We start from the raw sequence: 65,734 nt of genomic DNA, 5'->3' as shown, positions 1-65,734 counted from the left end.
GGACGTTTCACTATGATCACATGGAACAAAGAAACCGCCTTCAAAGCAGCTACTTTTACTGGTGGTTTTCAGTCTTAATCTTAAAACTAGAGTCGTATTAAAATCCAGTAAAAGTTAGAGTCTGGTAGAGAAGAGCTGCAAAGAGTTCATCCTATGACCTGGATGACTGATTAACTGCATGGACACATGAGCGTGGTTGATCGTGATCATTTCAATGACTAACATGCGTTCTACATTCAGGCTGCGATGCCGCTCTCACTACCATTATTCATCATCTCTCTGTGAGACTTTCCCTGGTTTCTGTCAGCCTGCCTATTTCACGTCTCTTAACCACCAAACTAACAAACAAAACAAACTGCTTTGTGTTTCAGACTCGAACACCAAGTGCAGAGCAGGCATCTAAAGACAATGTTCACATACGGTTTGATCCCGTTTCAGGTGAGGAGAATGCATTTATTTTCAGATTTTTTATCTTTTTATCTTTTTGCACACTCGTATCAGAAAAATTCAAATAAATTCTCAACAAGCTTAACAAACCTTTTCTTTCTCCCCTCACTTTCTATCCTTCTCACACTTTCACCTTTCAGACTTGTCAGAAAATGGGACGGTGAAGTTCACTGAAGTTTTCAGCAGCAACATGATGAGTCTGGCCGGGGAGAACAAAGACCAGATCCACGTCAACTGCACTGGACCCTACGTTCTGTACATGTACCTGTGCTACAAGGACAAGGACGAGATTGAAGCCAGCGGGCTGCTGCAGCTGCGGGTGGTGGGGAGAAAAGCTCCCGTCAGCTCCTTCACCCTGGACGCCTCCCACGAGGTCTGCAGGGGGCTCCACAGCATCGCCTACCTCAGGGACAAGGAGACGCTCAGTCTGCAGTTGAACTGCACTGCTGGTTTCAAGATTAAGACTGTGACCGTGGGCCTGAGCTACATGCTGGGGAGCCAGTGTCAATTCTTTTGAGGGCAGATGAAAGACACGAAGATCAGAGCTGACTGGATCGGAGGAGAACTTGTGAGAACAGACACTCTAAGCAGGACTCACCCCGACGGCACGACGTGTGTGGTGTTTCCTCGATAGAGGGAGCTCTGCTCCTGGTAGTTTGACCGCCGGCAGGAAATCTCAACAACTCGTGCATGTCCCCCCGGGCGAGAGCGAGTCATGTGATGTTGTTGGTGGCGATTCACAAAATAACTGAACCACCCTTTAAAAATAACTCCCTTTTTGTTTTTGCTGAATTCCAAAATGTGGCTTCTGTTCTTGAACTGTTTTGATTTAGGCTGCAGGATTACTTTCCCCCTTTTGATTAATTTATTATTTTCCTCTATTAATCAGTGAATCGTCTGGTTTGTAAAACCTCAGATAATAGTGAAATATGCTAAATATAGACTATAATGTAAAACAAGAGCAAACAGCATCGTCACAAAAAAAAGAAATGCTGGAACCATTCACTGTTTTCGTGTAACAGATAATTTAAATGTTCAATAATGATCTAAACAGTTTGTAATACTTCTGACTACAGTCATGATCCGTGTCTCTTTTAAAAGGTAACTCCTTGAAGTTTACTCCCAAAAGGTCCGAGCGGTACCAAACCACATTTATAGAGGCACCTTTTGTAAGCGCCCCTGCTACAAAATGAACTGTATCGCAGTGTCATTGGGATGAAGCGGTTAACACAGATAAGGTGTTAAGAAGCGGTTTTGCACTCCTCAGGTGCCTTCTAGATTTAATATATGTATATACAGCTAATCAGTTTACTTTATTTGCGTGGTACCTAATGAATGTATGATGTTATTGGTGCATTTATTGTCCGGTGAAGCATCCAATCTGAGTCTCATAGACGTTCTGTGTGCTGTGCGGCTACCAAACCGTTTGTGTTGAACTGGCTCGGATCACCAGACCGGTGCGGTTCCCCACAACAATGAGTCTCACTGACGCGTCTACCGTCGAATCACCGTTTGTTCTTCTTCTCGGTGATCTACATGCTAACGAACATGGCCTGTTTTTAATCTCGGTGAGAGTAGAGCTGGAGTTCCTGGAAAGTTAAACACATGTCAGACAGGTTTGATGCTGCAGTCGCACGGACACGCAGACAGCTCAGGGTAATGACCAGATGATCAACTGCATCTGCACGCACAGTGCTCCATGTAATGTTTGTGACATGTATGTGTGTGTCTCTAATGATTATTGTACTTGTGTTGTTGAAGATTCCTTGTATATACGGTATTAGTGAAACTATTATATTTTCAGTGAAAAGCTATGTTGTAATAATGATGAATAATACTTTTTAAGTAAGCTGTAAGGTACATTGTACTCTTGATACTCATAATATAGGCGGGTTTACCATCTTGGCTGAGCTATAAACGACGTCATGTTTCACATTATTGTTGTTTAAAATGGTTGTTTTGATCCCCACTATATCATAAATAAAATATTTTATCAGAGATCATGTGTTGAAAAGGAGGAACTTATTGATTTTTCAAAAAAAACTAACAAAAGATCAATATCGGTGGAATGGCTTTCATGTGAAATGGTGATGTGATATGAGGATGCCACTGTTTAATTAATCCAGTGGAGACACTGTGTCGTTACCTGATGTCGGCATTTGGCACTGATCACCTGTTGGGATGAAACTTGAATATATAATAAACAGAGTTCCCCTTTGGCAATAAGCTTCTCTTCTTTGTTCTCGCTCCCCCGCTCTCTCTGGCTGTCATGAGAGTCAGCAGTTTCATCATCATTACCTGGCCCGATAAAAACATTGTTTAACCAAAAGTGAAAGTGAACTGAAGAAGGAGCCCTCTCACGTCACACAATGACCTGACGTCAGTCAGTTTGCACATGTTGCACCCTTAAAATGAACTGTCCAACAACACATCCATCTTCCTTTTGCAACTTTTATTCACAGACCCCACGGTTAAGCACAAGCACATGTTGCCTTCAGCCTGCATCATCATCAACATCACGTTCTCTAAAAACTCTCTTAAAGCGACAGCGCTTTCTTCTAAAGGGTCAGTACACCAACTTTCTTCCCTTTTCAGTTAGCAAGCATACAGTTAGGTAATTAACTACTGAAGTAATACAAATATGAATGAACTTAAACACATATTTAAAGTTAATTATTTTACATAGACACACTGATAGTAAATTAGCAAGAAATATAAAATGACATATTTCAGTGCGCTACACACTTCCACAGCTGGAGGGCTTAAGAGTTTACGGTTGGTTTTCCCCATGTGTTTAATGAATTATTTAATTGTTACGGAGGTGTTTGACGAGCTTAATCACCAGCTTGCCGTTATTTAGTTTGTCTCCTTTCATTTCTAATAATAGAACAACGGCAATATTTCCACTGAGAGCGTGTTCAGGCACAGCAGGCTTTTCAGGATGTGTGTGGAAAATTTTCTCCAAGACATGCAACAGTTTGATAGTGTTCTAAGGAACAAGGATGGGTTTATATCTGTTGAGAGCTGAGACATAAGCATGTTACAACAGCTATATTTACTACCCCAGGTGTGTAGGTGTGAGTACAAAAGCAATATTTGCTTAACACACTGAACTATGACTTTGCATGACATTTTTCTACTATTACTACTTATACTATGACATTGTTTATACTACACTTTGACTTCTTTATGACAATTTCTATGACATACTATACTCTGACTTTGTATTTACATTTTAATAACATACAATACTATGACATTTTTTATACCGTATTATACGATGAAATATAAGGATTCTTTCTAACATACTAAACTATGAATTTTTCCAAAAAGTTCTATGACATACTAAACAATGGCCTAAACAATGGACAATTTTATTACAAACCATACCATGATTTTTTTTGTTTATAACCCTATAATATGACATTTTTTAAATAATATTTTATATAACATTACTATGACTTTTTTACTTGAAATTTCAATAACATACAATACTGTGGCTTTGTGTGACAATTTTATAAAATACTATATTATAACTTGCCATTTTCTAACATACTATTTTGCATCTTTTTATTACATTTTTAGTGACGTATTTTTAAAACATACTATAATATCCCATTTTAATGTATTTAATGTATTTTCCATTAATACTATACTTTTACATTTATATGACTATATACATTTTTTTATTTACTTTACTATGAATATTTTATCACAATTTTATAACATTCTATGCTGTCCCTTTTAATGACATTTTTATGATATACTATATCATGACTAATTTTCTGAAATCTATTAATTTGTAATATACAATTACTTATTTACATATTTTTTTGTGATGTACTATATGAGGACTTTTAATGACTTTTTCAGAAATACTATACTAAGACCTTTTTCAACTGTTTTAGACAAATTAAACTATGACTTTTCTTATGACTTTTTGTATATACTATACAATGACTTTTAATTACTTTTTTCGACATACTATACTATGCTATACTAGACTATTTTTCAACTTACTATACAATTGCTTTTTTGGATATTTGTATGACATTCTATCCAGTGACTTTTAATGATATTCTTATAATTATAAACTGTGAGTTTTTGATAATTTATACCTTGACTCTTCTTTATCATCCTAAATTATGAACTTATTATGACACACTATACGTTGACTTATTTAAGACCTATTTCGACATTGTATATTATGCCTTTCATGACATTGTTCGACATACTACACTATGACTTGTATATGACCTTTTTGACGTACTATATTATGACTTTTTTATTTATTTTTTGGATGTACTATGACTTTTTTCATACTACAATATCGCTTTTTTCAACATACTATACATTGACTTTTTTTGACATACTATACTATGACCTTTTATGACTTTCTTAAAATATGACTTTTTCAATACCACAATTTGACTTTCAAATACAATTTTAAGCAACATACTATTTTACAGGTTTTTTTCAAACTGAGTTTTTTGATGTCTTCAGGTGCTTTGTTTCAAAGCGAGAGCTGTCAAACGATCTTAAATGTGCACTTGATTACCATATACACCATATTGTGCTTAAAGACTGAGGCTAAAGTTACAGGTCTTAGCATGAAGCCAGCTGTCTAATCGATGATACTTGTAGAAGACGTGGAAAAAAAAGCATTGGTTGACTGAACCCATTATGTAATTGTAAAGTGTTATTAAGTAATGCATCGCTGCCCAACACTGGTGATGTGGAGCTCCTCAGCCTTGGAAGTAACGCCAGGTTGCTTCTGAAGTAGGAAGCTAGTTTGCTGGGCATGCTAATAGTTACAGCTATGTCAGAGAAACAATCAGTTTATTCCATTACATCCACCATTGCTCTTTTGTTCTGGGTTTTATAAAAGCTAAACAAAGAGACTCTTGAAAGAGATACGCCCACAGTGAACAATGACCACTACTTTTAGAGCAGACATGAGACACGGTGCTTATAGTGCAAAGCTCAAATTGAACATGTTGTATTAAAGGAAAACTGCTACACCCGGTTGCAACAAACTACATTATCCCTGCTAAATATTGACCCCATGCAAAACAGCAAGGAGCGGCTGGAAAAAAATCAAAAAAAATAAAACATTTCAAATTAAAAGTCATTTTACATATAGTAATTTGTGTCACCAGACACAATAACTATGATTTCAGACACAAATTTAAAACAGTTACTTTTTCTGTCCTTCTGATGGGGACTTTTTATGTTTTTATTACTGCTCATGGATAATGTGATAGCAGGCCATACCCTCTGATAGAGCAACAGAAGCCTCTTTTATGAGACTTGATTTATAGACTCTTCGCAGGTACTGAACTCTGCCTTTATGGTGATACTGCTGCTCCTTTAACCTGTGGCCTGCTACTCTAACAGAGTGATTTCTACACTGTAACCTCAGGAAGTGCAAAGGGCAGAACATAAAAGTTAAAAGATACTCAAGACAGACAGTTGGTTGTGGTTTTGTCTTTGCAAGCAATACTGAATTTTCAAGTGCAAGTCATAATCACGGAAACTTCTGGAGAAAAAAAAGCATTACAAGCTTCACTAATGTGATATTTGCTGAAGGTCTATTGTAGTCAGATGTAACATCATAATTGGAAAGAATCGTGAAACTGAGCTTAGTGTAGCATTACTCTCTCAGCTTGAGTCTTGAGTTCATGCAAACAAGGTGGGTGGCAGACAGGAGGAGGCCTGGCTACACTACTGTATCTGGTGCTTTTAGGGACTCTATAGCAATGTTGGTTGGTTGCCCACCACGGTGGTCGAGACTGAAATATCTCAACAAAAATGAGTTTGATTTATAAATCTAGTCTTTCACGGTCCCCAGAGGATGAATCATACTATTGGTGGTCCTCTAGTTTCCTCCACTGTCACCATGAGGTTATCCAGTGAAATATCTCAACATCTACCAGACGGACTGGCACAACATTTTGTACAAATATTCATGGTTCCCAGATGATGTATCTGGCTTTTTGTGCTATCCACAGCATCAGCAGCAGGTTTCACATTTTTGGTTCTGAGTGAAATGTCTTGACATCTATTGGACTAATTCTTGTGAAATTAGACATTCATGTTCTTTGCGGGATGAATTGTAAAAACTCAAGTGATCTATTTCAATGGGTCCAATGCTTTGGTTCATGACTAAATAGCTGCTAAAGTGATGACATCAGCCTCAACCGTACAGGCCTACTTCTGTGTTTCATGCTACTCAGCAAACACATGTTAGCAGGCTAACACACTAAAGTAAAAATTAAACAGTAAACATCATACCTACTCAGTGTCTGTATGTCAACATTGTCCACATGCTGACATTAGCATTTAGCTCAAAGCACCAAAGAGTCTAATTACACACTCACGAAGCCGCTAGCATCGGCTGTGGACTCTCAGTGTTATGAGGAGAAACTGGTGTACAGGCACCAGCCATCACTGGCAGCATGGAGCACAAGAGGCTCAGAATGAGAGAGAGGATGAGGAATGTCATAAGTTTGGAAAGTTTCCAATACATCAACAGTGTAACTCTCCTCAACTGTCTTTCAAGCGTCGTTAAAAGCTGTCAGGTGGAATTGAGCACGTCCAGAACCACACACCGATTTCTTTTGAACGCATGAAAGTTCTTTGCCGATAATGTTAGAAAGGGATCTTCGATGGGTAAATCCCTGTGGGTTTGAGTATTAACTCTCTGTGGGTTTGAGTAATAACTCTCTGTGGGTTTGAGTAATAACTCTCTGTGGTTTCAGGTTAGCAGTTTCGACTATAACAGGTTTCTCTACAGGTAGAAAAATGAAAGATGATTATATTCTGTAGTTGCACAAAGAACTTAAAAGTGCACTCTGATCGTTGGTGGACCACGCATCTCTGTATTGATATCTGTATTATGGATGCTTACGGTTGATTGTGGTTGGCTGTGGCCTGCCTTTCGATTGAAATAGTGACATTGCTTCCAAATATTTAAGGAGCAGCAATTCATTATTTTGTGCATGGACATATTTTCTTAGGCCTGCAGGCTAGTTGTGTGTTAGCTTACAGTAAAAATGTGGTTCTGTTTTACTGATAATAATGCAGTTCTCAATGTAAAGTTTCCTGATCATATATATATATATATATACAGTATATATATATAGATTATAAATGTAGTATGCACTTTAAAAAAAATGACACTGCTGTCTTTTACAGTTTACAAGTTGTTTTGTTTCCCAAGCATAGTTCTAAATTTAAAATCTCCTACCCTTAACATGAAGTTACCTGTGAACATAAATCCGTATGGTTTAACAGTTGGACTTTTGGATTAAGAGCTCACGTTAAATTCTGCATAGTGCCACACCTCTGTAGGCTTACAGAGAGTCGGCACAAATACAACTGAAGAGGAATGTGTCTGCAACTGTCTGCCCTGTTTTTCTCTCTCTGCCATTAGTTGAAAGAGCAGTTTGTTACATGGAGTTTCCTGAAATGCTATTGTATATTATTTCCATGGCCAAGCTGCAACTATAAAACAATGATTGAAGGGGACTTCTTGAAGAAACAGACGGTATCATTGAAACCTGTAGTACTAGTTATTGTAACTTCTTTAAGGTTTTATTGAGTGTCCAACTAAATGTTTCCCAGCTCATGAATTCACAGTGAGCTTTCTCATGAGGCCGATGTTCTACGACCATGGGAAAATACAAACTGAAACTCTGAAGACAAAGAAACTGAACACACACACAAGTTAGATAAGGCACGCACATGACTAAACTGTGCAAAGACTGACAGATATTTTGTCTATTTTGTGTGTGTGTGTGTCCACTCAAGTCTGAACGTGGGACCTGCTAGCAGATAGGGCCGCAGCCAAGACGGATATAGAACAACGATGATGCAAGAGCTGTTCGTCAGCTCAGTACGTCAAGTGTGCGAGGGACAACAACAGTGATGCAACAGCAGGCAGTTTCTCTCGTGGAGGAATTTATTTAATGGGTTACAGAAGACTGAGACACAGAGACTGAGAGAGGGCGAGAGAGAGAGTGGGTGAAAGAGAGGGAGAGACAGAGAGTGGGTGAAAGAGAGGGAGAGACAGAGAGTGGGTGAAAGAGAGGGAGATAGGTTGCTTTCATGTTTCTTTGTACTTCCGCGTTTCAGTCAAGCTCTCATTTTTTTGCCGCCCCTGCATTTGAGCAAAACCAGTTGCACAAATAGATAAAGTTGGACACCATGTGCACCAATCAAGTCTTATCATTAAGACATTGTGCAGCCTCACTTGTGCTGCCATATTGATAAATCCTGCTGTATGCACTTTACATACCATTTCTTCATGTGGGAGGAATGAAAAAGCTGCACAAACCAGAAATGTCAGAGCAGTAGCTTCGGGTGTTCATTCCTGATTGATGATTACTCTGCCTCACCAGAAACAAAGATAGTCATTGGATTAAATATTCAGAAATTGCCATGTGCCTGTTTGTGCATGCACTGCAGTCAAGATATTACAGAGTGATTATGAATGTTTGAGTAATCATCAAACGAGCTCCCAAGATCCTCTCCTGGTGTTGAAACGAGTGGGGAGAAGTGAGGGTGTAGAGTAATCCTACATGCCAGGACACAGACTGAATGGCAAAGACACTTTATGATTTTTAATGCAAGTTTACAAACTACTCATCAAATATGAACTTGACTTTGAAACACACACTTGTTACAAAAACACCTAAAAGCAAGACAATGTCTTTCATTCTAGTGCCGTGAAACAGACTCAAATAAAGCTGTGATTAAAGGAAGAAAACAGCGTCATTATCAATCCGGTTTTGATGCGTGGATGCCGAGGGATTCCCTCTGCTCTCTCTATTTCCTTTTTATTACGCAGGGGGGGCGGGACTTACTGGAGCACAGGATTCCCACTTTCTCTTTTTGTGTGTGGGAAGATGGACTATATTAAGGAGCACGAGGCAATCCCCACAACAAGCATTAGAGTCTGCATTATGGAGAGACACCAAGCAGGACAGAAGGACGCACTGGTGGAGGTCAGGGTGGAGAAGGACTGTTTGGAAGCTGCTCATCGACCCAAAGGCTCACACTGCCGTGGCTGCTTAAACTGTGCGGTTGCTTTGTCAACAGTGATGGGACTGGTCATTGTGGCTCTGGTGGCGGGCTTCATCCTGTATTTCTTCATGTTCCCAAAGGCTTCATGCAACCAGGTGAGAAGCACCTCATAGCATTGATTAAAGTTCTCTAACCAAATATTATCACCGATGTATCGTCTCTGTGTGTGAATGCATGTCTCTGTATAATCGATCTGTCTGTCAACAGGATTCAAGTCCATCGATGACTCAAGAGAAATTCAACATAACCTGTGAAGAAAAAAGTAAGCATCACTCGTATTTCAATTGCTTCCAACATTCCTATTCAAATGTTCATTTGTGCTGATGGAAAATATTTTTCTGTTTGCTCCATAGAGAGGGATGAAGAGGGAAGATACGTCATCTTCACTGTGAACAAAACAGCAGAGTACTTAATCTACGGAGAGGTGAAGAACGCCAACAGCGAAGAGCTTACTCTCATACAATCATGGAAGAATCACGGAACAATCCAAAAGAGGACCAAGAGCAAACAAGAGTCTGAATTTATCTTTTTAGTCAAGGTTGCACTGAACAGTGGCACCAGAATAAGCATTGACTTGATGTCTACCGACCCAGACAGCTGCTATTTCCTTTTCTATCAACTCTGACCAGGCTGAAAACAAACTGCCGGCATTTAAGCAACACAAACTGCTGTCAGGGCTTTATGTTTATGTGCGGCATGCTACTCCTCCACATGTGTGCACTTATCAGAAGGTAGTTTCATGAAAAGCAAAGCGGTTTCATGGTTGTGTTTGCCGTGGAGACCGTGGGTTTTGTTGCTCCAAGGTCTCAAGACGAGGAGGGATGTGATTTTCCTCCAGAGGTGAGCAGCAAAAAGGTGCAGTCACAGGTGTTTTCACGCAAGCTTGAAGAAACTACTCTGTTATAGTAGAAATGTTCATGATTGCTACACTAAATTAAAGTATAAAGTCCCATAAGTTGGGGCTGCTAGTTTAAATTGAAACATATATTTTGGCAAGAAATTGCTACAAAGCCCAAATATTGCTCATAACGTTAATGGTAACTCATAATGTGCTTTACTTTCTTGACACCAATTCTAGGAAAGTTTCTTGTTAGTCATTTTATTCTCTCTGATTGACTACTTTTACTTGTAAGGATGATCAATTATGAAGGCGAGGGCCGCATGTTCAATATGCAACTCACTGTTTGTTATATTAAAGATTGTAGAATTTACAGACGTGGAAGACTTTACACTCTACAAATCCTGAAGACCTCACTTTGCTTTCTGTGAATGATGGAATTATTTAGTGCAGATTTAAGCTTGCTTTGTATTTAAGTTGAATATGTTGTGAGTATAGGAATGTAATATTGGTATAAGTCCATTTAATCCATATTAACAATAAACAGATTCTAATGCTGTCTGAAACAAATTTGTGATTTTCTTTGCCATGTATTTAATAAATTTGACTTGAATATTAGGCTTGTAAAGTCTCGTAACTTTGTGATGTGGTTCCGTTTTCTCTGAAAGGAGAGCCCTTTGAGATGTAGCGTCTCATTTTCAAGGGAGTCCTAGAGAGACAAATACAATATTATAAAACGCATACAAACCGAGACGGCATTACATAACATATATTGCAAATACACAGATACAGACAACTCGCTCAACCTCTCACTCACAACAGATACATAATAAAGTTCATCTAAAGCTGATTTGAAGCTTCAGCAGTTTGAGTTTGACAAATCAAGTAGGTATCTTCTGAAGTTACAAAATTCCCTTTTTGTGCTTTTAGAGAGGTATTGATTCAACTGTATGGTCATTTTGGGGGATGTAGTTTTTGCTTTTTGTTGACACTGTCAAGTGAGTTGATTTTAGGGTCTATGTCACAAAAAAACACCTAAATAAGTCATAGAGTATGTCACAAAAATGTCATAAAAACACATGGTAAAAAAAAGTTGTAAAACAATCATAGTGTAGTATCTCAGAAAATATCACTAAAAAGTCATATTATTGTATGTTATAAAAACGTTTTAAAAAAGTGATACTGTAATATGTCACAAATTCATAGTATAGTTCATAGTATTCATAGTATAGTCTCTTAGAAAATATCACTAAAGCCAGAGTATACAAAATATGTCATAAATGTATGTCATTAAAAACTCATATTTAGTATAGTTTAAAAAAGTATTAAAAAGTACTATAGTACGATATAAAACACGTCACCAAAAATGTCGCAGGGAAGAATAGTATGATCTAAAAAAGTCATAGTATAGTAAGTCACAAAAAATGTTGTAAAAAAGTTATAATTCCGTACTATAAAACAATATCATAGTATAGACCAGGGGTCTTCAACGTTTTTCAGGCCAAGGACCCCCAAACTGATAGAGAGACGGAGCAGGGACCCCCGACTATATATATTGTATAAAATTGTGTTTTATATTAAACTGGGCCTAGTACCATGTATAAACATACCTCTTTATTGTGCATTCAATACTAAGCAATTCAAATAATACACAGGTTCATATATTCATGTTTTTATTTTAAACATGTGCAAGGTACAGTGAGTAGGGAGGCCTGCCACTGACATTTATAAACATACCGTGTCAGCTGATACCAATGCCAATATCAACATTGTCTGTCAATTGCATGATAATCCTTCATACAAGGTATTAAAATTGACATTTTCATTTTAAACATAAATGTGGAAACGAAAATGAGTGATGGCCTATTAGTGCCACTGCCATGCATAAACATACCTGTTATCTTGCATACAATACTGAACTGTTAAAATAATGGACACATTCATGTTCGGAAAAATAAAATAAAAATAAAAAAAAGTGTCTCATCAACCAAAAATTTCACGGACCCCCTGCAGTACCTCCGTGGACCCCTGGGGTCGCGGACCCCCGTTGAAGACCTCTGGTATAGACTGTTCCCAAAAAGTCGTAAAATGTCATAGTATGGTATGTCACAAAAAATCTCATAAAAAGGCATGTATAGTATGTTATAAAGAAGTATAGTATGCAATACTATTCCAAAGGGGCTCTGCACTGATACAGAGAAAAGTGCTGTGATTGTGTTTTTTTAAATGTACTCTTCATGTTTTGTTGTTTGATTTTATATGTTATGATGGTGAATTGTGCACAAAGAAAGCCAGACAGCCATTAAGCTGAAACTGCAACAATTATTCAGCTGAACAAACCTGCTCCCAGACTTCAAATATTTACCTGTTTCGGCATGACACGCTGTTATGCTCCCACACGCTGTTCTTGTGAACTGTTAATCCCTCTCGTTCAGAGTGGAAGTGAAAGTTATCACCGTGATGCAATATTTGAAGAAACGCCTCCATTCCTCCCGCCCGAGCATCCACCCATACACATTGTAGTAGCATTGCTTCATCCAACCAAAACCAAACAAACCACAATGTTGATATCATCCTCATGTTACTATTAATCAGTGCAATTGGTGCTATATATAATATATTTTTCTACCCAGGGGCAGTCTGGGAATGAAATATAGCCCTGAGTCAGGGAAATTACTAATACTGTAAAAACTTTTTCTTGTTTTGTGCTGATCCGAACTGTGACTCTGGTCCGTGATACGATCCGAACCGTGAGTTTTATGATCCGTTGCACCAATGGATAGAACGCAATAGTACAGCTGAAAAACACCTCGCTAGTTTACTCAAGATTTTTCCGGTTATATTCAAAGTCCGTCAGAAAAAGAAAGTTGGATGACAATGTACTTTTTATTTCCTGGATGAACTCATTTTCAAGCTGACTTCCAGTATACTCCGTTTGCTTCTTCCTCAGTTGAAAATGAAGTAGGAAGACAGAAGACGATAATTGTTCAGATGTTTTCACCACTATTTCCTCAGAGACAACAGCACAATGTTAATGATGGCTCTGCTCTGTGGTTAACACCCTGCCCTATCCACCCACACACATGACTGTTTACATACCTGAGCATAGATGATACTGTTCCTGCTGAGAGCAAACATATTTTGTCCTTTGTTATAAAATATCTGAGTTTCAGAAATACAGGTTGTCTCACTTATCACATATGCCTTTATAAAACTTAGAGATACTCTCACTGTAAACGTTTTCATTTTGTCTCGTACAATCTTTACATTTGTACATAATGCTGTTGAGAGAGTCGACAGTCACAATTCCTACTAAGGCTGATGTGTTTAATGAGTAATAGGAAGCAGGGTACCAAGGTAGCAGGGCAGGTAATGAGGTCAGGTGATGGACAAGAACCCAGCAGCAGGAACTAGTAGACGGTGGAATGGAATTACTGCAATGGAATGACAGTTATGTTGGAGCGAGACTGAACAGAGGAAGCGGGATGTAGATATATATCACCATGAAACTTCCCCAGTCGATTACTTACATTTAGACAATTTTTTTAAGACAAAGTTTTTAGCAATTGTATGTTTTAATATTGAACTGAGGCATTATCTTATTAAACATGTGCTCATTTGCACACATTTACATGGATGGGAATTTGCGTACAGAAACCTGAACATTGAATAAAGCCAGGTTCAAAATTCTTGTTTCATTTAGTTTTAAAGATTTCATTTTGGATATCTCTTTGTATCGCTACATAAATAAGAAAATGTTGTCTTAAGCCATGAAAAATGTTTTTAGAAGGAAAATGTTGTATAAATCAGGCTATGAATGATCTATGAACAAACCCCTCTGTACAAACCTTCAGATTAGAGAGAGGAATGAAAGTGTAGAGTTTGGTGTATGTAAGAGCTGCTGAAGTGGAGATTTCTGGATCAGTCTGAGAAAATGTATTTAGAGAAAACAGCCTTTAAAGAGATGTTTCATAAAATTACATACAATTTGAAGACACTGCAGGTGAATAAGGTACAATAAAATATAATAATAACAATAATAATAATATATATCACCATTAAACTTCACCAGTTGATGACTTACATTATGACAATATTTTGTTATTTTGCTAATTTTCTGAAATGTAATGTTTAAATATGCAAATGAGGCATTATCTAATTGGGAACTTTTGGTGAATTTAGGATGCAAACTGACAAAGTAGTGAAATAAACATCTAAATGTGTATTTTGTATGTTTTCTTTCTACTAGTCTGAAAGAACACATGTTATGGAAAGAAAATACCCAAAATTCCAAAACTCACCAGTGCTTTAAAAAAAATGTTTTTGCTTCTATTGTGTGGCCTCAAAAGAAAGGGGAATGGACATGACTTTCCATAAATTAGTAGGTGTTGCTTCGTGGACTGGCTATAGCCTCGGTAGGTGACCTCAAATAAGCAGCATTGCTCTCAGTTTCACAAACAGTCATAGAAAGTTGCTCAGCAACGTTGATCTACCACACCATCTCTTGTTACGGAGGATATGAAACGAGGTGATCTCAGAAAGTGGCTTTTAAAAGTTCTTTGATGCCCAGAAAGGAAATTTGCAACACTAAAATCAAGAGTGAACATAAAATAACAGCACTGTTGAATGGTTTCATATTGATATGTAGATTGAACCAAGCTATCTCACATCTTAATGGTTCTTCTTCTGCACACAGGAAATTAAACAGCAGTGCCCTCAGTTTCAGAAGGGAAGTCTGCATACTCAGGAGAATGGGACGGATGGACAGACAGATGTACAACATTGAAAATAGGAACTCAGGATCCTCATTTCAGATGTCCGCTAAATAAACGCTTAACCCGAAAGTCGAGGCACAACTCCAACAGTGTTACATAGCAAATGTGGGTTTGGGATAAACATTGGGCTGGTTGAAGTTAATATTTGCAGATGATGTAAATCAAAATATCATTTTACAGCAGTATTGTACTCGATGTACTGCCTGTTGAACAGCTATAATTCAAGTAAAGAAGTAAGCATTTTTTTTGTTTCCATAATAATTTCCATTCCACTAGTTTCAAGTCTTCTTCAATACAGCTTGATGTTCATTTAATAAATTATAGTTCCATTTTGAGAGAAATAGAGCAGGGTGTGCTTTAGGGCGGGGCTACCTTGTGATTGACAGGTCACTACCGTGGCGTTGTCCGGTCTGAGAGTTCAAACTCATAAGCTATTTATTTAGTTTAATCTACAGTAGATCATATCTTTCTTTGCCCTGATCCACTTCCTTCCGTTCTCTGCTGAAGGGGCTTTTCAGCTTCTGCGTCATCTTATTTAAATTTTTCTTACACTATGAGGTCTTCATATGATATTTTTAGGTTAAAAGTGTAGGTGTTAAATAAATAATCACATGGAATATCAAACCACCTCTCCACGTCAAGCATTTAATTTTGTTTATGTTAAGCTTTGACGCCAAGGAGTGTGGTTCCATTCTCACAAACATAAACGTCTAACCTTGACACTGAACATTTTGATGCCTAAACGTTTTGGCATGGACACATTACCTACTTTGTTGTGTAGGTATGGGGTAGTTTAGTCAAGGCGTTAATTTCCTGAAAATCAAAACTTAGAAACACTGCCGGTAAAGAAAAAAGCTGTACAGAGATGTCGCACAGCAACCCACAAATATGTGAATTTCCCAAAAAATGTTATCGGTGAGGTCCCAGGTTAGTTGACTGTGGAGGTACACTTAATACCAGTGAGTCAAATTCGATGGAAGAGTTTTAGCTTTTGTATTCAGTTCAATTAAATTTGCCTCATGGACATGAATGTAACAAGGACAACATTGCCAAAGCGTCAAGTTAAAATGAGATCATAAAGAAAAGGAACAGGTTACAATTCGTAAAGTCAAGAAAATAGCAATTAACCCCTGGCGTGTATTTGCGAGAGACTGGAAGTATTCGTTGATGTCCTGTGTGTGTGTCTGTGTGTGTGTGTGTGTGTGTGTGTGTGTGTGTGTGTGTGTGTGTGTGTGTGTGTGTGTGAGCGTGACTTGTGGGGACATGTATATGTTTACAGAGTCACATTGTGGGGACTCCCCCTTCTTTTGGGGACCAAATGCATATCCCTACAAAATAAATCATTAGGTTAGGGTAAGGTTAGGTTAAAGTTAATGTTAGTGCACTGGTTAGGTTTTAGGCAAGTAGTGGTTATGGTTAGGGTTAGTCTGAAGGAAATGATTGCAAATCAATGTAATGTCCTCAAAAGTGATGGAAACATGACTGTGTGTGTGTGTGTGTGTGTGTGTGTGTATCAGTGCCCGGACAGTGGAGGGTCTGCATGGTTGTGTATTCAGCTCCTACATTAGATCCCCCAGCACACATCAGTATCAGTTGTTCTAAGAGCAAGGAATTATTAAAAAAGATCAATTAAAAAATAATGAAGAAAATCGTATCAGCGACCATATTATAATAGATTGTGCATATCATTTTAGATACATTAGAGATACAGTATTAATCATTCCCGAAGTGGAAATGAGAGTAGACTAACAAGCGGCAACTTCCGGTGCTGAATAATGAAGCCAAAGCAGAAGTGCCAAAAGTTGCAGTTTTTCAAATGGACACTTGGGACGAGTCAATCTCCACAGAAATCCATGTCAAAATGCTCAAATTTACAGCAGAAAAAAATAGGTTTACAGCCTGGTACCAATGTATCCATTTTAATTATATTGCGTGTCCGCACAGCCAAAGTGACGTCCCACCATCATACACGTGCACATCTTCTAACTACGCGGATGCCGATGGGCGGAGAAATTGGAGAAGCTTTGAGAATGTCTGTTTGCTGCTAGGAGAAACCTGTCATGGGAGTTTAAAAGATCCAAATGTTTCCTTGTCAGGATTCCACGTCAGCTCATGTCTGTGCGACCGTTTTTTGCGGAGAGTTTAACTAGGGCTTTAGGCTGTGTGGTCACCGGCAAGATGGTGACGGCAAGAGCCACCCACTATGAGCTTCACATTGGCTCTTCAGACAACTACAGGTGACGTCACGAAGACTTCGTCCACATTTTATACAGTCTATGCATCCGACCTGTAAAAACAATGTCAGTGGAAGTTTTAGCAAAACTCTTTACATTATGTGACCTAATACAACTTGACTGGCTTTGCTGCTTAACTCTGTGATTAAGATTAAAATGTACTACTTGAGTGGGATTGAGATTAAACCTCTATTAAACCTATATTGAAGTTTCTTTACAATCCGATACGTGAAAATATAAGTAGGAGTAGGATTTTTCACTTGTTGTGTTTTTGGGAAAGTCTGTGGTGTGCTGCCATACGTCACAAAACCATTTATTTTCCCCCCTGTACCACAGTCCACCATGTTGCCCATCTAATCATCTTTATACACCCCCTGCTGTGCATGATAGTGTCAATGTAGAGCTCGCCTACAGTCCCTCCACCATCATCCATTTCCTTTACTTTAGGTCTACCGTGGGAGGTGAAGTTGGAACACAATACATGTCTACCAATATCACTGGTCTGTCTTTCCGCTGTGACACATAAACATCCCCTTCATGACAGCAGATCTCCCACCACACAGGTCAGCTGACTTCCTGTGTGACTGCCTGGGGCTGAGGGCAGGTGAACAAGCTGTCCATTCATTCAGTTCTCTAAGTCTGAGACAACATATCAGGTAATAACACGTCCTTACTAGCCCACAACGAGGAGATATTCTTCCCTCCCACTCATGGTTTATCCCTTCATCCACTTCCTGTTGGCAGGAATCCCCACTTTTTTGGCAGGAGACTGCTGAAAAGTCAACATTGGCTCGTTTGAATTTTCAACTTTTTTTGCACCCAGAAGTGACACGAGAGGGTGGAGTTAAGTATAACCGAACTTAACCAAAGCTATTTTTAGGCCACCAAAATGTTGAAGTGAAAACATTTTGTTAAAGCCAATCGCAAGGTAGCCCCGCCCTAAAGCATCCCCTGTTTTATGGTCTAGACTCTATTGGACCATAATGTACTAAATGAACATCATGATGTATTGAAGAAGACTTGAAACTAGAGATTAACACCATAAACTCATGTTTACAATGTTTACTGAGGTAATAACTAGTAGGGTCATTTTCTCTAGACTTCTATACAACCACTTCTTTTTGCAACCAGACGAGTCTGATGGACATTAGGAAGAATGCAAGTTTAAAGCACTGCCACACTTTTCATTACTGGAGGTTACTGCCTGAACTTAAGGTCTTTGCAAACCAAATCTGTATTTTTCATATGCGCTTTTTCAACCAAGAGAAAACGTTCCTCCCAGAAACGTTGCAGACTGAGACCGATGCGTTTTGATATTCTTTGCAAAAAGACTACTGTCACTACTGTTTAATCTTTCGTACATCCTTTGTTTTATCGATTAGTGCCTACTGTCCCTGATTCCAGGCTGTTCTGCAACCACCTGCCAAAATCTATCTTCAAATTCAACATCTCTGTATTCTTTACTTTGTTTATCGTAGAGTGGTTTGTGGTGGGAGACGAATAAACAAAGTGAATTCAGCTCATCAGATGCCATTTTGGATGATGACGTTTGCATTTATGGTGGCTCTGAGGGGGTCAAACAATTCTGACGGATGCAGAAAACTTGTTCCGAAAACAATAATGAAAGTTTGTGAGTGTAAACGTGATGTGGTTGTAAATGCTACTATTTTGGATGGAAAATACATACTTGGTGGATAGGCTTGTCTTGCATATCATCCATAGTAGTAATGGATGTCTAAATCTTTTCTCGCCGGGGAACATGTTTTGATTCATCAATGTAAAAATCTGTGTAATGCACAAAACCCATGGAGTTGACCTGAGGTGATTATTGCAGGTTAATAATTCAGCATCAGTTCAGGGAATGTGGGACATTTTATATATAGATGATATGGGGGGGGGGGGGGGGGGGGGGGACTTCCACAAGCTCTACCACCTCTGTCAGTGAGAAAGCAGTCAAAGAAAGTACCTTAGTTTGGTTCAGTTTTAAGTCATTTTGCTTGTAGGTTTTACTGAACATGTCAACACACAGTTTAATGTAAAATCAGATTTTGGTTGATTGATTTACTGTAAAAGGTACAAACAGCAGCAGTATGTGACGTTGGGGAAGGAAGGGTTGCTTCCTGTCACATTAATTATATGGGTCAGAGAAACTGCTTTCAAAACCGTTTTTAAATCATGCTGCCGGGGACAAGTGGTGGCACCACAGATGCAGGTAACATGCTCTTTTATAAGCACAAAAATGTTCCTCAAGGGCAAAACATGTGTGTGTGTGTGAACTGTAGCAGTAAACATTCGGGATGATTGATCCATGAGCCTCGATACATCACATTAACATATCAAGCTTCAAGTCACTGACAGTCTTTATGATATATATATATATATATAAACATCCTTAATACGTATGTTTTAATTGTTTCACAGTCAAAAACTCAGCTCCTCTGTTTCATTAGTGGTTTGTTCAGATGAGATTGACAGTTCTGGAAACTCAGAAAAGCAGAAATCTTTCATTTAAAATAACCACAACGGTTTAAAAAGTGTCAGAAAGTCGTGTTTCCATGTGAAACCACATTGCTCATATAAAAAAGCTGATCTCCCACCCTCCTCCTCCTCCTCCTTAGACACCTGTAATAAAACTTGCATCCTCAATGTTTAAAAAATGTATAGTGAATTGTTCTAACTTCCAATCCTGCCTCATTTCATAACAGTAGAGCCCGGGGCCAAAAAGATATAGACAGTGCAGGGTTTGCAGTTGCTCTACTGGAGGACATCCTTAAAAGTTTTTGAGACAACCAACTTGACTAAGGTTTTGCTTATTCTACATAAATTATAAATAACATATATAAACTATTTCAATTAAAGGAAAAATCTAATTGTCTTTGGTATTTTCATAAATATATGAAATAATAATATCTGGGTAATATGTATGTAGCTATGCTGTCCAATGTCAAGTCTCTATTTCATCATGTGATAACAGTGTGTGTGTGTGTGTGTGTGTGTGTGTGTGTGCGCGCTTCATAGCTTGGGCCCGTCGTAACAACCTTACACCAAAGACACTCTATAAACAAGGCTGACACATTACCAGCTCTAAATGCAGAGTCTTCAAAACGCCCCAAATACCAATGGACGGCGTCAACACGACTGAATCCACTTCTTATTCAGTCTATGTTGTAGATGGATGAAAGCAGATTGGGTTATATTTGCCTACTGTATTTATATTATCTTTTGCTAACATGTAGACAGCTAACAGACATATTTAGCGTCACGAAGATTAGTCAACGACGGCTTTCACGAACGTTAGTTGCCAGATCTCGCGAGAGTGTGTTGCAGAGACAAAATAAAAGGTCCCAAACAAAGTAATTGTCTCTTGATGTGTCTGAAAAATGTCATTTTTATTGCCAGAATGTTCTTAATTAAGATATGTGGCTTTGGAAAAATGGGTCCAAAATTTACTTTGGTGACTCTGGAGCGAAAGAATCTGTCGTAATGTTGATGTTCACTTCTCCTTTTGTACTTAATAGACTCGGGACCTGAGTAGTGAAACTCAGGCGACACAGATTCAGTAAACTGACTCTAAGTGGGCTGTCTCCTTTCTGAACTGTCTCTGCCTGGTAATCCCAAGTGGTTACAATGTGGTGAACCGATTAGACTCAATAGCAGACACAGGACACACGGCTCTTTACTGGAAGCTGGTGGTCTTACATGAGTATCAATCCAAACAGCAAACAATACCCGGCAATGAGATGGCAAAAATCCAAAAAGCAGGACACAAAGCAAATATACAAAGATAAGTAAGACTCGGAATGCAGAACAGCAATGAACACACAGAGGATGAAAAGAGACAGAAGGAAGTAAATATACAGGGTGGACTAATGGCACAATCAGGGGCAGGTGTGGATAAGCAAGGAGGCGGGAAACACACAAAGACAGGAAGTAAAACAAAACGTGATACATGTGGAGGTAACCTATGAAAGAAAACAGGAAAGGGACCCAACATTTATGGATATGATGGGATAAGGGAAAAAACAAACACATTAAACAGAAATTCCCAAACAAAACCTGTAGATAACTGATGACATAAAAAAAGACAAATAAACTAATAAAAACAACTAACAGTAACAGTAGGGCGAGAATATGCAACATTCAACCAAACTGCTGACACTCTGAGAGCCACATCAAAACCATCGCTACGGGTTTGTTGTCATTAATTTCACGACAGATACGTAATTTACAAATCTAAAAGAATTGATATTTACTCAATATTTTGACTTAGCATCCTGTTATCATTGAGTAAAAAATCTTGAGAACTTTTCTCATTATTTTGAAATACAAAGTCATTATTTTGAGACGCTAACTCATTGTTTTGAGATAGTAACTCATTATTCTGAGAAACAGGATTTTTTTTTCATCCCAGTGGCAGAAATGGGCTTCAATGGGCTTCCACTTAAAGTAAAGTAAGTTAAAAACTGCTCCGCTATTTGCAGAAATGATTGTATATATAATCGACCGATCTGCAGCCTACATTTCTGGTAAACTCATACTTTCCATTTCATTCACACATGGAGGAGATGGACACATTTCTTGGACAACCCACCCACACTTTTTGGTACTGTGCTCCCAAAACTGCAAGTGTGACGGCTGTGGGGAGTGGAGGGCCGTGTGGAACAGGTTTCTGCTGCAGGGCTGAGTCATTGTGAATCCGCTTATGCATCAGAGAAGACAGTGTCAGAGGGACACTGGAGCAGCAAGAGAGACCTACTTAGAAACATCTCACACCTTTCTATGGAAAATAAAAAAGAGTTGCGTGCATGTGGCAGCGGTGTGAGATGAAACTGCAGAGAGGATACTAGGCAGAGATCGTAGTTGAGAAAGAGAGAGAGAGAGAGAGAAAGGGAGAAGGGAGGAAGAAATGCAGACAGAGACGGAAACAGAGGATAGGGGAATCCCCCATGTTCAGCTACAACCAGGCTTGTTGGTACCACCTCCACACGGGCCAATAGGCCTTTATATCACATCGTGAGTGGGCTTCTCTCAAAGCTGTTTGTCTACCGCTGGCTGTGTTTATCGTTGCCTTCCCTAAACAGCTTCAACATAGCACGGGGGACCCCCCTACAGCTCCCTGCCAGTATCTGTGAACTACTCCAGCTGCATTAAGCTTCATAGACTTGTTATTTGTGAGCAATTTATAGAGATTTAGTGCATACAGTATAATTCCAGGAACCCTCCTGCTGACTAAAACGATAGATGCGTGGTGGACCCCCTGAGAGCTGTTATTGGTACACTGTCAGATAAAAGGTGCATTCCCCGCAACACTTGGATTCGGCCCCCATGCCTTTTATTCGGGAGAAAGTCATGTTCTCGGTATAAGTGTTATCTTGATAATAAATGACTTTGAAGGAATCACATTAGAGCACCTTACATTGAATAAACAACAGAGGTCCGAAGACCCCTGTGTGCAGCATTGGTAACTGCACAGAAGAGTATATGAAAAAATAAACGCAGATAATGCGATTAATTAAAACATGAATATAACATCCTACACAAAATACCTCAAATGAGCAACATGGACGGCTTTCTGCATTTTGTGACGGCCTTATCATCTGCTGCAGGCTTCCATCTTGGATAATCAAAAGAAATGTAAAATTCCAGGTCATCAAATCTTCTTAAATGTACTTACGCTTACCTGTTACTGAGTTTGTCCAATAATATACCAGCAACAACCCAAAGGCTAAAACTGCTTAAGGCTCCCTAAGCACTAGCTATCACCAACATGGCGAGGTTTTGCACATTATCACCACACATTTCTTGCTTTCCGTGTGTCATTTCACACCACCAGGATATGTGACGCAAACAGCAAGAGTTGATTTAAAAATAAAACTATAAAATAAACTTGTGTGGTTGCTGTTCATAAAGTCAAACACAGTGATGAGTCTTTCAGTAGCATGTTTGTCATTTTCAATCAAAAGTGGGAGCTGCTAGGTAGCAAGGTGACACTAAACACTGACCAACAGCTGGTGCTACAGGATAGTAATCAACAAGCGGGACAATGAAACATATTTTATTCATATTTGAGGTTTTTCATCTTAATAATAACTTTGAATGGGACCTGAGTTTGAAATCAGCGTTAGCTTAACAACCTCCAAAGTTGGGGCACTTTCAACCCAAGTGGGCAGGAAAAGGTGAGAGGATGTAGTTTGCATAAATGATACTTTGGCGCCCTCTGGTGGCAGAAACATTAACTGAACGACACAAGTTTGAATTGACGCACAGTAAATACATGCAATTGTTTAGATGCACATGAAGTTGAACTCGTGTAGTTTCCAGCACAACCTAGGTTGAAGTTGCATTATTATCTGCCACGGTGTCTTTTGTGAAGGGTGCCAAAGTAAAGGAAATGTTTGGTTTGTATATTGGTTCTCCTCTATTCAGCAGCACGTGCACTGTTGTTTAGGACAAGTGAAGTAGAAGACGAATCGAAGACGAAACCACGGACGCATTCTGCTGAAAGTCACCAGTTAACACGGTCAGTTAACACAAAATGCTTGCTGCTCTGTAACACGTGATCCTTTCCGATTGTTGTAGAACTTGAGTCCACTGTTAGAATATAGATCTTTACGACTGAACATGCAACAACCAGAGCCTTTGATGCCGTTACAAGTTTGTTTAAAGTTTGTTAACTCATATGGATGCCTGGTGCAAAGCGCTACTTCTGTTGCCAACATGGCAATGCATATTTCTGATGACGTCGGCTGTAAAAGGGTCTCGAGTTCATGAAAAAGTATTTTCTAGGCCCACAAAGCCAGCAATCTAGATTTACATACACACACACACACACACACACACACACACACACACACACACACACACACACACACACACACACTACCTGTCCAGCAACCAGTGAGGCTACTCTACATTAAATTAAGCCTCATAACACTGCAGCTACCCACAGAGAAATGTATAGGCTAAGCTACAGCAACATGGAAAAAAGACAAAAAGACTGTATATAACAAGTGGAGGTAGTCATCGTGACGTCACACACTGGTTTGACTGCAATTTTTAAACCTTGAATTGGGCGTTTTGTCCGTCACCATCTTGGTTTTTGGTCATCGCCATGTTGTTTTTTTGCAACCAGAAGTGACACGAGAGGATGAAGCTGAGACAACTGAACACTGAATACGACATTTTTAGGCGACCAAAATGTTACAATTAACTGTTATTAGCTAAAAACACATTTAGCGCCCGGCTGAGAGTGCTGACTACAGACTACAGAGGTTAATAATGACACTTTTAAAGAACTGACCTGAAACCTAACCTCATGGCTCCAAATGTCTCAATAAAATACAAAACAATGACTTCTTGGGTTTCGTAGTAAACTGTTGATTTATGGTATGTGGTGAGTTTAACATTTATTTTGTCCTTGATAAAAGTAAAGTTAGGAGACAACGCTGAAAAACAAGTTAAACAGCCGTAATCTCAGATGAATCATGTCGAGTTTGAAGACTAAAATAAGAGTAAATCTGTCCAATATTCATCATAGGGAACAAGAGGTGTGATGTAATATATATATATTTTTTTGTTATTGTAAAGAAGCAGGACATTGGTAGTTATGACAGAACGGTTGATATTTACAAAGTGTTTCGTCGCCTTGCAGTCACATGAAATGCAGTTCATGAAATATTTGCTAGATGGAGCTAAAGACAAGGTGAAGATGGTGCTCAGCATTCTCCTTGTCCTTGTCTCCTGGGTTATCTGCAGCTTGTCAGGTCATATAAGTGTGTGGACACTCGTTCATTACACCACATGTGGTTATTGAACAGTGGATTCTAAGACCATGCGCATTGATCTGCCTCCACTCTGCTGGTTTCAGCTCTGCAGGGATTTGCTCCCAGTCAGCCATTAGAGAAGTCCAACATTGATGTTGACGGGTTCATACGTTCTGCGCTCCAGTTCATCTCAAAGGTGTTGGGTGGGGTTGAGGTCGGGGCTCTGCACAGGACATACCACACCAAACATGGAGATACAATCCTCTATGGACCTGGCTTATTGTAATACAGGGACATTGTCATGTCGCCACAAAGCTGGAAGCACACCGTTGTCTAAAATATTTGGTTTTCCCTTAAAGGTCCTACAAACGTGTTTTCTCGGCCACCTTCTTATACGAGCGATTGGATCCTACACAAACACTGTTTTCTGCCAAAGTGTTGCTATGTATTATCTGTATTTCTTCTTTTTTTAACCTCTAATCTATTCTTGCTGGTTTCAAGCGGGGGTAGCAGAGTTGGAAAAAGGAGACGTCTTTGATGCACACATTTGAATTTGAGTCAGAATCTGATGACAGTTGGTGGGTTGTTTGGTCACTGTCGATCAAATCTAGTGAAACCAGACCCACACAGTCCTGATAAAGCACAACAACAGGCGTTTTTGAATGTTAAACTTTTAATAATTAATACATAAAGATGTTTTTTCTCCATGTTTAATTTTGTAGAGAAATAGTTCAGATTTGAAGCCCAGATTTCAGGGGCTTTTAACTGAAACTACAAAAACAGCCCCAGAGTGCACTGAAGTATCTAGATAGGGGCACTTTTTTACACTATCACTATCGTGGTAGTTTTGGTTGTTGTAATTGTTTCTCCTCTCAACAAAATCTACAGTCCTCATTCTGTGCAAAAATGGTTTAAGAATTAGAGAAATCAATTGGGTATCTTAGAAAGTTACATTTTATTTTACAAATACAAACAATTAGAAGATCCTTCTATGTTCCATCATATTGTTTGAACACAGAAAAAGGACTGTGTTTCTATGTCCACAATCTCTGACATTTAGTTGACATTAGAATGCATAGTAAAATGTGCAAGTCAGTATTGTTTTAAAACAGTAAATATATAAACCTACCACTTAAATCAGTGTTTCTAACATGAACCATGGCTCAGAGTTATTCAAAGAGGCAACTTTCATCATTAACTTAATGTCACAATAGCGTGAGAGTGATGAGCAAATGCATACATTTCCTGTTCTGATGGTTTATGTGATGGCTTTCTAAGATAAAATATCTTCCATTTGGGGGATTAGAAAGCTTCATGAGTTATATCTTAAATAAAGATCTTTGAGTGGTTTTCAACTTCAGCAGTAAACAGCCGAGCAACATTTGCCCTGGCCTTCAAATACAACGATCTTTCTGAGTGAACTTATTGATGAAATGGCTGTTTTTGTAGTGTGAAAGGGCAACTCTTTATAAAACACTTCAATTTTAAATGGATAGACCTTCTAAAAATGTTCAGTTTGTGCAAACGGGGTCTTTAAGAAATGTGATTTACTGTGCAAAGCTCAGGAAACACATTACTGATTAAAGATGGAGGGATGAAAAGAAAAAAAGAAGTAACACTAAAATGATAAATGGAAATTGAATGAGTTTATTATTATACCTTACTGCAGAAGCCCTATACTACAAAAGCCCTTAACTATGGAATACCTTACTGCAGAAGCCTTAAACTACAAAAGCCCTTAACTATGGAATACCTTACTGCAGAAGCCTTAAACTACAAAAGCCCTTAACTATGGAATACCTTACTACAGAAGCCCTAAACTACAAAAGCCCTTAACCATGGAATACCTAACTGCAGAAGCCTTAAACTACAGAGGCTGAAACTGACATGATTCAAACATTTGTTATCTCGAGATCACAAGTTAATCATGTCATTAACTCTAGACACTAAAGCTTGTTTTCTCAAGTCAATGACATAATTAACATGTGATCTCCAGGTAACGGTATAATGTTTGAATCATGACTGTTTAGGGCTTCCGTAGAGAAGCAGATACGTGATACACAACTCCCTTTTAAGTCTACAGAGGTTGAAGATTTCCATGTCAAAAAAGAGATTTTGTGGCTTATTTTTGTGATTATTGGAACAAGATGCAACCACAGAAGTCTGTTGATTCCAGAGTAAGTAAACCTGCGTCTTGATTTGGGTCTTAGCTAAACCTTTCACACCATTGATTTGTTTTGTGAAATATTGCTTATTTTTTGCTCATTTGCTTCCTGAAGTGTTCCGAAACATGAAATGAAGGGAGATGATCCTCTAGCTCAACTACACAATATCCCTCATGAATCAACTTGTTGCACTAAGTACAAGTATACAAAAAAAAAAGTTTGATTCTGTTGCTCAGAAGATTATTTGAGTAGTTTGTGGTTTAGCCCAAAATGACAGAAAAACGTTAATTCGTTCACCTTAAAACATAATTATTCAGTTCTTATTACGATGCACGCCAGGTCTGGAGAAAGAAACTAACATATTTGAGTTAAGACGTGAGCCAAAAAAATCGACCTGCACAGAAGCGAGACCCTCGTGATATTCACACAGGAAGGAAGCAGACGTCAAACCTGCCACTGTTTGGTCCCCTCATCTGTGCCCGAGCCTGCACATCTTCACATAACATGAATGTTTGTGGTGTACTGAAACAGAACATCGCTATGAGGGTGTCAAACTGCAACGATGCAAGTGCACTGCATCGTGCTCTGTAAGCTTAATTCTAAAAAGTATTCTTGTTCCTCACATTTCTGCTCCTTTGGAGAGTGTAACTGCATTTGTCAGAGTACAAAGCTGCCTGTTTCTAGCCTTCTGCTGTACCTCAATGGAATATATGGAAATTATCAGGAGAAACACCACATTTTGAGTTGGTGTACTTATCTAAATACTTTCCAGTGGTCATGAACAAAACTCGTGTGGGTGTTCATTACATGCTCAGACATAAAACACTGTTTATGAAAATCAACTTAAATTATATCTTTATTCATTTCCAACCATTATATCACACATTTAGACATCAGATCCCAGATCCACGCTAAAATAAATATATGTTTTTAAATGGTAACACTAAATCAGCTTGTTAGTGTTTACTGACTTTATCTACATTTATTTAAAAAAAAGGCACAATATTTCTTTACGCATGTGTCTGGAGCTTGCTTCACAAATTTCACAACCAATTTTAAAGCTGGCATTAATGAGACTGTGCAATGTTTTCCCTGGGTTTTGACTTTGCAGACCGTTTCATATCAAGCTATTCAGTGTAGGTATTACACGTGATAGCAATGACACAAGGAATCAAAGAGATGAGTAAGATTCAGAGACACGAGTATCATTACTACACTAAAACACACAAAGCCCTCAGATCTTGTAGAGACCAAAGAAGTTGGCGTAATGAGAGTGACTAAGATATAAGGGGTGCGATACATTCACAAAAACTCTGTCGGATTCCTGCAGCTGCAGGGCGGAGGCGAGGTAACTCTCTGTGGTCCAGGCGTGCCCCTGCTGCTGAGAGCAGAAACCCGCTCTGTGGGCCTCCATCAGGTTCAAAGGCGAGGAGCGCCCCGCTCTCCTCACGAACACAGAGTGAACGAACGAGGACGAGGGCGAGCAGTCCTTGAAGATCAACTCCACGCGCGAGTAGACGTGGTAGAGTCCGCTCTCGTTCAGTTGCAGGCCGCCGTCTTCGAACCTGTACGCCACCGATCCCGAGGTGAAGGCCCGACCCACCCGCGGCTCCCATCGTAAAGTCTGAGGGAATTTTTCTATTTCAATGCGCCCTGCAGGAGAGGAGGAAAGATGTCACCCCTTACATTCATATGCAGGATGGACTATTAAAGAGTAGACGTTACATTGTTATTATCATGTTACCCATCACGTGTGCTGCAGGTCTGTCTTTTTTCTCTTCTCTGGTCGTCTCGGGTTCGTGAGCTGAAACAACCAGATAAGAGTCACATCTCCTCTCTCCCTTCACTTCATTGGGAACATTTGCACTTTGTTGGGAATAATTCCAGCGTGGTGAGAAAGGTGTTTATATTTACCAATTTGCTTCTGAGGCGTATCAAACTCAGTCACGGGTTTGACCTTTAGCGAGACAGAAGGAGAAACAGAGAAGTCTGATAACCACATCACAAACATTTGCTTTCTTCTAGAAGCACTCAGAGAACATCAGAGAGAGGAAATCCTGTCTCACTGGGCAGCGACCACAGATGGAACGATTAAGTCCCTGGTTAGCATTTCTAAATGTCAGAGCACAAGTGGGGTAAATTAACTCTTCAAATGATGGCAAAGTAAAGTGATTATCAAACTTTCCAGCTTGGTTTCCACTCTCCCACCTTACACCTCTCGATCACCTCCTCTCTTTGCAAAGGTGAGAGAAGTCGCACCTTTTTTTTTTAAACTTATTTGCATCCATTAAAACTGCAAGAAGAGATGGTCTACACAAAGTAATGCCATTAATATTGACATTATTTCATCGCAATCACTACTTAATTATTACTTCATTGCTTATTTTGAGAAAAAGTAGAGCGGCAACTAACGATTATTGATTAATCTGTTGATTATTTTCTCAATTAACTTCGTAGTAAAATCTTGTTTTGTCCACAACTCTAAGTAATTCAGTAAAGAAACCAGAAAATATTCCCATTTAAGAAGCTAGAATCAGATCAGTTTTACTCAAAACCGATTGTCAAAAAAGTTGGCGATTAATTAAATAGTTGACAACTAATTGATTAATCTTTGCAGCTCCTGCGGAGAGTCATCACTTCTCTAACTCTTGACCTTCTCATCTACACACTGCGGTCACAAACCTACAAACTATCTACCTGCACACACTTCTGCAGTTATCATTAGCTTCTTTCACTTCCATATCCACGGCATCCTGTTGCTCCCTTACCGTTTTCATCTCTCTCAGCTCTGCCTGCATGTTGTTAATCTGGTAGGCTTCGAACCCGAGGGCCACAAACACAAGCAGGAACAGCATCAGCACGATGAGGGCCAGACCGGGGCTGACTCCCATGCAGCCCCGACTCTTCCCCCGGCTCCTCGCCCTGTCCTGGGCCGGCGGGAAGGACCAGCAGGGCACGAGGTTCGGCTGCTGTCCAGAGTGCTGCGGTCCGCCGCTTCCGTCCACAAGGAACACCTGCGGGAACGGATAGCTCTGGGCACTCTGGGGGCTCTGGTGGTCATAGCTCATGGTGCAGGTCCTGCTGTGAGACAAACTTGTGTGTGCAGCTGTTGCCTCTGCACGAAGGAGGTGTGTACTTTAATCTGTCTTCACTTCAGCTGTCAAGCCACTCACCACCCACAAACCCCTCCCACAGGAGGACAAGTGCACATTAACTTACACAAACCAAGAACCCTTCCACTCATCCCCCTCCACCTGAATGCATAGTATGAAGAAGTAGTTGCTGCATGATATTACCATAAAACTACAGAACTTTATCGAGCTTTATCACAGTTTGGGTCTTTCATGCGCTTCCTATAGTTCAACCTTTGCAACGTGAGTGAAGACAAACTGCAGCTCAGTCTGAAGGGAGGAAGCTAGAGGTTTCAGCTGACCCCCACCTAACTAACCACCATCAAGTCATCATCAGAAAAGAGACCTTTTCACATATTCCACGAAAGGAAAGAAAACGAAACCACGAATACATTCACCTACCCAGCATCTTCTATGCATTGCAACAGGTAACATACTTTGTAATGTTGCTGGGGATTTATTTTCCTCTCAGGTTTGTCACATCTGAACCATGCTCTGAATCTCAACATGTATCTTTATTCAACCTGTTTTAAAATAAAAAGCATTATTACTATTATCACGCTGTCAGTCTTTATGAGGATTAGCGTGTTAGTAAACAGTGATACAGCAGCTTCAGCAGCACACTGCGTATTCTTGGTGGGAAGATGCTGCTGCCACATGAAAAGGACATATGTCTCAGCATTGGCTTTCTTGTTTTTGAAAAGCTGGCAGCGAGAGACAGCGATACTTTGCGGAGGTGAGAATTAACCCCAACCAATACCTCACTGATGAGCTTACAGGAAAGCTGAGCACGTACTGACGCTCAGTGAGGGGTTAATAGCGCTGCGGTCTCTCTGCCACCTTAGGGTTCGTTTCGTAGGATACAGAGCAGTTACTTCATTGTGGTTGCAACGGTTTCCATCAGACATCATTTCTGTTAATTCTAGAAAAATCTGCTTACATATATTTATGAGCACCATCAAGTGGGCTTTGCGGGTTTTAATAAAGGGAAGAGCAGCGAAGGTTGCTGCAGCAGTGATGTCTCTCACGGGGCTACACTTTGACAAACCGCTCCGTCAAAGTCAATCTTGTATATTGTGTAAAAGTCAGTGGCGGGCCGTGTGTTTTATACCTTCAGTGCTGTCCTGCTACAGTTCAACCACCTCCTGATAACCTCATTATGACGGGATGCTGCGTCATTAATGGACAATGCATAGAGTCAAAATATATGTAATTAACACAATGACAAGAACAAACTCACAAGAACCAGTCACATATATTTATATGACAACACAGCAGGTAGAATAACACGATTCAACAGGCCTCTGCACATTCCAGCAAAACTGTGGCGCTAAAACACGCATTCCGCTAAACACTCAAGGGCACCATTCAAATATTATTCACATCAGAGGAACAATATTCACCATATCATGAAAACGACACGATAGAAACATGAACACAGCAGTAACGCTATACTGCAGATGTAAAAACAGAAGCAGTTCACTCACCAAAGCTGCTGTTCACTATTTAAAGACAAAGTCCATCCTCCTTTCTTTGTGAACAAAGAGTTCAATGACGCGGTTCAGAACATCGGTGCGGTTCAGTTCCAGTAAGAAGTCCTTCTCGACAGTCGAGCCTCCCCAGTTGTATTTCTTGAATAGATTTTAATGCGTTTGAAGGCTGAAAATGTCGGCTCGACAGAGGCAGCAGATATTGGGATTATCACAACATGCCAAAACGCTAAAAATGTAACGTCACGTAACAACTTCTTGCATATCTTTAAACTTTAACTCTTACTACTACAAAGCTCTGCTAGCTAGCTTCACAACAGTCACGCTAGCCCACTGACCAATCACGCTGCACGTTAATGCTGACGTACTTGTAGGCCAGCTAGATGCTCTGACATGTCACAGAACACACCCAACATGTCAAACTAAAGATCTGATTGGTTGAAGAATATGACAATCAACAATATCGTCCCCATTTACTTAAACTGCACAGGGTCTCCTGCAGGACCCGGGCAGATGTTTTTACAGCATCGGGGCGAAATCTGATAGAAAAAAAGCACTACTTAAAACAAGCAGCGCAACTGAGGAAGACAGTAGCTGTGCAATGAGATAATAAGCTAATGGGAAAAAATATTTAGAATACATGTAGTGTATTTATGACAAATAATTAAATTAGAAAATAGCTATAACTGTGTGATTCTGTCTGGCCCACCACTTGTGTGTTTTTTGCCACCTGCAAGAGAAGCTCTCAGACCTCTGCTCTGTCCACTGTTGCAAAGTTTCATTTCCTCTCTCAAGGGCCCCTGCAGAGACGAAGGGAAACCCACCTTGCAGTGAGTGTGCACACAGAGCTCCAACTAAAAGGGTAACCACGTCAAACTCAACCATAAACTGCACAGAGTGTCTGCAGTCTACAAGCTAATGAGTCTGTTTCCCAGAAGTGTCATGCGGTCCTCGCAGTAGCAGCAGCGGCACAGGGTGGGTTAAGTGGGAGGGTGGCGTTGTGGGGTCTAACCAGGTCGTGTTCAGTGCTGCTGTTCCAGTTCACGCAGCCAGACAAGGAGAGTAAAATGAATCACTGAATCAGCAAGTATCTCTACTCAATTACTGTCTGTTTGTCACAGAGCCTCCCTCCTCTGTGTTGCATAATGGAGATCGATGTGGTCGCGATGACTGATTGCACAAACGGAGTAGTGCCTGAAAATTACAATGAACCCGTCAACCTGAAATGAACGACATTACTCATGTCTTTTCTTGCACACATACGCTTTTCCTTTACGCAGGTCATGTTAGCGGGGCTTTAATATTCAGCTTTTCTGTATTCCAGATATTGTGATCCACATGTCTAATATGACACCACTGAGGACGCCTTTGAATGAATACAGAGCATCAAAGTGTTAAAAACGGGAATCATTCAATTTATTGATGAAAGAAAAACATCATGTGTCCTCATCGGAGGAAGAGTAACAGCCTAGTCCCAGGACATGACCTGTCCTCTCCTCCGTTGTCCCAGTGTTGGACGACTTCCCAGGTTTCCTTTCTGCAGCTTCACAGTCTGACTTACGGTCTTTGACGTTCCGTGCGTCTCTGCTCTGGGTTGAAAGCGTCTGCCTCACTGAGGCGTTACTCAGGTTTGGCAGGCCGGACTGCAGCACCCGGGCTAGGCTCTGTGTTTGAGAGGAGCCTCGCTGAAGTGGCGGCCCTCTGAACGCGGCAGTGGCCACCGCCAGCCTCGTGTGGTCAAAGGAGAGGGGCTGGTCCTGGTCTGAGGTTTCTGAGTTTGGGTTGGTGGGGACAAGGGTTTGAAACCTGCTCTGCGGATGGCTGAGAGGGGACTTTCTCTCAGGGGCTGAGGGTTTGTGACATCCTGTCCAACTGCTGGCCGAGTCACTCTCACCGCTACCATCATGTGAGTCACAGGGCCGAGGGTGTTTCACTGTGAATGAGAGTGAAGATACATAGAGGGATGAAGGGTTAGCTACTTCTGGCTTCAATAAACCGTTCACCAAAATTAAATTCAGTCAGAAACAAAAGGATATTAGACCAGTAACAGCAAAAACAGTGTTCTCAAGTCTAACAATCACACATTGGTCCAGAGTACTACAGTTTACTTTCTCCCGAGGCTCTACCTGTCCTACAGTCACCTGACAGAAGTGTTCACTGCCTTCATGTGTGTCTTAGAAACTCTAAACATGAAATATTTGTTCAGACATCTTGTTGTATAAACATTTTAGAGAGAAACTCCTCGGGACGTAGATCTGTTCTGTCGTGACAAACATTCTTGAATGAACTATTCTTTAAAAAGAGTCAAAACATGAGGATGATTAAAACTATATCTAATAAGAGCACAAACTGTTACTGTACGTGAGAGATTATTCACGAGCTTTAACACACTGACCGATACTTGGAGAGCCCTGTGTGTCTGCTCTCCTCTTGCAGTATGCTCGAGGAGTCCAGGGCTTATGTTTGCAGGCGGGGTCCAGAACTCGTAGTTTGGTGATGAATCTTTTGTACTCTCTTTCCAAGGCCTCGATGTGCAGCTGGAACTCGGCTATCTTCCTCTCCGGGTAATGAGACAGCTGCGACTGCTGAGAGGGAAACGACAAAAACAGACATTTAACTTCAGACAGAAACCGTCTCCGTGGGATCCATTTCACACATAACCAACAATACACTCACCTGCAGATAATACTCTATTTCATTCTTGATGCTGGGGATACACTTTTTCACAGAGGCGACTGAATTAAGAGTAGACTGCAAAAGAAAAGGGATGGCTGAAACAAACTAGTGAAATAGTAGAAGTGAGTTGAGGTGAAGTGCGTCTTCATTACCAGCTTGGGTCTCCGCTCGTGTACATCCTTGAGGCGTCCCTCTGTAAATTACATTTTAAGAGAAAACATTAGTTTTGGTTTCGTGAGAAGCTCAGTATTTACTCTGAGCAACATGGTGAATAATAAAAAACAAACAAAAACACGGTGGCTGGCCTAGAACAAAAATCCAATAAATGGTTGTAACTCACCGAGGAAAAGGTGCATATGTACCAAACCTCACACAAAGAGCCACAACACCTAGACATCTTTTCACAATTAAATACAAACAACAATCCCCCTTGTTGACTACGGAGTTATTCAACAGTATCTCACTGGTGGGGCTCTTTTAAATGTCACATATGGTATACTCAAACACAGGAAATGAATGCATAATGGTGACTTTACACTGCACCAGAAAGAAAGGTCAGGTTCCCCTGAATCATGATGTATGACACCTAATACTGACAGAAAGAATAAGCTCAGAATGGGCATAAATAAAAAACAATATGACGGCATGGTTAAGAGATAAATCAGTCCTATAAGAAGGGATAAGTGCCTTTTAATATTACGTACATAAAGCACATTAAACCAGTTAATCTAACGACTGTGAGTTAGCATCGCTGGGACGTTAGCTAACAGTTTAAGCTAGCTGTAGGTGTTTTTATCGGTCAAATATTAATAAAATGAAAGTATTTGTTACTGCGGGCAGCTGCGCACCTTCCCTCTCTTTCTGCAGCCACAGTCTGTTCAGCTTCCCTTGTTGTTTCTCCTCGTTTCGTGCCATTTCAAACTTTACTCCAGGAGAGTCTGCAAGACTGCGGCGGCTCACACAACAACAGAGACACGTGACGCATAGTGGCCGTCACGTGACATACAGCAAGCGCAACTCCCGACGTCATTGCACGTGCAGCTGTAAACCCAAACCACAATATGACAAAATATATATTTAAGGTTCAACACAAAACAAAATTCTCAATTCTATTTCGTAATTAATCTAATTATAATATTGGCCAGGTTATACATTACGTTTGCTAAATCTAATACATATATATATATATATATATATATATAAAATATATAAGATATAAAGATGCAATCAAAAGGTGTTGAGCTGGCCTGACACCAGCCTTTAAAAATCTCGGAAGATTATTGAGTCCTCAACCAGTCTTCTAACTAAGGATGCACTAATCTGATATGCTGTATAGGCCCCGGTATATATAATACTTTTATTGTGTAGAGTGGGCAGATCACATATTATTTACTGTTGCAGCTATTTGTTCAAACATGGTATTCCATTAATTGACCTCAAATTTGTATCTTAATTGAAAAATTGAGGTCATTTCAGGTACAAATCAAATTGTAGTTACCTGTGATGTTATTTTGTGCACTTTAAAATACTTTAATCTATTTTTGAATAAGGTTTAGGTTTACATTTTAAGAGATTGCTGTCCCTTAAAATGTACCAGTTTTGACTTAATGCCTGCAGATGACCCATTAAAAGCCTCAATAAGGCAGGTTAACTGTATGATGCAGGTGCTGCAGGTGTAACTGCAGGTGTAGGTGTTACACTGCATGAGCTGTCAGCTGCAGAGTCAGTTGAACAGCAGACTAAAACACTCAAAACAATAATAAATAAAAGCATGAAAAAAAAACATTTTTAAAAGTACCCGACATGCTAACTAGCTTGCTAAGGTAGTTAGCTTGACCACCTGGACTCACATTGAATTATGTGCTGTCTGTCTCCTCCTTGTCTGATGATGGAAATTCGGAAATTCGCAAGTTGATTCGGAAATTCGCAAGTTGAAATCGACGCGACGAACGGATTGTTTTGTGAACGCAACATTTGAAATTTTCACGGAGAGAAATTAAATCACATACATTCATCAAACACACACACACACACACACACACACACCTGTATCTTACCTCAGGCGGGGATCGAACCCGCGTTGTATCACCGACAGTCAATGTCCTTGACCACTCGACCATCTCCAGGATGCTTTAACACAGAGAACCAAAGAGAAAAAGAGCATCAGTTGCAGAAACTTCACCTTCATCAACCTGGAAAGAAACAAAGTGCACAAGCAGAAACATGTTGACACTGAAACCTGTTCTCACTGAAACCTGTTCTCACTGAAACCTGTTCTCACTGAAACATGTTCTCACTGAAACCTGTTCTCACTGAAACCTGTTCTCACTGAAACATGTTCTCACTGAAACATGTTGACACTGAAACATGTTGACACTGAAACATGTTGACACTGAAACATGTTGACACTGAAACATATTCACACTGAAACATGTTGACACTGAAACATGTTGACACTAAAACATGTTGACACTGAAACATGTTGACACTGAAACCTGTTGACACTGAAACATATTCACACTGAAACATGTTGACACTAAAACATGTTGACACTGAAACATGTTGACACTGAAACATGTTGACACTGAAACCTGTTCTCACCGAAACATGTTCACAATGAAACATGTTGACACTAAAACATGTTGACACTGAAACATGTTGACACTGAAACATATTCACACTGAAACATGTTGACACTGAAACATGTTGACACTGAAACCTGTTCTCACCGAAACATATTCACACTGAAACCTGTTGACACTGAAACATGTTGACACTGAAACCTGTTGACACTGAAACATGTTGACACTGAAACCTGTTCTCACCGAAACATATTCACACTGAAACCTGTTGACACTGAAACATGTTGACACTGAAACATGTTGACACTGAAACATGTTCTCACCGAAACATATTCACACTGAAACCTGTTGACACTGAAACATGTTGACACTGAAACATGTTGACACTGAAACCTGTTCTCACCGAAACATGTTGACACTGAAACATGTTCACACTGAAACATGTTGGCACTGAAACATGTTGACACTGAAACCTGTTCTCACTGAAACATTTTCACACTGAAACCTGTTCTCACTGAAATATGTTGACACTGAAACATGTTCACACTGAAACATGTTCACACTGACAAAGTCTGAAAGTTGAGTCCAAGCCCTTCCTGCATGGTCTGCATTATCATTATGTTACCCCTTAAAACTCCTTAAACTATAGATTAAAAACCCGTAAAAGGAAAGAGTCTGAAGGTTGTAGGTTGAAACCCTGCCTGTGATTTGTCATTTCCTCCTGTTAACCCTCAGAGGGCTGTTAAAGGTGTTTCTTATTGGCAAAAGGCTCTCTTTGAATGAATCAGTGTGTTTCATAAAGACACTCAGATCCTGAACTCATTAAAAAACGTTTCAGAGGAGGAGGTCCGTCTGAACTGGAAAGAAGTTATGACACACATTTGGTTCTTCTGTTGGGACGAAGAGTAAAAACACTTTTTCAACTTTCCTAACTTGTGAAGTGACATGAAACCATCCATACGTGGGCAGGTTTTGACACAATTGGCCCCTCAAGGGCACAGTCATGAAAAAGGCCCCACCACCTCTCTTATACAGAGGCAAGACACACAAACTCTATGATTCTCTTTTTGTTTTGTGTCTTTTTGTTGTCTTCATGCATCTCTCTTTGTGTCTCTTTGGGGTCATTTGGGATCTCATTGTAGTTATTTTGAGCCTCTTTCGTTGCTTTGTATGTCTTCTGTAGTGTCATTGTGGGCCTCATTGTGTCTCTTTGCAGCTTTCTGTGTCTCTTTGTCAATGTTTCTTCCCCTTTCATATAGCCGTTGTGAGTCTCTTTGAGTCATTTTGCATCTGTTTTGCGTCTCTTTGTAGTCATTTTGTGTCTCTTTGGAGTCGTTATATATTTCTTTGTGGTCATTTTGAGTCTCTTCCTGGTTGGAAATGTCTCTTTGCATTACATTTTGTAAGTAAAAGCCAGGGGGCTCCTGATATTTTGGGCCTCTGGGCCCGTTCAGTCCTCCATCCATTGCTGAAATGTCTTTTTATTTTTTAAATGTACAAAATATAAAAGGGCATGCATGGTTTTCATGCTTTTGAATAGATCTAATCTTATAATTTCTATTTAAGTTGTATTTGATTGATTATCTGAATGGTTTAGGGTTTTTAGGGGGTAACAATACCTTAAGAACTTTAATGGTTCTTTATCAGTGAAGGGAATGGGTTGCAAAAGAGGTTCCCACCAGGCATCGAACCATCGATATGTTGCAGTTGCAGTGTATGCAATGCACCCATCAGGCTACCAAGTTGCTCCATGTAACTTCAATTTTTAATTGAATTCAGCGCTTTACCCCAAAGTTGTGTTGATAGATAATTGAATAAAAACATTAGGGATCTTCTTGGATTAGAAAATAGAGAGGCAACTTGAGAAATGTTGTTGTTAGTGGACATATTCTAAACTTTACAATGCATTAACACATATAGTTTTATTTTATGCATTCTTTTTAAATAAATGTTGCTATTTACCACTCACATAGGCCTACCTAAAAACATTGTATAGTAAAGTTAGTTAAAATAAGTTTAAAAATAAATGACTCACTATTATTTTGTCTTTAAATGATAACTAAACTGATTAATTTTGAAATAGTTACATAATTTTTAGCCGGAATAAATTAATTGAGTTCTAATTTTATAAAATATTTTTTATCCTTTAACAAAAAAACATTTTTTAATACTTTAAATGATTATTTAATAAAACACATAATTATCTAAATATGTCTTATGTGATCATTTATAACAGACCACTGAGGTGTGACAAAGCATTTTCTGATGCAGTAATGGTTTTACACAACAGCAGCGCAATGGAAAAGTGACGAGGGAGCGATTCAAAAGAATTACCAAGAACTGAAAAGGTTGCATAAGTGAGGAAACACAAAGCTAGCAGAAAAAACCCCACCATGTCATTCTGGGGTCTAATGGTTTTAGTTTTGTCAGCCACTCGCCTTTTTACATTCATACAGGAAGAAACACATCACATGACAGATGTGAATCACCAGCAGTTACCTTCACCTGCCTATAATCATCCAGCACAACTTGCATCTTTGCAGATCTTTTGTCAATAAAAGGTGAATGAAACATCAAAACATTTAGTTTTACAAATTAAAATAGAGAACACAGCATGTCTACAAGTTATTTATTTGCTCTTAGATTCATGGATAATTTGAGTTAAGAGCACATGTTTCTAACCTGAAATATGACAATGACCCAAATGGAGAAAATTCTACTTTCATGGAGGTCTGTTTCAGAACTGGGATTTCAGTGTTCAAGACACAACTTTATTGACAATGAGAGTGTTGGACATGGGACATATTTACTTCGTAGCCCAAGATAAAAGCTCTCAATCATGCTTTTATTTCAATGTTATTTCTTTCGCAAATGTATGCACAAAAAACATGTCCTCAATACCTTTCACAGGATATGATGCAAGGTTTGAGATATGATTTAATCAATGATTTGACCGATAAAAGAATAGTGTCATTATTAAAGTTACTGTGAGGAACTTTTAACAGGTTATGAATTTAATACAGATGCCTGTATGAACTATAAGCAAACCAGACCATCAGAGAGATTGGGAGCCAACACCAACACAACGCTGCTGGAGACCCAGGCCGTATTGCTGGGCTGATTAGAGGGAAGGGAGGCACAGGAGAACCAGAACCAGGACTGAGCAGACCCTGCTGCGGTAAAATGAGAGGTTTTCTTAAGACGCTGGTGCTTTGTTCACAGGGACCACCAAAATCAACACAAAATAAAAACTCCTCATAGCGTTAAGCTGACATTATATTTCCAGCACCTGTCGTTTTCTCTCTCTTAGCTTCTTTTATTTGATAAGAAACATCTTTCTCATGAGGAAAGTAGCGACGCTCTCATGTTCTGGTGTGTCTCCACTTTCTGCCACCTGCAGAGGTGTCTTCCCCACATTATTGGTCACCTGCAGATTCACCTTCTTCCTCCTCTGCCGCCCCATGTTCCCAGCTTGGCCCCAGTTTACAAGCGCCTTCGCCACCTCCAGGTGTCCGCCTCGTGCAGCACAGTGCAGAGGAGTGTCTTTACTGTGATCCGTGCTGTTGATCTTTGCCCCGGCCTCCAGGAGCAGCACCATCACACTGTCGTGGCCCCTCTCAGCTGCAGTGTGAAGCGGTGTTCTCCTCCATGCGTTCCTCTCCTCCATCCCCTTGTTGTTAAAGTGTAGAAGAGCTGAAACCACGCTGGCGTGCCCAGCAGCTGCTGCGTAATGGAGAGCTGTGGAGCCGTCCATGTCTTTAGCGCCTCCCTTTGCCCTGTGGGACAACAGTGAGCTCACGGCATCTACTTTCCCCTCTGTGGCAGCCAGGTGGAGGGCAGCTTTTTTCTCGTTGTCAGTGGTGTTTGGGTTGGCTTTGGCCGACAGCAGCAAGTCTACCACACAGCGTCCTGACTGGGAAGAGGCCGCCCAGTGCAAGGCTGTCCGCCCTAGCCTGTCTCTGACTCCGGGGTCTGCCTCGCCCTGAAGAAGCCGGATCACTGGGCCTGCATGGCCCTGGAGGCCTGAAGGGAGGAGCTGTAAGGGTTGCCGACTCTGCGACTTTCTCGCCAGATTTAGCAACTTTTGGAGCAAGTGCTGCTAGCTACTTTCATTGTTGTTTCCTAGTTGGCTAAACTAGGCTGGGTTATTTTTAACAATATATCTGACTTACTGTTGTTTCTCCAATGTTGCTGACCCCAGCTTTAGTGAACTGGTAAATACAGAAGAAAGACTGACTCAAGTAAATATGGGTTTATTTGCAATTGAGCAACAAAATCATATTGGACATATATACAGACACACACAATCATAATCAAGAAAGAGCTGCAGTAATGGAGATATAGAATACATGTTGTAATATAGGAGCAATAACTGTGTTGAATATAATATAGATATGTTTATATTCTATGTTCTGTTGTATACTGTACATGTCATGATTTGTCACATGCAAAAATCAGAAAAACAATATAGCAAAAGCAAAATTTAAAGCCACCGAGTGTAAAAATGAACAATATCATTCACTGGTGCCCCCTGGTGGTAGTGTAGAATAACACTGGAGCAGTCAGCAATGTGAGCAGCTACAACGTCACTGACACCCCATTGCTATAAGATGTGTGGAAGAGACACGTCATTATGTTTTAGCAACATTTAGTCCGTGTTGAACGCTTACCTGAAGACCTCAGTGTGACCCAGCTCAGCTGACAACAGGAGAGGAGTGTAGCCCTGTTGGTCTAAAGTGTTCACATTCGCTCCTCTGTCTATGAGAGCGGTTACCACTCCATCATGGTTCTGTTTAACAGCCGAGAAGAGAGCAGAACCCAGAGCCTCTGCACTCAGAGCTCCTCTGGGATTATCTGGAGTTTAGACAAGACAATAGAATATAAAATGTGTTATCGTCTAAGGTTTGCATATGTGCAATATCTGCTATTAAAAAGTGTACATTAAAAACACAACACATCACATCCAGACAGGACACATTTACATAAAAGCACAATACTCCATACAAGCTATATAAAAGGAGCAGGTGCTCGGTGGTGAGGACTGAATCGAGGTTAAATAAATCGGTGTGCTGAGGTAAAAAGCTGGCTTCTGAAAACAAGATATAGTGACAGCTTGTTTGTTTGCAGCTTCCTTCTAACATCTCAAAAAAAGTGAACGTAAAGTGAAAGTAGTAGTCTGCAGCTCCTTAAGACCAATGGAGGATTCACGTGTTGTTGTTTTTCAGCCCTGGAGACGAAAACAACAGCGCCCCCCTGCGTGTGGAGTAGAAGCAGGTTGGTTTGTCCTTTCTGGGCTACTGTAGAAACATGGCGACCAGCTCCGTGAAGAAAACCCGCTCAGTACGTAGATATAAAAGGCTAATTTTAAGGCAACGAAGAACAGGTTTCTTATTCATTTTCAGGTGATTATACACTAAAGAATACACACTTATTAATAATAGATTATATTTATGCCAATAGGTTCCCCTATCACAGGTGAAAAGACTCACCGAGCAGCAGATGTAGAATTGATTCATCGTGGAGCTTGACGGCCTCATGTATAACATCGTATTCCACTTTAGCCCCCGCGTTTAGAAGGACAGTCACCGTTTTCTCGTCGTTCCTGGAAATGGCGTCAAACAGAGCTGTTAGTTCCCGGTTGCTTCTGGCGTCGATGGCGGCGCCGCTCCGCAGCAGCAACTGGGCCGGCCTCCCGTCAGCCCCCACAGTGGCCGTGTGGAGAAACATGTCCTGAGTGTCGTGGCTCTCCGACGGCTTGGCCTCCGCCTTCACCAAGACGTCCACACAACTCAGGCGCTCGTTGTCCGCTGCCAGGTGAACGGAGGTTTTGCCTTGCAGATCCAGAGCGTAGATGGGGGCCCCGGCCTGAACGAGGGCCCCGACTGTCTCGGCGTGACCCCTTCCAGCTGCCCTGTGAAGAGCCGTGTGACCCTTCTTATCCTGCAGGTCCAGTCGGGCTCCTTTGCGGATCAGGAGCTCAATGGCGGACAGGTGACCGCGCTCAGCAGCTACATGTAAAAGAGTCTCGTTGGAGGAATTGACGGAGTTAATATCAGCGTCTTTCAACAGCTCCTCCAGCAGCACTACATCCCCTTCTGAAGCGATCATGTGGATGAGATGTTCTGGTTTACTTTGTGCCGGTTTGGGCTCCTCTGATTTTAGAAGTGGCACGCTCGTGTCTTCCTTTTCAGGGCTTCTAGATGTCTTTGTTCCTTTGGTGGCGGATAAAGAACGAGTCTTCTCAGTTCCATCCAGCCCCTCCTGGTCTCTTTCCAGCAAATATCCAATCAGCTGTCTCCTGGCATCTCGGACACGTTCATTCACACCACCAGCATAGGTCTTGATTCGCTGGTAGAGGTCGGGTTCTGCCAACATGAGACACGGATGGAAGAATATCCGACACGCCCTTTCACCTCTGGCCTCCAGGTGGTCCAGGACCCTGGAGTTTTGATCCATGCGAGTCGTGATGGTCAAGACGACGGATCGCTTCGCTGCCGTCATGACCCCCTCCGCGACCAGAAGATCCAGTAGATCCTCGGTGTGCGAGATCCCGTAAACTAGATCCCTCCTCTTGACCCGGATTACCTCCACAGCATAGGGGTTGATGCAGGTTGATGCCGCTTGAGCGTCAAAACCTTTGAGTATATTCAACATTTTAATCACACAGGGAAAGATTTCCTCAAGCTTTCACACTTCAGCAAGTCATTGTTGTAACTCGTGGTTCTGGCTGTGTGTGTGTGTGTGTGTGTGTGTCCGTGTGTGTGTGTGTGTTATACCTTATTGCTAAGTGAAAACACCTCGCCCTAGCAACAAAATACAGACAGATCTGTCCGGTTCAAGCTGCCCTTTGTGAGATTATATGACCAACCAGTTTAGCATTAGCACGGCTGCAGCAGCACGGCAGTAATGATACCAGTCATACAATATTGTCGTAGTTTGTAATTATACAATGTTTCTTCTGTACAATTCTTCTTTTAAATCATTTTAATAAACAGTCTTGATGTTGTGTTGATAGTAATTTTACTGTTTTTGCTTAATTTTGTATTTTGATGCTTTGGCAACATTGTTCTCGAAACTTTCATTTTGATAAAGTTCCTTTAAATTAATATAATTTTTTTAATTTAACCGTTATTTAGCCAGTATAATCCCATAGAGATTTGGAATCTCATCCTCCTCTTGTCCTGGCCAAGATCATAAGAGGCATACAACTTTCACACAAGTGCCAACATAAAAACACAAAAACCTGATGTAATTGAATTGAGAGAGATAGAGTGAACACGCATTCACTCTAACTGTGTGTGGGTGCAGAGACGTTGCATTCCCTGCATGACCCCATTCTGCTCAATCAAATCAAACTTTATTGTTAATATCTGAAAAGCCTGTGAAATAATAACTAAAACCGTGATGATGATATTGTGCCATATTTTACACCAAACACAAGTCATTTATTTATTTGTGTCAAATGGCAGAAGCCAAACAATACACTACAAATACAAGATCCATTCAAAAGTAGTTTTATAAATCAGAATGTATTAACATGTCAGCAGCATATTAATATAGGGGCTAGTAGATTGATACTTCATGGTTATATATTTTTCCTTATAAAATCTTAGTAATTAACTATAACTGTGAAATAAATGTAGTGGAATAAAATAGGCTATAATAGTTTCCTCTAAAAATAACAGTCAGTATAAAACAATATTATATTAAAAGCACCTCAAAACAAAACAGCAGTGTTGGGTGTCTGGTTGTGAATTTGATTTATTAATGGCGTTGTTTAATTACTTATGGTGCGCTGCATTGTGGGAATAAGTATTGTTCATTTTTTGTTTCTTCTAAATAAACAATCAAATGAAAGAATTACAGATCTACAGTTACTGCAGATTTAGATATTGGATTTTCATTGCGATTTTTTAACATTATAATTTGTATTAATCTATTAATTTGACATCAAACAGACGTCTCGTTGCCTCTGTGTTGATCTTTTCATTGATTTGACCTTCATGCGGTCCAGTGTTGCTCTCGGTTGTAATTTCTCAGGGTTCACCTCGCAGCATTATGCAGAGATTACAGACTTGACTCACTTCCCGTAATGGCCGCCTCCTCCTCCGACGTGACGTGGTTCTTCCGAGCGCGCCCTCTCCTTATATGGAAGGGGCAAGACTCCGCCTTCCGGGAATGATGTCACGCTGCCCCAGGTTTTAGAAATCAGACCGTTTACATAAAGCAGATTTACAGAGGAATTAGAATCATGACGATGATTATAATGATATAGTACTGTAGTGTATTTGTGTTGTGTAAGCAATATGATTATATGCTTTGTTAAAGAGCGCCAAATCAACTTGATATGGCAATAAATGATTGAATCTTGAATATAAGAAAATAATAATAAATAATAAAAAAACAAATATGAATACAAATTGTTTTTTTGGACCTCATAAATGAATAAATAATGAGTAAATCCACCCCAGACCATCAACTTTCTTAATTGTTTTACAATTTAATTGTATAGATATAATAATTGATATTGAATTACCCTCATGTTAGACTCAAACAGTTGAATTAGCTGCTTTATGCATAAAACCATGTTGTGAAAATATTCCTTTAGAATAAATGTATATAAAAGAAAAAAAGAACAATGTGGGCAAAGTGGACAATGAAACATATATATATATATATATATATATTTATCATGTTATCCTTCACTCCATCCATTTAATAACCTGTCCTGTTTCTTTGACTCTTGAAATCATGACAGGTCTGTGTTCATTTAAAGCAATGACTCATACAAGCTGCAGAGAAGAAATGAAGACTTTGAAACTGCAACGTTTCATTTCATCTTTCAGGTCAATGGGTCTGTGTCGCCCTCTAGTGGTTCATTACCAGCAGGACACACTGGTGGCTCGTGAGAGTTCCACACTGTAACCTGACTGCCACACCTAACTGCCACACCTGACCTCGTCCCGCCACATTCACCTGCTGCCACTAGAGTCTATATGCAGGGATGAGGATTATAATATTTGCTGGGTTTACTGTGGACATTAAGTTAATTTACTTTCAGTTGTATACAGATATACACGGTACATAATGTGTAATGGTTTGTCAAAATAACTCTGGGCATACCTGAACATATTCAACATATTGATTATTTGTTCCTCTAAGCTACTTTTATACCTGCTGTTGTAATAACAGTGTATTGTGTCAACAGCTGAGAACGATGGGAGGTTTTATAAGACATGTATACTCTTCAGATATCTGTCTGTGTGAGACATACAGTGGAGATATCTCAAGCTGGACCTGATCTCCTTCAGTGAGCCTGGAACACAATCACTCAGCCCGGATCAATACCTGCACTAATGGAATTTACCTTGAGGTGCTGGGAACTATACCAGCTCTTGCAACATGTTGCAACATGCTTTATTGTTTGAGCTCGTGACATGGCACACCCACTTTTTCTTTCTTTTTCACACACACACACACACGCACACGCACACGCAGACGCACACACAAGAACACAGAGGCAATGTTGCTTCATTTCATCTGGTTTATTTTCATAAATATTGATTAGTTTCTGAATTGATCAGAAAACAAAACATTTAAAAAAAATGTATACAGTATTCTTATTACAAATGGTAAACATAAGTACTCCGAGTTGATCTTATATACATATAACAATGAGTGAAACCCCATTAAAACAAGTTTAGAAAAAAAACAAGTAAATCTTGAAGCTTTTCTAATTGACTTTCTTACAATTAAGAAAGAAACAAGTACATTGTACTGTAACTCAGAAGTCAGGCAGCTTTTGTTACAACGTTTCAGCCGTTTAGAGTTGGCCAACACGCCCAAGTTCGAGGCCTTTATGGCTACACAGCAAGAAAAGTCTCTATTGCAGGTTCCTAAATCCTCTAATACTGAATTTCTCCTTTGATGATCATGATAAGGTCCATGCAGAGCTGGGTGTAGACAATAAAAAAAAAAATCAAGAAAACTTCAGTCCAGTTCCGTTTTAAAAAAGAAAGAAATACAGCATGAAACAGATACAGAAAGGCATCCTGTTTGTTGTCATGCCCCCCCCCCCCCCTCTTGTTCATGGGTGCTGTCACTGTCCCCGAGCCCCTCTCTGGGGACGCGCCACCGGGGAGCGCGTGGCACTTCAGGAACTTCAGTGCAGCCCCCCCCCCCCCCCCGGTCCTGCCAGTGTCGCGCCACATCATCCCAAAACCCCGTCACGATTTACGGGAGATGCAGCCACTCACACTCTCACAGGACGCGTCCGGTTCGTTCAACCACCGTCTTTAATCTCTCTCTCTCTGCTGTCACCTCCTCAGAAGGTCTGGAGCTGCTGCGTTAACATGAGCTGGCACCCGCTGTTGACGTGGTTCATCACCTTCTGCTTCAGCTGGGCCACCTGCTCCCGCAGCATGTTGGCGGTGGACGCGAGCTCCGAGTTCTGGGACTTGAGGTTCTTGACTTTGTCCTCAAGCCTGGAGATGCGCTCCAGCTTCCTCTTCCGGCACTTGGACGCGGCGACGCGGTTCCTCATCCGCTTTCTCTCGGCTTTGATGCGCTCCTGGTTCTCCATGTCGATCGGGGAGAGAGGAGGCGTCTCCCCTGGCATCTCCGGCACAGTTTGGGGCTCCTCTTTGAGCGCCGAGAGCCGGGAGGGCTGCCCGTAGATGGGGGGGAGCTGCGGCGGGGCGGCGGGGAAGGACATAGCCGAGGTGGTGTAACCCGGTGCCGATACCGTGCTGATGGCCGGGTGGAAAGTGTTCAAGTCCTCGTAAACCGGCGAGTCGGAGCGCATGGCTGCGTTGTTGTTATTGTAAACGGCGGCACCGGCAACCGGCGGCAGCGCGGCGTTGACACCGGTCTGAGGAGCCGAGGGGACACTCACGTTGGCGGTGCCCGGCATGTGCTGGTGGTGAAGCTCCGCCAGGGCTCGGACGAACCCCTCGGCGAAGCCCTCCTGCTCGTCCGTGACATTCTTGGGACACATGAACTGGGTCGGGGTCGGCGTGGTGGTGATGAGCCCGTTGCTGGACTGGATGATGAGCCGCTCCAGCTCCGGCGAGGCCAGCTTCAGCAAGCCCACGTCGGGGGAGGTGAGGATGTCGCCGGCTTTGGCGCGGAGGTGAGGCTTCAGGACGCCGGACGGATCGGCGAGATTCAGCGTCATGTTGCGCTTCAGCACTTTGGGGTTGCTGTATCCGAAGCCGGCGCTGTCGTGTTGGGAGAAAGCGTTGAGTGAGTCGTCATAGAAAGTAGTTTCCATCTTGGTATACATGGAAGAGGAACCGAAGTAGCAACTAAAGTCTTCAGCAACACAACTTTTCCTCCCCCGGTTCTTCTGGAAAAAACACACTGGTTTCCAAAACGTCCTCTCTGTGCGTAAAAAGAAGTTCCAAACTTTGGAGTGCGCACTGTTCTTGATGAGACTTACTTCTATCAGAGTGTAATAGTTCACAAAGATGTCGCCAAAGTATCCAGACTTGTATCGAGTCCGTTGAGTGGCTCTTCACTGTTTCTCGTCAGCCACCGACACTGTTGGTCCGCGGTGCTCGCTCTGCTCCGGGTGCGCGTGTGTGTATACTCTGAGCCCGGCAGCGTGGAGGCTAAACCTTATCTGCTGCCGCTGCCTCTCTAAAAATAGCCATGATGTCACGACGGGGCTCTCCTATTGGCTGGGGGGCGTGTCGTTAGCGCGGGGAGGAGGGAGGAGGGAAACCAGCCCTTTCGATAAGGCGCGTTGCCTTGACGACCACCCAGAAGATTCTTAGTCTCGCGGTGGATTGTGGGATGAGGTAATGCTGCGAGGAGAGCGTGAGCGCGGTGCATTGTGGGATGACGTATTGTTTTTGAATCTCTGGTTACCCGCTTTACTGTCAGAGGCGGGACAGTGAAGTGTTGCTGCTGTACGTCTCTCTCTCTTCTTACAGAAACAAACAAAACTAAAACAAAACTAAAACGAAATAAAAAATAAAAAAACATGACACGGAAGTTGATGCAGAGGGTGAGAAAAATAGATACAAATAAATACATAAAAAATAATAAAAAATAAGAATAAGTAAATAAATGATAAATAAAAAAATATTTAGGGTTAGGTTCAATTTGTAGTTGTAATCAACAAACACTTATGTTTATATAATTTGACTTGAATAATCAACATGTTCATAATATAGTGCAAGATGTCAATAATACTGACTTTTATTTATAACACTTTTTCTATTAACATGTTGTACTTGTAGAAGTCTTACATTTAACCTCGTAGGAGCCCTTAAAAGTACAGTTGAATGATCTCTAATAGCCTAAATGATTTAATTGTATTATCATTACAGTAAATGAAAGAGACGCTTTCTTTTTTATTACCACATATTTGAAAAATGATCTGGCTTCATAACAGCTAAAAAATCAAAACAGCTATTTTGATTTCAAAATACCATTTTGTGATACAGTAAAGGGAAATTGCTCTTCTATGCGATTCTATTCTATTTTGCAAATCAAAGTTTATTCCACTTAAATACAAATAGCCATATTACATGATATGACATGAATACATTATAAATGCCTCTGTAAATTTAGATTATATTCTACATTGTTATAATATTTTATTCAGTATTGTATTGTATTTTATTATATTCAAATATATTATACTCCATTCTATTCTATTCTACAGTATTCTATACAGTATTTTATAAGTATTATTTTCTAATCTGCATTATTTATTGTTTTTTTCCCTAATCTGCGGTCTTCTATTCTTTGCCAAAAGTCTACTTTGCTGCTGGATCAGACGTCTAATCTTTACAGCTGGAGAAAGTTGTGAGTTCGTATAAACTTGGAAAAAGTGAGTGAAAACAAATTATATATATTTTCCACATGTGTGTGCGCTCATGGTGGAAAGTCTTCTTTTGCTGAAAGTGTCATGTTTTGCTTCTCAGTCCTGGACATCGAGGTGGTCTCTGGTAGGTGGTCCGGTCCCCTATAAGTTGTCCCATATAGCACACATACTGTACACAAAACACTAGTTTAGATTAGTGGGAGTTAGAATTTGACACCTGGGCAGGTCAATATGAACATACACATAATTACTTATATAAGAAATGCATTAAATCTGAGTTATTTACCTGAAGCGTATAGGGCCAAGTCCATCTCATTGAGTCACGTGCTCTGCTACCTCGCACTCTTTCCTCCCTGCAGTCATTAGCAGACGGATTTAAAAGGACCTTTTTGCTTTTACTGCATAGACCACACGTCTGAGAAGCTACATTTAAGACCTTTTATTTCTGCTACGACTACAAATTGTTGAAGACAGATCCACAGACGTCTGTTCGTCCTCATAAAGAGCGAGCACATTTCCTATTATCCATGTCAGGGTGTGTAATTAGTGTAGACCAGTCCATTGTCCCCTGGCCCTTGGTTAGAAATCACGTCTGGTTTAATGGCGGGAGGTTAACCGGCGAGTCCCTCTAGTCCTCCACACTCTCACTGTCTGGGTCATTTTCTGCCCCGCCAGCTTTACCGACTACCTCCAGCACACAACGTCTAAATATGTCGCCCTTGTGTGACGAGTAAATCAGTCCCCCGGCGCTGGCTGGCTCAGAGAGGCACCTAAGGAGGAGGAACCGGATCATAAAACACCACCACAGTCTGACTTTTTATGGCTGCTAATGTCGTCTTTATGTACTGTTGTATATGTCAAACCATGGCAATCAATAAAGTGGCATATGAATCTGATCCAACTGGTCAACTTAACTGATCTCGTGCAGTTTATTTTTTGATTGAATGGAGGTTAAGGTTGGTCCTTGAGGCTCACATGGCAAGAAATAAACCTCCAGAACTTTTTCTTTATTTTCTTTCATTTTTTTCTGCGTTTCTCTATATTTGGATTAACAGCCTAACAGGTATCTCCAAATGTTCTTTCAGTCTTTCTTATGCTTTCATTTTCTGCCAGTTCAATTCACATTGTCGTACTTTTATACCTATCATAAAATAAGGAAGCAGAATAAGGACCAGTCGCTTAGTTGCTTGTTTACACTCGATGTTCCACTGGCACATTCTGAAATATTTATCCACTTTGGCTCATTCATCTATTTATGACCGCTTTTCTTCTGAATTGCAGCAAATGAAAGACTCATAAGTAGGTGGTCTAGTGCCCCCCCCCCCCCCCCCCACCTGACAGCAGGGATCCTCGTGTATGACTCCGCCCATTGTCCCAAATAGAGGAATTAAGCTGAGGGTAGAACACATGATGTCATTTAAAGTTATTATCTCGTTTGAATTAAAGCTCTTTTCGGAGTCAAATGGCACGGCAAAAGTCAGACCTCTGTGAATTCTGTTTTATATACTTTCGAATAGTGTTTAATACAGAGTCCTTAAATGTTTCAACATGGCTGGAGCGCTGGATGAATCGGTTCTGCCTTTCTTCCCCGGTCGCCATGCGTAATGTTATAAAGAGGAAACCACAGCACGGTAGTTTGCCAAAGTGTTTTTCTGTGTAGGAATGTATGGGAGAGTTAGCATGGAGGAACCCTGCTGGTTTAAGTCACAATTTAACACCAGGTTGGGATATCCTGCTGCCTGTTATGGTTCAGGACATTTGGTCACTTGTGGTCACATGCCAGGTCCGGTAGTAACAGATTACATGTAATCAGGATTATGAAAATTAGGAACTATAATCAGGTACAATTAGATTACAGTTACATTCTCAAGGATTGCTTAAATTTTTTCATTGCATCTTTCAAATATAAGTATGTTTTTGTAATGGTAATTAGATTTGACCAATTCTAAATGCCAAATACTGCTGAAGTTAGTAGCTCCTCTCAGGTTGCCAGGTTTGTTAATGGTGAATTAGCTGATATTAGTTTTAGGTTTTTAGTGGTGATTTATGGATAGTGGAGTTTCATACCTTTTTATTTACATTGAAAAAAGAAAATTAACAATTTAAGTAAGTGCTCCTCTTGCGTTACAAGAGCAAAATCCTACATGTTTCAGTCCCTGCTACCAGCACTAACAGGGACTCTTTTTTGAGACTTTGTGTTCTTATTGAATTATTTCTGGTTGGTGGAGCTAGCTGCAGGCTCTCAGGACTTTGGGAAGTGAGGTTTCAGTACTGACGAAAGAATGAACTACAGCAGGATAGTTGGACAGGTAGCAGCAGGATGGCATTCATCCTCTGGGGACCATGAACATCTGTGAAATCTTTTTAATGAAATCCAATCAACAAAGTGGTGGACAGACCGGCGGACAGACTGACCGACCGACCAATCAAGAGACCGACAGACCGACAGACGGAACAACCGCCAGGACGAAATTACCGTCTAGGTAATGTCTTCTGGTCAACACATTTTGGTAAACAGACAAAAAGTGAAACTGCCAACTCAGGGTCTTGACTTAATAGTTACAATATGAACACACATTTAAAACATCTTGTTGTTATTATTTTATACGACACATGTTGTGGTGATTCAACTCCTTTTCCTTTTCAACTTTCCTTTCCTCTCCACCTGTTGATTAACAACGAACAAAGACTCTCTACTGTACTGTTTTCCTGCTCAGCTGCATCCTGACCTGAGGAGGTCTCCAAGTGAGCCTTCTGAGTTGTCTAGTCTTTTTTTTCAACTGTTTTTTTAGAGAGTCTCACCTCTCTCACTGCCTCCATCCTGACGTTACCTCAGCGCTGTATTTCCCTCTGGACTTAAACCCCCCACACACTTTGCCTTTCTCTTGCCTTTCTCCTTCTCGTCTCTCTCTCTGTCTCTCTGTCTCTCTGTCTCTCTCTCTGTCTCTCTGTCTCTCTCTCTGTCTCTCTCTCTCTCTCTCTCTCTCTCTCTCTCTCTCTCTAGTCCCTCTCATCTTACCCGATATCAGTGGCTGTCCAGGCAGCAGGATTTCCCCTGTGATGGAAACAGGCTGTGGCCCATTTGTATTGTTTCAGCGGTTCTTTTCAGTGAAATCTCACAGTGCACTCTGTGCTTGTGTTGGTATCATTAAAAGCCAAACCACCGGACAAGGACAAGCACAACTGTAAATCCAGTGAAACATAAAAAAACAAAACAGGTTTTTACGTCAAACTGAGCACCCCTTGAGGTTTGCAGGGTGAGTGAGAGACAGGGAGACGGACTGTTGAAGCTTTTGAGACGGTGCACACTCACAATGGTCTTAGCCTGTCAGAACAATTGTTGTTTCAGCTGTTATGAGAAGGGAAAAAAAGCACCCGGCGGTCTAGATTGTGTGTTGAACTGCAAGCTCACACACTCAGATGTGTATGTGCGTACACGTCCGGGTCCGCCTTTACTGGAAGCGCATGGACTTGTAAACGTATTTGTTATCATGTGAGGACACTGAGCAGGTAGATCGTATTTAGGCCAATATTTAGTGATGGTCTGAGAACCATGATTGTCTGTGTACATTTTTTTGCCGGTTCATCGAGTAGTTTTACCAGATGAGGAGAAACTTAAACATGCTGGTGACGTCAGAGGAAAAGTCAGAGAATTACTAAAGCCATCGGGATTCATTCTCTGGGGACCATGAACGTATGTAACATCCGTTTAGATATTTTAGTCCAGACCGACAGACAAACAGACGGAGAGGCGGAGAGGCAAAGAGACCAAGAGACCAACAGAGGCCGAAAGACCGTCAGACAGACTGACAGACCGACAGACTGACCAAGAGACCGACACATAGGCCAACCTACCGAGAGGCCGTGAAACCAACAGCGCGACAGACCGACCAACAGACTGACAAACTGACCAAGGGACCAACACACCGACAGATATAAAGACCGATCGGTCGACCAGCCGAGATGCCGAGGCCGACAGACTGACCAGCAAACAATCGACAAACCAACCAAGAGACCGATAGACCGACACACCGACCGGATAACCAACAGTTGTTAATATAAAAAGTCTTGACTGTGGTGGACCACCCAACCGACTGAGAGACAGGCCGACATTGTTCAGGTTTTTAGGAGAATTCTTTGGACACAGTGCATTCGGGATATGCATCTCAATCGGTTCTTTTTTAAATAACTTGAAAAACACGATTTTTGCAAAATTGAAAACGAAAGATTGGGTTCTTCCACACCTCCTTCTTGCTCTTCTTTTGTTCTTTTCCACTTCGTCCTCATCCTACATCACATCTTTCATTCTCCCTGATTGCCTCCATTTTTATCATCCTTACCTGCACACACACACACACACACACACACACACACACACACACACACACACACACACACACACACACACACACACACACACACACACACACACACACACATGCTCATCCTGACACATTAACAAGATACCGCAGCAGCCATTTTCTTTAATGAACGAGAAAAGACACAGCTAAATGACAAACGGCCCTCTTTCCCTTCTGGATTTACGATATGGTGTAAAAGCAGGAATCATTGCGTTTGATTACTACACACAAACACACATACACACTGAATCTCCCTGAGGGATGTCTCATTGTTACGCCCTTCAACAAGAGTAGGGAATGAGTGTTTGATGCCGGTCTTCGACTGAATTCTTTTCAGGCTCTGTTTTAATTAATTTGCCCATAAAACGAACCGTGATTCCCAGCAGCCTCTCTGGCACCCTGAGCCACAAAATACTTTATTAGCTTTGACAATGAATCGTCGCTAACTACCCAGACTAATCACATCTTGGATTTATTGGTCAGAATCATATGGAATATCGATCGGCTCTCCCTCATTTTGACCCTTTCAGCGCACTGTAACTCACCCGGCGAGTGACATCATTGGGTAACTGTGGGCACAGTGCGAGCTCTTACGACTTTTGCTTTTTTATCAAAACCAAGAGAGAAGCAGGAGAACAGCTTCAGTTTAAGGGTTAAACAGACTGGGATTTGTCATGTTTTTTTGGGGGGGTGGGGGTGCTTGTCTGCATGCGTTTTTATTTGTTGTCTCAGAGTAATTTAATCTATGAGAGTGAGTCTGGGCCTCATTATGTAAATGAAATAACCTCATCTAGAAAGAAAGGCAGAGTGAGCCACAGCAGGACACAAAGACACACAGTAGTGTACACTCACAGAAGCACTAACACACACACACACATACACACACGGGCAAAGTAAATGGCCTTTTTGACACCACATAGCAGCTTGTGTGTGTGTGTGTGTGTGTGTGTGTGTGTGCACTCAGAGACCTGTATGAGTCCTCAGCTGGCTCTGTTCAGCCTGTAACAGGGAGGTGAGTGTGTCACCAGGGAGAATGATCGATAGCTATTAAAACCCACCAGTGCCGCGATCCAGATGGAGGGCCGTTTGTGTGTGTTTGGCCATGATCAAGCACCGTGTTTGTACAGGTGGGACACTGTATGGTGGCAGTGCTAACCTGTTCCACTCCATTTACCGCTGCAAGCTGGCTGGAGAGTGGGGGGGGGGGGTGGACCTCACCAACCGCACAAGCTGTGCGTGTGTTGTAGTACATCTTGGGCTGCAGTTGTGTTGTTTGTGTGTGTGTGGGGGGTTGTCGGTGTGTGTTTGGACTCGCTGGTTATTCTGGTCTTGCTTTTCAGAGCCAATAAAAAAAAATGTCGAGGGAGGAGGGAGGAGGGGGCTGAGCAATTGTTTTAAGTCGAGCAGCAGTTTCAGTTTGTGGCTGGGAGCACCAAATGTTGTATGAATGACACGACAATTTTTCAGTCATTTAGCGTGCAATACAAACGCCATTATTGTTTTTCCGCTTGTCATTTTATGCCATTTAGTCTGTACCGACTGCGACGTAAACGTATACATGTGTGAATACGCAACGCTGAGCTCTAGTGACGTAGTATAAAACGTGACTACTCATGGTGAGCGCGAGGGGAGATGGATCGGTCGAACAAACACAGGTTTTCTTAAAGTTACAATAATAATGTTTGAGTTTATTGCACTTATATTACGTTGTTTAAGTTTTAATCAAGCAAACCATGATGTTCTTCCTGAACCTAACTAAGTGGTTGTGTTGTCTAAAACCTAACAAAGTGGCATAAAATGACATGAAAAAGCCTGGAATACGTTATCATGACATGCCGAGTGTCCTTACAATGTCGTGCTATTTCAGTCTGGTCTCATCCAAAGACTGTATATAAGAACTGGACGTAGTTATCGTCGTTTTGAAGCCTCGAGTTTGTCACGCTTCTGGAACAGAGCAGAGACTCAAGTGCAGAGACAGGCACTGGAGACGAGGTGGAAGGCAAGGTTCTTTTACTGGTCACCAAAAAGTAATAAACAAGAACTCAAAACGACTCCAACAGGGAGCGGACCGAAAAGCCAAAAACTGTAGAAAGGCAAAGTCACTAATCATCGAAACAAACACGAGGACAAAATACCAGAACATGAAGCACACGCGGGGAAGGACAAATACAATCTGACAACCAGAACAGGGAAAGCAGGGGAGTATATATATGTGTGTGGGGTGATCAGAGGGAAAGGCCCGGGGCAGGTGATTGAACACAGGTGAAGTGAATGAAAGCAATCAGGAGACACTCAGACACAGAGACAGAGGACGGAGCCGGGAGGAGACCAGGGGCGGAGCCTAAACCCGTTGCCATCTTTAATGACGTCTGTCACCATCTTGTTTTTTTCACAACCAACGAACAGACGTCACCACATTTGGAATTGCGGAGGAGTGACGAAGGGACACCATATGCGGCTCTAGCGGCAGCGACCTGTCAATCACAGTAGCCCCGCCCTAAAGCATCCCCTGCTTCATGGTCTGTTTGACTCTAAATGGATCATAAGTTACTAAATGAACATCATGCTGTATTGAAGAAGACTTGAAACTAGAGATTGAGACCATAAACTCATGTTTACAATGTTTACTGAGGTAATAAATCAAGAGAGAAGTAGAGTCATTTTCTCATAGACTTCTATACAATCAGACTTCTTTTGGTCAGTAGAGTGAATGCAGGTTTAAGGAATTTCCACATTGGCTTCACTCGGCAGAACCGGAGGTTGCCGCCTGGTCTCATCCAGGATTCATAGGACAAGCTACGACAAATAATGTGCCGTAATTCGTAGATATCCCACTAAATCTACTTTGAATGTTATCTACGTAATCTTGAACGAGGAAACCGTTGTTTGATCCCCGTGTGAAATGAGAACAGCACTTCTGTCATTATTTTAACCCAAACGGCGATCTTTTTCTAAACCTAACCAAGTAGTTTTGTTGCCTAACCCTAAACGAGTTTCTTTTGAAGACTAGAGTTTCTTTTGAAAAGATCATATGGACGTAAAGAGCAGAAATTGACATGTGTTGTTGGCTTTTTGTTGAAAGAAACGAAAGAAGGACGAATGGAAGTTTGTTCTTTTTCATTTCACTGAAGGAGAGAGAAATACAGGTCAGAGAGAGAGAGGCTTCTACAAATAAATAATGACTCACCGCCCAGTGAATATTTTGCTTAAATTATATTCGGGCTTCGTTGGATATGTGATAAGTATAAGGGAACCAGATCTCACACACTACAGTCCTATGAAACAAGAGACATGTAACTTAAAAAAAAAACAGACTCTTGCTCTCTCCATCTCTCTCTCTCATGCACACATGTATGTGCACACTCGCACAGAGAGAGATCGTCCTCTGAGACACTATGAAACCTGATCACAGATCAATACTGAGTGGTGTTATGGTTGTTGGGGGAGGGGGGGGGGGGTCAGACTTTGATGGTTGTCTGGCTGCTGGAAGAGGGATTTTATACCACATTTATACAGCAGTAAGCCCATGGAAAATAATACAGGACACCAACTTTATCCAGATCAAGACTCTAATCGCTCTTTCTAATTTTAAATAGGACTCAACAGTTTTAAAAAGCAGATCTAATTGCGATTATTTGACTGATATTGCAATTGCAAGATTTGCGATATTGCGATATTTTTCATTGTCATTGAAAAACCTGGTAATAAGATCATAGTGTGATTTCTTGTCGTGATCTGTACCAAAACAAAAAGGTTTTCTTAAGTCTGTAGAATATGATGTGTCGGCCTGGACGCCATATTGTGATCTCGATAGAATAAGAAATTGAAGTGTGCAGCCTTAGTTTTAAAACAAGCCTCCGTAACTTCTGCCGAGCAGCAGCCGATGGCTAAAAGAGACAATGATGGAATGGAACGGTTTATGCTACAACACAGTGCAACAGTATCACAAGTAGAGAATGGCAATAAAGTCAGAAACTTGGCTAAGTAATGTCAGTTATACAGGAATATCTACCTGAAGTTTGCGTACATTAGTCAAGTGTATCAAATTGTGTTTTGTAACTAATGACTTCAACTTTTCATTTGAAGGAGGAAGAGTGTGTTATTCTAGACTCAGTCTCAGCATTCAGTTTTCATGGGAAAATAGGCGTGTGCAGGTTGGTAACGGAAGTAGCGTTCAGCCCCCGGCTAATCCAGATGAGTTAGCGAGCTTCAAATGTTGAATTAAACATTGAATTTAATGTAGTTGGGAGAAACCATAACACCAAATTCTCTTGATTATCTCTCCCTCTCTCTCTCTGTAAACGTGTGTTTGTTTGGCGCTAGGTTGGGGCGAGGCTGAACCGCTGAAGGACATAGTTGAGTGACAGTAGCTGATTCTGTGTTACCTCAGTCGCTACCTGTAGCTGTCAGTGTGTGTGTGTGTGTGTGTGTGTGTGTGTGTGTGTGTGTGTGTGTGTGTGTGTGTGTGTGTGTGAGAGTTGGCACATGACTCCACTTCAGAGTCAACAATGAAACAATGAATCTCATTCTCTGATTTTTTTCCGGCCCCCTCCCTGCCTTTTTTTGTTTTAATGTTTAACCCATTTCTTGTCAAAATGATATATTCCTTCTTTCCTCTCCTCCCTGGCTCTCCGGTATCATCGTGGAGATTATAGCCAATAAACATGCTGGTCGTCCTGTTGCCTTGCCAACCTAGCAACAAATATTTGGAGCTATGTGGCACCTTCCACCAACATTCCAGGATCTGCTGTTTTGGAAAGTTCTCCTGTCGGTCGTCGTTCTCTCCTCCTTCTTTCCTTCACTCTCAGCCCTCCCCCCCCCCCCCCCCCCCCCCTCTCTCTCTCTCTCTCTCTCTCTCTCTCTCTCTTCACTGTCTCCCTCCTTCTCTTCTCTGCCTCCCTCTAGATAAATGGACTCTTTGTCTCCTGGTGAAATGAACTTGAAAACAGTAGTTGGGACAAGTGGTTCTGTCTAACAGCAGGGACACACACTGTAACTGGATAGAGATCAGGAATAGAGAGCTCACGTGGTTTTACGTGGTTGCTAACAAATGAGACGACTAAACGTCCTCACTAGAACACGAGTCCTCCTCTAGTTTAGTGGTGGTGGTGATGAAGTCATGTGACCGTGGTAGAGTTCGTTTAGCTTTTTACTTCTGCTGATTTCATTCACGCTTCAAAAATCATAAAAATGGTGTTCATTTGTCACTATTATCTTGTTGAACAAAACTTGTTATTATCATAAACATTTTTTTTACCACAGAGATTATTTTCTGCAATATTCCAAAATCCGATGGAAAAATCCCATCGACTTGTTGTTGAGGAGAACCAGTGCGATTCCGACTTCTGGGGTTGGCCCAAATGAATGCGTCATCCCTGCAGCACTCTATAGTAACAACTAAGTTTTGACAAGCCCAGTGCTCCACTAAAATATGACTAGTGTACTGTAAATACTCTGATACGCTTGAGGAAAGGACGTAAATGAATAGGATCAAGGTCTTGCAAACAATAATCCATAACATGGTGTCAGTGCAATGTGTAGTATATTCAGTACAAACAGTATATTCAGTATAAACAGTATATTCAGTATAAACAGGCTGTGGTTGCAATAGCGGCGACCCCCTCTCACTACCATGCGGTCAAATACAACACCACTGCTGCATGGACTTGTCTCTGACCTGTGGTGGAAACTCAAGTACTCAAGTACTGAATATAATTACTGTTGGATGAAGGATGTGAATACTTCCTTCAACACTGTTTTAAAACTGGACACTTTACTGTTGTACACACAGGACTGTAATAAATGCACGCTTGCAGCAAACCAGTGAGCCCGACGAGTCTCAATCGTTGATCAGAGAATCCTCAGTTAATCATGAGATTGAGTTATGACTTGGCCGAGTTATCGCCGGGCTGCTGAGAGGCGATCAATTCTTTGATTCTTTGTGATATCTGAAACTTCTGACAAGTGATATACAAGCGGTGCCTGGGAATGTGCCTACCTAAGGATTTACGTGCCGGCTTGCACACACATACTGTGCACAACGTCGGTAGCAGCTTGCAGTGTGCAGTCCTGCAGCACGTCTGCGTGCTGATGGAAACCAGGAGGTCTGCGAGGCATCCAGCTCATCAGGTCTCGTAGACTCTCATCCTGAGGGTTTTACGCCTTGATGTAACACGTGTAATGATACATATATCTCCACAATATGAAGCACGGCTTGTTTCATCATTGTCATCAAATGACTTTGCTGCTGCTGTTGCTCTATCGATCACTGCACAGACAAGAAGAACAGTCTGAACTTACTAAGAGAGACAGCGGGGACTGTTGTTGTAAATTGAGCTTCTTAGCGTCCTGTAACTGTTCAGGGTTGCATGAGATCAATGCCGGTGTACGGTGTCTGGTTTGCTGTCCGTGTTTTTGTCTGATGAACAAAGTCTTGTGATTGAATGTGTCCTTTGTGTTTTATGTGTGCCGGTGAGCTTTATGTACATTTATCAGTATGAGTCAATAATCCATGTTAGAGTAAGACATAGTTGTTTAGCCTCATTTTAGTAAATATTTGTCTCTTGTTTTGTTTCACTTGTTAATTGTTTTGTTATTTGTTGAAGTCATTTTTTGACTCTGGTTAATTTACCTCTTTTTGTAGTCGATTTTCATCTCTTTGTAGTTGTTTTGGTCTGTTTATAGTATTTCTGTTTCCCTTTGTAGTTGTTTTATGTTTCTTCGTGTTCAATTTGAGTCTCTTGTTGGTATGTGACATTTTGTAAGTGAAGTCCAGGGGGGCTACAACCTTGAGCCCTTGGGCCTGCACCCAGTTGGCCCTTTTAGTAATCCATCCACAGCGATGAGAGCGATTAATTTCTTACAAAGTTGTTAGAAGAACTTGCGATCTTGCAGAATGTCGTATGTGTATGTGTGTGTGTGTGTACATCATTTGAGTTTGAGGTGTCTGCAATCAGTAGCTAACTCTGTGGAATGCACTTCCGCCCTCTCAACCAATCATTAATCTGTATTTACTCAGGGTAGCTCGGGGCTCTCTGGCCGTGAGAAATCTTTCCCAATTCACCTCTATACTTTAGCACACTTGTGTGTGTGATTGTGTGTGTGTGTGTGTGTGTGTGTGTGTGTGTGTGTAGTCAGACTGGTTTGTCAGAGAGGAATAGAAAAAAAGTCTCAGCCGAAACTGACACATATAAGCGCATGCTCTCCATGTTTCACATACAAACGAGTGATTTAGTGAGCGGTTGGAATCCTGTCTGCACTTAAAGTCATGCCTCTATCTCAGAAGGTTAAGGGCTATGGCTCTTATCACATACTGAGACTGTGCGTGCGTGTGCGCATGCATTAGCGTGCTTGTATGTGTGTGTTTGTATAACCCTGTGCATGTGTGTCTGTGTGTGCATGTGCATGTGCATGTTTGAGAAAACACAGACTGGCCCATGGGACTGCTCAGGCTGTGTGTTTTGGCTCCGTCAGGCAGACCATTGCGATGGCGTCGAAGGTCAGGTGGTCCGGCCAGAAGGCCCAGATATATTTGTATGTTTGAATTGGGTATGCAGGCCTGATGAATGACCTCTGCGGGAAGTTGATGTGCACTTCCTTAGCTCCCGGCGGGTTTTGTGGGATTCTCAAGACACTTCCCAAAACCGTTCTGCACATCTCTGTGCAGGGTGAGGGGTGAGATGGTGATGAGACAGGCCACCCTTAGGTTTTACACCTGGTACTCCCTGAAATAAAGCGTCCTTAAAGCAACACATTTATCACTCACCTGTGTCAAAGAGATTACAAGCAGCTGTAGAATCTCTGGCGATATGTGTTAAAATATGAACACATGTTTTAAAACCAATGCTCTATTTCTGCAGAACCAGCGAGATACGATTGACTTCGGCAACAATGTTGTCAGCAGGGAAATCACATGATACATATCACAATACAAACATTCATGTTCAATGTAAAGAGAGTGAATGACAGACTTTCTTAGTACTCCGCCACTAAGCATTCTTTAAATTTATAATGTTGGATTAATAATTACATCAATTTTCATGTCTTTATGAATAAGAAAACTTCAGTGATACCAATTCAAGCACAACACATTAAGAAATACTCAAGGATTGGGCCTACAACAACGAGACACAAAACCACCACAACGACACACAAAACAACTACAATGAGGCAGAAAATGACGCAAAACAGCTCCAATGACACAGAGCAAATACAGATACAAAATGACCACAAAGACACACAAAATAACTACAATGAGAAGCTAAATGACCACAAAGAGACAGTAGACATATACAACAAGACACACAATTACTACAAAGAGACATAAAACAGCCACAGAGACGCAAAATGACAAAAAAGAGACACAAAACTACAAAGACCCGCAAATTCACCACAAAGGCACCCAAAAACAATAACAAAAAGAGGATTAACAACTATGAAGTTAGTGTGTCTTGCTCCTACGTAGGAGAGGTGATGAGGCTTTTTGCATGTCTGTGCCCATGACAATGCCACTACTACAACCAAAACCCAAACTAATAGCAGCACAAACACTAATAATAATAATAAAGCTCTTCAATCACATTGAGATAGCAGATAATGAAAGTTCTGTTTCCACTCAAGACTATTTGACATGTGTGTTGGCAGACAGGAGAAAGTCGTCCTGCAGCCCCCACAGGTTACCTGAGGTCAACATTCAGCCAGTCTGACCCACTATCTCGCTTCTTCTCCTCTCATTGTGTTCCTCGGTACCACCTCTCCGGCTTCCTCGGCCTTTTTATCAGCTGTCTTCATGCGCTTTTTAGCAGGCGTGTTTAATAATGGATGTCCCAAGGTCTCTGTTTCTCTCTGTTTTGTTTCTCCCTCTTTGAATCCAGGTCAACAACCATGTAGATCCTGGGTAACGGATTCCTCAGTGGTTCTGTGCAACCCTGGTCGTCTCCCTGGTTTCTGCACGCAAAGGTTATTGTGCAGACTTATCACAGCTTTACGTGGGCATTTGGATCTGTTTGGCTTGCGAATATTTTGTGAAAAATTCTCACTTTCTTGAAGTCCTATCTAAGGGTGCTTTTACAAGCCAACATGTAGTCAGTTTTGATCAAATTCTGGTGAGTTTGTTTGGGCAGTTATGAACGCAGTAATCGTACTCTGGTGCGAGCCAAAACAACCGATCCGAGGCGGCTTCAGTGAGGTGGTCTCAGACCGTTTCCAAATGATTGCAGTGAGAACATATTCCAACCCAATGGCATGAAGTGAACCAAAACACTGTCTGCCTACACAGGCAGTTTTTAGACACAGGTAAACGACAGGTTAACATGAGTGGACGGGGACATCACTTAGACTTCTGCAGAAGTGCAATTTTTTGCTTGGTATCTAGGCGGAAGAGAACATACAGAATATCGAGAAAAATAGTGACGTTTATGAAGTCAGGCAAGATGAACCGGAGGAGAAGGGAATCATGCGCACAGCCGATCTTGAGTCAAAGTGAAAAATCTTTGACAGCAATATGTCAAAGTTAATGATTCCCTGCACGGATGGGCAGCTTTCGAGACAAAGAAGATAAATTAGCTTTATTTGGTCCACTTTGATTTGCCTATCAATTCCACTCTGATTGGGACGAGTCAAACGGACTATCGGTTCCCTCTATCTCCTCATGTTTCCATTTGGAACTGTTAACCATTAAAGCAATAGATTCACATTTTGGTAAATACGTATTTAAAATCGATAGAACTCTCACATCTGTGCGGTATATACGGAGATGACTCGTAGCCTGTTGCTTTGTCGCTCGTAGTGTGAGCACAGCATCAGGTTGTCTTAAACCTTTTGTGTACCCTTATTTCGCTTAAAATGTTCTCACAGCCTTCACCGCATGTGTCACATCTTTTCTCTTCAACTGTGTTCAGATCAACAGAAGCTGTCAAGGCGGCAGCTGCATGAAATAAACGCTGTATTTACCTTTGTCAGGACTTCTCGGCTCTTATATGTGAACAAATTAAAGCCAGTAGCGCTAAGTGAAATGCACCTGATTGATAAATGCACTTTAATTGCTTAATTGTGTCGAGTCTGTCAGGCCCACATAGCTAAATGGCGTTTCCAGACTGATGTGCATTCAAACTGGCAGCGGGGGAAGTCGTTTTGGCGTAATAGCGACAAATGAGTGGGCGGACTGGCACTAATTACCCATTGTGCATGTGTGCGTGTCAGAGCGTGTCTACCCTGACAGGCCGGGTAGAGACACCTACGATAACACAGCTGTGTCTTATTCCCCTGGGTCTGGGAGTGATTACATTGGAACTCAATGACTCCCTTTTTATTATTGCTTTCCCCATTTTTTTTAATATACATATATTTGTCTTAAATTTCAGCTTTACCTCTGCCCATTGTGTTCTCAGGCGTGTGGGACAGAGATATGGAGCGACAGATGGAGGCGGAGGAGAGAATGGACAGACGTCACTGTCAGTCGACGTAGGAGCTGTCAGACACTCACAACCTTTCATTCAGCTCATCGCAAGAAAAGACGCCTCGCCGTCTTTGTCTGTCTGGGTGCCATGCCGGGTAGCAGTGGGCGTGTGACGTTTCAGGGGGAGTGGGATTCCACTGGTTGCCTTTGACGCGCGTCCGCCCATCGTGCCGCTGGCGTGGTTTTCGTGAGGGGACATATTTGTGTGTGTGGTTTTTGCACAGCGGAGAAGTGAAACCAGCGTGGCCCTCAGAGACGCCGCCGTCCTCTCTCTCTTTCAACCATACGGTGCAGTTCACAGATCGAAAAGAGCTCCCTGTCACGTACTCACACGGCCTGTTCTTTTCTGTTGAGTGTGATTTATTTTGTAGCAACGGTGAATTATGTGTTCACAGTGACATCGAGGTATTGCACACGAATAATAAAAGGTGTGTTGAATGCGCCGCTACCCAGGAGAATATCCTGTTTGGACAATATACCGTACCAGAGGCATTTCACCGCTGTATGCCAGTTTTCAGTGCCAACATGCACCTAGTTTTTCAGCTGTGGCTGTACCAGAGTGGATACATGCTGCAGGGGATCCATGTAAACAAACCCCCGACACGAGGACAGGCCTCTGGTGGAGCATGGGGTTCTGCCTTTTCAAGAGCAGCAGGAAGGACGTATAATGAAACTACTCAGGCTGCTTCCTTTCTGTGCAGAGACTCTGAAAAAAGGAGGCGGAGAGCCACTTTCTCCTCCTCTGGCCCGAGGTGTTTTGTAACTGCTCAAGAGTTTAGGAACATACAGAGCAAATAGTTTGATGGGCTGCTGGCTGATTGATTGATGACTTTGTTTGTCAAGGTGCTGCAAAAGCTGTTCAGGTGTTACATTAGTGCATAATAAAAACACAGC

The 65,734-nt window shown here is 41.2% G+C and overlaps 4 protein-coding genes across 5 annotated transcripts; all 4 read right to left on the bottom strand.

The window, feature by feature from the left end:
- Nucleotides 1-28,147: 28,147 nt before the first annotated feature.
- faslg (Fas ligand (TNF superfamily, member 6)) lies at nucleotides 28,148-33,171 on the bottom strand. The gene is made up of 4 exons (XM_076087471.1): nucleotides 30,078-33,171; nucleotides 29,224-29,266; nucleotides 29,054-29,113; nucleotides 28,148-28,962 (listed from the first exon to the last, which is right to left on the bottom strand). Exons 1-4 carry the CDS (start codon nucleotides 30,375-30,377, stop codon nucleotides 28,544-28,546), a joined length of 822 nt encoding a protein of 273 aa, XP_075943586.1. The 5' UTR covers nucleotides 30,378-33,171; the 3' UTR covers nucleotides 28,148-28,543.
- A 153-nt stretch (nucleotides 33,172-33,324) lies between these two features.
- On the bottom strand, nucleotides 33,325-35,587 carry LOC142946326 (uncharacterized). Its single transcript, XM_076087470.1, has 5 exons — nucleotides 35,455-35,587; nucleotides 34,759-34,799; nucleotides 34,607-34,681; nucleotides 34,326-34,515; nucleotides 33,325-33,863 (listed from the first exon to the last, which is right to left on the bottom strand). Exons 1-5 carry the CDS (start codon nucleotides 35,519-35,521, stop codon nucleotides 33,367-33,369), a joined length of 870 nt encoding a protein of 289 aa, XP_075943585.1. The 5' UTR covers nucleotides 35,522-35,587; the 3' UTR covers nucleotides 33,325-33,366.
- Nucleotides 35,588-40,504: 4,917 nt separating this feature from the next.
- On the bottom strand, nucleotides 40,505-43,842 carry caiap (CARD- and ANK-containing Inflammasome Adaptor Protein). Its single transcript, XM_076087287.1, has 3 exons — nucleotides 42,678-43,842; nucleotides 41,878-42,042; nucleotides 40,505-41,211 (listed from the first exon to the last, which is right to left on the bottom strand). Exons 1-3 carry the CDS (start codon nucleotides 43,840-43,842, stop codon nucleotides 40,505-40,507), a joined length of 2,037 nt encoding a protein of 678 aa, XP_075943402.1.
- A 2,802-nt stretch (nucleotides 43,843-46,644) lies between these two features.
- On the bottom strand, nucleotides 46,645-49,531 carry jun (Jun proto-oncogene, AP-1 transcription factor subunit). Of its 2 annotated transcripts, XM_076087469.1 has the most exons (2): nucleotides 48,629-49,531; nucleotides 46,645-48,407 (listed from the first exon to the last, which is right to left on the bottom strand). In XM_076087469.1, the coding sequence occupies exon 2, from the start codon at nucleotides 48,362-48,364 to the stop codon at nucleotides 47,513-47,515; it is 852 nt and encodes a 283-aa protein (XP_075943584.1). In that variant the 5' UTR covers nucleotides 48,365-48,407; nucleotides 48,629-49,531; the 3' UTR covers nucleotides 46,645-47,512. The 2 variants fall into 2 exon arrangements, with proteins under 2 accessions (XP_075943584.1, XP_075943583.1); XM_076087468.1 differs by having other exon boundaries at nucleotides 46,646-49,530.
- Between the last annotated feature and the right edge of the window lie 16,203 nt (nucleotides 49,532-65,734).

This window comes from Anarhichas minor, unplaced genomic scaffold (assembly GCF_050575085.1).
Source record: "Anarhichas minor isolate MPS153535 unplaced genomic scaffold, ASM5057508v1 ptg000010l, whole genome shotgun sequence".
Classification (NCBI taxonomy): Eukaryota; Metazoa; Chordata; class Actinopteri; order Perciformes; family Anarhichadidae; genus Anarhichas; species Anarhichas minor.
This window is presented reverse-complemented; position numbering and strand designations above follow the sequence as displayed.

Bases quoted from the DNA above. Each gene is read 5' to 3' on its own strand.
- caiap (XM_076087287.1), bottom strand. From the start codon at position 43,842: ATGTTGAATATACTCAAAGGTTTTGACGCTCAAGCGGCATCAACCTGC. The intron at 42,043-42,677 runs GTGAGTCTTTTC...TCTAAACTCCAG, and splicing joins AATTCTACATCTGCTGCTCG to ATAATCCCAGAGGAGCTCTG. The intron at 41,212-41,877 runs GTCACACTGAGG...TCCTCCCTTCAG, and splicing joins CCTGTTGTCAGCTGAGCTGG to GCCTCCAGGGCCATGCAGGC.
- LOC142946326 (XM_076087470.1), bottom strand. From the start codon at position 35,521: ATGGCACGAAACGAGGAGAAACAACAAGGGAAGCTGAACAGACTGTGG. The intron at 34,800-35,454 runs GTGCGCAGCTGC...TGTAATTTACAG, and splicing joins GCTGCAGAAAGAGAGGGAAG to AGGGACGCCTCAAGGATGTA. The intron at 34,682-34,758 runs GTAATGAAGACG...TTTCTTTTGCAG, and splicing joins ACGAGCGGAGACCCAAGCTG to TCTACTCTTAATTCAGTCGC.
- faslg (XM_076087471.1), bottom strand. From the start codon at position 30,377: ATGAGCTATGACCACCAGAGCCCCCAGAGTGCCCAGAGCTATCCGTTC. The intron at 29,114-29,223 runs GTAAATATAAAC...TGGTTGTTTCAG, and splicing joins TACGCCTCAGAAGCAAATTG to CTCACGAACCCGAGACGACC. The intron at 28,963-29,053 runs GTAACATGATAA...CCTCTCCTGCAG, and splicing joins ACCTGCAGCACACGTGATGG to GGCGCATTGAAATAGAAAAA.
- jun (XM_076087468.1), bottom strand. From the start codon at position 48,472: ATGTATACCAAGATGGAAACTACTTTCTATGACGACTCACTCAACGCT.